The 60,948-nt window shown below is 37.9% G+C and overlaps 2 protein-coding genes across 3 annotated transcripts in view; both read left to right on the top strand.

Annotated features, from left to right (window-relative positions):
- Positions 1-263: 263 nt before the first annotated feature.
- On the top strand, positions 264-47,870 carry kcnd1 (potassium voltage-gated channel, Shal-related subfamily, member 1). Of its 2 annotated transcripts, none has more exons than XM_057357439.1 (7): positions 264-690; positions 1,581-3,410; positions 38,057-38,219; positions 38,882-38,965; positions 44,017-44,109; positions 45,590-45,825; positions 46,062-47,870. In XM_057357439.1, exons 2-7 carry the CDS (start codon positions 2,296-2,298, stop codon positions 46,264-46,266), a joined length of 1,896 nt encoding a protein of 631 aa, XP_057213422.1. In that variant the 5' UTR covers positions 264-690; positions 1,581-2,295; the 3' UTR covers positions 46,267-47,870. The 2 variants fall into 2 exon arrangements, with proteins under 2 accessions (XP_057213422.1, XP_057213421.1); XM_057357438.1 differs by having other exon boundaries at positions 1,576-3,410.
- Positions 47,871-52,302: 4,432 nt separating this feature from the next.
- The window catches only part of LOC130567623 (scavenger receptor cysteine-rich type 1 protein M130), a 9,748-nt gene continuing 1,102 nt past the window's right edge, over positions 52,303-60,948 (top strand). The window contains 13 exon segments of the mRNA XM_057355862.1: positions 52,303-52,528; positions 52,626-52,733; positions 54,506-54,715; positions 54,810-55,010; positions 55,170-55,457; positions 55,566-55,880; positions 56,040-56,243; positions 56,964-57,269; positions 57,441-57,635; positions 58,519-58,827; positions 58,948-59,226; positions 60,365-60,664; positions 60,800-60,904. Of these exon segments, the coding sequence (XP_057211845.1) occupies positions 52,420-52,528; positions 52,626-52,733; positions 54,506-54,715; positions 54,810-55,010; positions 55,170-55,457; positions 55,566-55,880; positions 56,040-56,243; positions 56,964-57,269; positions 57,441-57,635; positions 58,519-58,827; positions 58,948-59,226; positions 60,365-60,664; positions 60,800-60,904 (2,929 nt within the window). The 5' untranslated portion in view covers positions 52,303-52,419.

The raw sequence follows: 60,948 nt of genomic DNA, 5'->3' as shown, positions 1-60,948 counted from the left end.
ATCTTCGTCAATGTGCTGCATCCATCTTCTGTGCCACATCCATCATCCCTTCAACAGTTCTGGGGAGTTACCTCCGCTAATTTACGTCACAGGCTGCCTTTGGTAAGAGTAACACCCCAACACGTTCAAACACGATTGAGCGACACTGTAATAAAAATTACATTCATCATGTGCTGCTCCCACTGTCGAGAGAGGTGGAGCAACTTGAAACGGTTTGTTGAAAGAGGAGAGGATGCAGTGCATGTGTGAATGCGGTAAGATGCAACAAAGAGCGTGAATAGATTCAGTGTTACATTATTTTCAGGTTGACTGAAACCTGAGCCCTGATCTCTTTCTCTTTGACCCATTGTAGGATGGATGCATTTGCAAGAGATATTAAGCTTTAAATGGATGTGTATAAGTGTAGAGAGAGAGAGAGAGAGAGCGAGGTAGAGAGAGTGAGTAGGTAGAGCAAGCAAATGAGTGAGCACGGAAGAGAGAGAGGCAGCGCACGAATGCAACAGAGTAGCGGAGGAGAGAGAGAGGGAGAGAGAGAGAGAGAGAGAGAGGCAAGCGCTAGGCATTACGGTCGCATGCGATATGCCTGGACTGCTGCAGAGCGGCTGCTGGTTCCTTCCTTTTTTGTTCTTTCATCTGCTTTCGTTCACGTTGGATTCTTCATCTTCTCTTCTATCTCAGCCCTGCTCAGAGGTAACCAACATTTTTAAATATAGATCATCACTCTTGAGGCAAAGCCGCATGTCCTCGTAACTTCGTAATGGAGTGCTTTGGCACTTTTTTGTCATTTTATTTAGAGATGGCACTCATTTTGAGAGGTACTTAAGGGACGTGGACTTGAAGAAAAGCGAGAAGGGTGCCTTTATGCTTGTGTTCGTCTTGTGTTGAAAAAAAACAAATAAGTTGCATGATGTGTTTTGGAGTAAAGCTGCTTTTGTGGAAAACGAAACCTTGTGTATTTAAACGCAATTTGCTGTTGATTTTCTATGGGTGCGTTCTTGCGTGTGGTGCAGGAGGTGTAGAGTAATGCGTTATTGATTTTTGATTGTGGGAGCATGTTGTTCTGGACATGCATTATGTTGGGACTGGGTTGGGTCACCTGTCCTCTGCTAGAACCTTTATGATGTGTCTCACTAGAAAGTTTTTTTAGCTGTTTTTGAGTTCTTATTGGAAGGTTGTTTAGATATTTGGATGCAACAGGGAGTTGCTGGTTAAGAACTAGGTAAACACTTTATCTATTGACTATTTGTTTCTTATTGATTGTGTCTTATTGATCACATAAAAGCAAATCAACAATCTAAAAAGCAATGTAATTTATTATTTCGGTGTTAAATACATTTAACGCATTTCTCTGTGCAAGAATATGTTAAACAATTTATAGCATTTTTGTTAATTTTATATGAATGAATAGTACATTTCTCACAAAGTTGAAGGCACAAATTATTTTTGCTCATAAGAAATATCACGAAAGTGACTTTAAAGCTTTAAAAGTGGGGCAAAAACCTTTACTATTACTACCCTTGTCTCTCTCGGACATCAGAACTGCGCTTCATCCAGGATGTTGTTGTCTTGTTTCAGGACAGGTGCATGAAGGAACGTCCATGCAAGGAAACAAGGCTTCTATGATTCTGAGATCTCTGTGCAAAAACCTTCTCTGCCTCTTATGAAATCGAGCAGTTACCTAAAGCTCAAGGAGGGAGAGAAAGAAAGAGAAGGAGCAATCTTATAATCCAACCAGAAATGCGGCACAAAAACAACGAAGCACAAATGCAACAGAAAGAATAAACACACCAGAGGAGAAATAGCCTCTTGCTCTTGCTAACTTCAGAAAGAATCATCCCAGACTAATAAAAATTTAAAAGAGCACAGCGCCGCAACAAATCAGTATTCTCTGTCCGAGCGTGCAAGCGATGGCTAAGAGAGTTAACCCTTTACATGGCTGAACTGTTTCATGCAACAACCACATCCTGCAGATACAATCCACAGCAGCGAGTCGTGAATTTGTCAATTTTCATGGTTAATTTCAGGATCATTTTTGATAAATGGACAGGAGTTTTACTTGAGATATTGACCATGAAAACATTCACCTCTTTCCATTTACCTCACAGGATTTCCTCCTAGCATAATAAATGGACAGACAAGCTGACTTATTTAAACTAACTAATTCGGCCGCTGAGACCCTCAGCTCGGATGTGGAAATACCTTTACGTTCTTCTTATGCAAAACTGCTCAGGGCCGCCAGGCATTTTCCATATTGGTATATTTAAGTATATTTAAGGTTAAGCAACCAACATAAAGATGGCCGCCGGAGTGGCAACATGGCTGCCCTTTGCCAGGGCGGCTGCAGTTGGCTGGCTTCCTCTAGCCACGAAAATCATGCCCAAACCACCTGTGGAAAAAAAGAGCCGCAACGACGAGATTCTTTTCGTAAATGTGAGCGGTCTTCGTTTTCAGACGTGGAAAAACACGCTGGACCGCTATCCCGACACACTGCTCGGAAGCTCGGAAAAGGAATTTTTCTTCAACGAGGACACTCAGGAATATTTCTTCGACAGGGACCCAGAGATGTTTCGCCACATTTTGAACTTCTACCGTACGGGCAAGTTGCATTACCCTCGACAAGAGTGCATTCAGGCCTTCGACGAGGAGCTGGCTTTTTACGGCATTGTGCCGGACATTATCGGAGACTGCTGCATGGAAGAGTACCGGGACCGAAAGAAGGAAAACCAGGAACGTCTGGCAGAGGACACGGAGGCCGAGAATGCGACGGACGCCCCGCTCCCGCCAGACAGCACTCGCCGAGAGCGTTTGTGGCGCGCCTTTGAGAACCCTCACACGAGCACCATGGCTCTGGTTTTCTACTACGTCACAGGTTTCTTCATCGCAGTGTCGGTCATAGCGAACGTGGTGGAGACGGTTCCCTGCAGGCCCATCAAAGGCAGCAAGAAAGAGTTGCCGTGCGGCGAAAAGTACTCTCTGGCGTTCTTCTGCATGGACACGGCGTGCGTGCTCATCTTCACCTTCGAGTACCTGATGAGGCTTTTCGCCGCACCCAGCCGCTGCAAGTTCATGCGCTCGGTCATGAGCGTCATCGATGTCGTCGCCATCATGCCCTATTATATCGGCCTGGTTATGCCTGAAAACGAGGACGTGAGCGGAGCGTTCGTGACGCTGAGGGTCTTCCGCGTCTTCCGAATCTTCAAATTCTCACGTCACTCTCAGGGTTTGAGGATCTTGGGTTACACTTTGAAGAGCTGTGCTTCCGAGCTGGGCTTCCTCCTGTTTTCTCTCACCATGGCCATCATCATATTTGCAACCGTCATGTTCTATGCTGAGAAAGGCACCAAGGGAACCAACTTCACTAGCATCCCAGCCTCCTTCTGGTACACCATTGTAACCATGACAACGCTTGGGTAAGTCCATTCCTTTTATATCTGCAGCTTGATGCTTTAAATATGCAGCAGCAATGACTTCTGTACACTGAGGTGTTTTCTGTGCCTGGCGAGCATTTATTTGAATTGTAAAGAAGCCGGGAAGTTAGTTTTTCCCTTTTGAAGAGTTTTTCTTCATTATTTGAGGTCTTATTGACACCGTAATCAGTGCCTGCAGTACAGCTCGAGTGAATGTTTGCCTTCATTTTCAGAATCCGCAAAATATTTGTCATAAAACAAGAGGAATGACAAAATTGTCTTTTTTTGTTTTGTGTTGCCTTGATTAAGCTGTTTCACGTAAAGGTAACACATATTTCACAAAATTATAACTGAACAAAAGTTTACATTTCCTTGGTTTTTATTGTGGTGTGTAGCTTCCTTGATGAATGACTGTTTTATGTATTGTGATAGTTTGTGCTGCTTTGTCCCTTAGTGGTGAGGTTGCCAAGTATTTATGAAATATCCTTCGTTTACTGCATATTATGTTTCTTTCCATACGATGCTGAGAACCAAGTTTGAACATTTACAATAATTGAGGGACTTACATACAACTATTATAAATGGTGCAAACATTTATTGATGCTCAATGCAATATTAAATCTATTGAAAACCACTGAGATAAAAACTTTTCACAGGAAATCTGCCACACATTTTGGATCACGTGAATTGTAGAATGTGCACCCGACTGTGATGTTTTCTGATAGAAATCTGAGATTTTTTCCAGTCATATTCCTACATCTTTTTAAAGCACTTTACAGTATTTGCTCAGTGTGTTGTTCTGCTTTGTTCACCCAAAAAGAAACATTTATTTACCATTAAGTCATTCCAAACCTGTATATGACTTTTTCATCTGTGTAACACAAACAAAGTCATTTTGTGTCCAGTTAAAGTCAGCGGGAGCCAGTATTGTTTGGTTACCAACATCCTTCAAAATATCTTCTTTTGTGTTCTACAGAAAAAAGAAAATCATACAGGTTTGGAATGACACAAGGGTGAGTAAACGATGAAATAATTGTCATTTCTTTTATATCATGTCAATGGCAAACTTTAGAGAAGCAGATATGATGTGAGTCCTCTGCCCACTGATACAGTGACGTCTCTCAGATTGCTGAATGGAGAGTGGGACACTGTCACTACGCTTGAGAGGAGGAGGAGGATAGATGAAGCTTAGTCATCTTTTGTGTGTGTGTTTCCTGGTAACTTTACAGCCAGATATGATGCTATTTGTTGAGTTGTTGTTGGGTAGATGAAAACCCACACAGATGTATGTGGCGAAATGAGGATCATTCAGTATTGTGAACTACAGAGGACTAGGCCATTCCAATATTATTTTGGTGGTATGTTCGCACATTTGCTTACAGTACACAACCAGAGTGCACTGTGTGATATCCCACAATGCAATGTGCATGAATTAACCTTTTATTTTCACAAATGAGATGGCAGAAGTACTGAAATAACATTTTATTTTGACTTGTTATTTGGTAAGCATGAAATGGAGTGAGGTCAACAGTGTAGCGTAGTACTCTTTGAAATCTCTGTCTTTGCAAACTGTATACGTTTCAAATGCTATTTAGAAGGTGGCAGGCAGAGTACATTACACACTGTGCATGTGCCAGTACTCCATTCCAAACATAACCAGACTCATTCATAGATTTAATGTAAACAAATGTAATTGTTTCTTGCATCCAACCCTTGCGCCATCTGTGCCACATCTTATGTCCGGATATATAAATATGATGCTGCACCTGTACGATGTACTTCTCACCAGCGGCTGAAGGGTGATAATGTGATTCACATTAGTGTTAATGACCACAATCTGCTTTTAAACGGAATCATATATTTTTATGCATTATGTAAACGTATCAGTATAGTAACATAATAGTCATAATATTTCAGTTTGACCTGCAAACAGCAGGAGAGGAGTATTAGTATTCTAGTGCTCCTCAGCAATACATCATTCTGCCCGTGTGAGAAGCGCTCATGCGTAACACACAGACTCTCACGTGTACACACACTGGACATATACACTCACCTAAAGGATTATTAGGAACACCATACTAATACGGTGTTTGACCCCCTTTCGCCTTCAGAACTGCCTTAATTCTACGTGGCATTGATTCAACAAGGTGCTGAAAGCATTCTTTAGAAATGTTGGCCCATATTGATAGGATAGCATCTTGCAGTTGATGGAGATTTGTGGGATGCACATCCAGGGCACGAAGCTCCCGTTCCACCACATCCCAAAGATGTTCTATCGGGTTGAGATCTGGTGACTGTGGGGGCCATTCTAGTACAGTGAACTCATTGTCATGTTCAAGAAACCAATTTGAAATGATTCGAGCTTTGTGACATGGTGCATTATCCTGCTGGAAGTAGCCATTAGAGGATGGGTACATGGTGGTCATAAAGGGATGGACATGGTCAGAAACAATGCTCAGGTAGGCCGTGGCATTTAAACGATGCCCAATTGGCACTAAGGGGCCTAAAGTGTGCCAAGAAAACATCCCCCACACCATTACACCACCACCACCAGCCTGCACAGTGGTAACAAGGCATGATGGATCCATGTTCTCATTCTGTTTACGCCAAATTCTGACTCTACCATTTGAATGTCTCAACAGAAATCGAGACTCATCAGACCAGGCAACATTTTTCCAGTCTTCAACTGTCCAATTTTGGTGAGCTCGTGCAAATTGTAGCCTCTTTTTCCTATTTGTAGTGGAGATGAGTGGTACCCGGTGGGGTCTTCTGCTGTTGTAGCCCATCTGCCTCAAGGTTGTGCGTGTTGTGGCTTCACAAATGCTTTGCTGCATACCTCGGTTGTAACGAGTGGTTATTTCAGTCAAAGTTGCTCTTCTATCAGCTTGAATCAGTCGGCCCATTCTCCTCTGACCTCTAGCATCAACAAGGCATTTTCGCCCACAGGACTGCCGCATACTGGATGTTTTTCCCTTTTCACACCATTCTTTGTAAACCCTAGAAATGGTTGTGCGTGAAAATCCCAGTAACTGAGCAGATTGTGAAATACTCAGACCGGCCCGTCTGGCACCAACAACCATGCCACGCTCAAAATTGCTTAAATCACCTTTCTTTCCCATTCTGACATTCAGTTTGGAGTTCAGGAGATTGTCTTGACCAGGACCACACCCCTAAATGCATTGAAGCAACTGCCATGTGATTGGTTGATTAGATAATTGCATTAATGAGAAATTGAACAGGTGTTCCTAATAATCCTTTAGGTGAGTGTATGTTACCTGCTATCAGCTTCTCTGGGATTTTGACATGCACATATTATACTGCGATATTCTTGAATGGATTCTGTGGGATGATGGTCGATGTACAACTAAGATAAGAATGTCTAAAATTCAGCATTTTTAACACAATTTCACGGCAAAAAGGTAACTATTTTACAATGTGGCTACTTTTGGCTAGTTCGTACAATCTCATTCATACATTTTAGTACGATTTGCTTTTGCGCCACGGTTAGGGGTGGGGCTTCAGTATTGCTTTTTCTAGTACTCGTACGTTGTTGTACGATTCACAACATGCAAATTCATATGAATAAAGGCCGTTCACATTATAACGGTAACTGTAGCTATAAAAAATAAGTTTTTAGGAGAATAACAGGGTTCACCTCACAACTATAACGATAACGATAAAGATTTTTCTAGTTAGTGAACGATAAAACACTGTTAAACCGTCTCTGGTAGGTCTCAAATGTTTAGCTGATCTACAATAATTTTAGTGAAGTTATTGTTATTGTCCGCTGGTGTGGACGCAAATATAGTTATAGTTACAGTTATCGTTTTTATGCGAGCGCCCTTTAGCCACCTCGTAAAATAGTTACGAATTCCTGTGAGATCAGGTTGGCATTTTTGCATTTTTGGATAACGTGACCTGCTCCACCTGTTGTAGAATATCAACAACAATATGTTTTGTGTGTAAGTTTATTAGTCTCATCAGGAGCGTTTCTCAAACAGATGTTCATGATGTTCTGTGTGATATAACAGCACAGCATTATGGTGTCAAAGAGGCAATCACCTCTTGTACATACAGAGGGCTGGGGATTTTGTCCTCTGGGACTGACTGGTTAAGTTGTGTAGTAAAGCAGTTGTGTGTTTGAAGACTATCGATCTGTGATGCTATTCTGCAATTTTAAAACCAAATCAGTGACTTTTCACCCTCAAGTTAATTGCTTTTACATAGACCCCTTGTGCTGTCTCCCAAGATTATCACATCTGGAAACAGTCATGTTGAAACAACAACGGAAAATGTTCAATATTCAATTTAAGCAAACCAGCACCTCCGTTTGCATTTATATGTTAATACGGTATGCATGACAAACAGAGCTCCAAGAACTGTTGCTTTTTTTTACCTGTAATCAGATTTCCCAAGTATAATTATGCATTTCTGGCTGTAAATCTCAACCAATGAAAAGGCAAACAACTCTGTCGTGTTGTATGTTAATGATTGTGTGAAGAGCATGAACGAATATGTTTGTGTCTGCGTGTGTTTCTAAAGATACAGAAGAGAAATCACATTTTTGTGAGCAGTATGTTTTAGGTGGTCTGGGGCTACCTGATGCATTAATATTTTAGCCCAGCCGGGGTCGATTGGCCGCCGTCCCTTTGATGATAGCCGGATAAGCGTTCTGCTTCAGCCTTACTGTGCAGAAAGGAACGTAATGTATGCAGATCAAGGGAGGGAGCGAAGAGTCTTCAGAGACTTCTCAGTAAGTGCACAATTCGATTGGCAATTCTGTGTCGACAGCTGAGTGGAATTCACATTGCCAGGACCTAATAAACAACATTCAGTCCCTCTCCTTTGACCTTGACAGGGCAGGGGTTGCTGAATGAAGATGTCTGCCTCGTTCCATTTGGATTCTGTGTTAAAAGTTTAATGCGCTCTCTACGTTATTATTTAATATGACCCATGAGAAAGCAGGATACAGTAACCCGATGTAAGGGATTTGAGAAGCTACTCGAACTGTTCTTGGCAGAGGGAGTTAACTGACTTCAAGATGTGCGGAAATGATGGACAAGAGAGAAAATGTTGTTACCTGCCATTTGTTTAAAGAATGAATCAAAGAAAAATACAGTATAACACAATAAGATGATAAAGCCTTGAGAGTCCTTTTACAAGGGCAACACTTTACAATAAGTTCGTATACATTTGAACACAGCTAACACAAACTAACAATGAATAATATATATTTTTACTACATTTATTAATCTTTGTGAATGTTATTTGACACAAATGCAGTTGTTCATTGCTTATTCATTTTAGTTCAGTGTACATGAACATACTGCATCGTCGCTGTCCGTTCAAAACCTCAGATGTTCAAATTTGCTGTTTTTTTAATGAGTACATAACATGAGATCATGAAAATGACATTTCATGCAGTGTGTAATGTTGCCGTGTTTGATAGTAAGCAGTCTGCCAAGTTGTAAATCCGAAGTTGAATGAATCACAAAGTTATTGGCTTGGAAAAAAGGGAGTCGACTCTGAATCACGCAAACGAGTCGTCCCTAGTCCGATTCGCAAACTGCCGCGGATTTACGTCACTACATATAGTCCCCGCCTACGTTTTGCTAGGACTGCCCGCAAAAACACTGTAATTCGTGAGCCTCATTCGCGGTAGACCAATCACAGCAGACTAGACCATCTGACCAATCACATCAGACTAGACCATCTGACCAATCACATCAGACTAGGCTAGCGGAAAGGAGGGGATTAGACAGATGAATCTGTGTGAACAAATCATTTGAGAGTCAGTCAAGAAGTAAGGTAAGAATAACTGCATATTATTACAAAATAATAGTGGTTTTACGCCTTCTATGTACCTAAACTTGTTGTTGGTCACTCCATAAACCAAAGTAGGACCTTAAAAATCCCTAGTTATGTACTCTTTAAAGTAATTAAATACTGTGTTGTTAAAGTTGAAGTTGTACTTTTTATTGGTTAGATATTTTTAAAACCCAGTGACAAACGTAAGGGGACAAACATTTTTCAACTTTTGATTTAGTTTTTTGAACGCTAAACGCTAAACTTATTGTTAGTTTTATTTGCTAGTTTCGAAGTTTAAATCCGTTACCTTACTAATGTCGATAACCAATTTTTTTGTAAAGCGTTTGTAGCGATTTGTATACAATATACTGTTTATATGATGGTATTTGTGCAAAATTTGCATTTTAAAATAGCTTTCACTTTGCACATCAAGGTTGATATGGACAGAAATTAAATTCACAAGTTTATTTGTTTAATCCCGGACATAATTAACAGATGAATTGTTGATCCATTGAGTGGTAATCCGAAGCACTGTACCACGGCACCACCACAGTACAGTATCTTGTGATGGCTCTTTTACTTCTTGCTTGTTTTTTGGTCTTTTATTAAAAACAGGTGAACGTTTTTCAAAGCTATTTCGGATTGTGAGAATCTTTAATCTTTCCCTTTAAAAGAGGACAAAACTTGTTGTCCCATTGCATAATCTCTTGTCTCTGGAGTACACATTCACCATCTGGTGTTGGATTATATAAGAGTCTTGTGGGAAAAGCGTCGCCCTTGAACAATGTAAGACCCGGGGGACCTCACAGCAGGCACGCTAAGCGCTAATGTCTGTGACAGAAAACACTGAACTTATCACTCCATTGAAGTCGTCAGGCTCGCTGATGGGTTTCGGACTGTTATTATTATTTTTTCTTTGTTAGACTGAAAACCTGTCAGAGTTATGTATTAGTAATGCAATGTGGCTCTGGATTTGGTTCAGTTCAGGTAATTCATCTCGTGCTAGAGGGAGCAGGCAGCACGCGCTGGTTTTTGGTGCCATGTAAAGTCTGCCGTGATTGGCTGGAGGATTGACGGTGGCTTTAAAGAGTAATTTGAATTCAGGTGTAGAGTTGGCGCAGTTCAACGGAAAGATTTGTGATGGATCAGATAGAGAGTGTGCAAATGGCTTACAAGGACAAAGACTGTGAATACCGTTAATCTAGGGGCATAACAATATATCAATGTATCGCATATCGCAATACAAAAACAATATGTTTCGTAGAGCTATGGCAATATGTTTTTAAATGAAATATATATATATATTTAAATTTTATGTAAAAATAGATGTTTATTTTTCAGTTACAGATCTATTCAGATTAGCCTATATTAGTTTACATAAAAATGGTTGAATTAACTCGTGAATGATGTCAAATCTTTAACAAAATAAGAAATGTTACAAAAAATTGTTAAGGTCTTGGGGAAAAATCGATAACAATTAATTTTACGGTGCCCTTTTTTACACGTTACTTGTATTTACTATAGTATTTACTATGAATTATGCATAAATACATGTTACTAACCCTAAACCAAACCATGTACATATAGTTAATTTTTATTCCTCGTTACAAGACAGCAAACACAAGGGCAATAAATAGGGAGCAAATAATGAGGGTAACGGGTGAGGGGCATGAAACAATAACAAGATAATTAATGAGAAAACAAGGGGGCAGCGGGGTCAGGAGAGGAGACAGGAAAGCACATGGCACACCAAAAACAAACAATGGCCATGTGCTTCCACACAAAACACGTGGGACTGTCTATATCCTGACACAGGACTAGAAAAGCATGACAAAGCGAGGCCGGATCGTGACAATGGTGTGATCTTTTGTTTGCTATTATTGTGTCTGTGATATTTTATTTGTGATATGGTTTTATCTGTGATTTTTGTGTTTCTCTGATACTCAGTCTGTGATTGTCTGTAATCTTTCCGTGATTATGGGGTGTCAGTCCAGTGTCCTGACTCTTGTGCTACCAAGTGCTATCAAGGTGTGATACTGACTTTGAATGTGTGCACTTGTATACTTGTATATGCTGTGGCTAAACCTGCAAAGTGAGCTGTTCTTATAAAACAGTGAAACTGATCTGTATATGTCTGTTTATGCATATCTGTACTGAATTATAGGGACTGAATAGTTGTTCACACTCACACTGGCTTCCTGACGGCTCTCAGGGGTACTGTAATCTTACACAGGAGGGATTCATCACAGATAAAGAGATTTGTTATGGTCTAAAGAGTCGTGCTGTATTATGGAATAGGATCAAAACAATACCCAGCTCTATCCAATCATGATTATTTCAGTTTTGTAAAGGTGTTTAATAGGAACGACTTTTAATGGCACGTGAAATAAATAGAAAAACAAAATAGATGTTATTGGAGGCATGGGAGCAAATATCCTGCTTGAAAAAGGCTGTGCATATATTAAGTAAATCATGAGATGAGGGTCAGTGGTCAGGAAGAGGCAGATGTTTTAAATCTGTTTGTCAGTGATAATAGTGAGATATGCGGCACATCCAGCACATGTTGCTTTGTGTCACAATACAGTCCTGCAATGAAACCTCAAAGGGAAATTCGGCTGGGTTTTCCACCGCCTCACTCGTTTCATCCAGGTCGGAGAATGTAGGAGAACTTTCTGAATGGTAATGGAGCTGTAGATTTACATCTGAACACACAGTGAAGGTCAGCTCAGGGGCAGGAGATCCAGCTCTCTGAAAGTGCACAATCATTACAAGTATCTATTTTCCTGCATTTCATTCTCAGCGGGGACTCCTCTCAACCTTCAGACTGGTTTCTGACATCCAGATGACGTACTGCCCATGAGTATTTATATGTATTCTGTAACCTGAACATGAGGATTACATGAGCTATCTCGAGTCTGAATCCTATTCGCTTTTTTAACAGGTTCAAAATTCTTTAGCACTCTGGATACGGTTTGGCCAACATGCACCCGCTCCCTATCCAAAAATAATTGTAGCTGCTCAGTCAGGTGGTCCCTCGCTGTGGTCCTTCTGTGTGCACACGCCTGACCCATTTACTGCCTTTCTGGAGAAAAATGACAAAGCTGACATCATTTCCTCTAATGCTAGTGCTTTTCGGATAAGCCCACACCTTTCCCACAGGATCTATCGAGGAAGGGAAGTCTGCCGCAGTGTTTGTAAACACAGAGTCATCTATGAGACATAAGTGCAAGCGCTGTGAAGTAGCTAATGTAGATTTATGTTATGTTTTTATCTCGTATCTTCCATTAACACAGGATAGAGTTGTGTAGTGTGAAAGGCTTTGCCGAACGATTTAAAGGCTTTTAGAAGTTTCTATGTTCATTTGATAGCATTACTGTGATGGAAAATCTTTTCCTGATGCATGCATCTCATTGTGGCTGTTGTGTAGACTCTTATTTTTAATGTTTTTTTTTCGAGTTAATTACTTTACACTACATTACATGGCTGTGTAAAGTTGTGTAATGTTAGTAGTTCTTGTGTAGTAGGGCTGAACGATATATCAGATATATCGATATATTTTTTTTCATATGGTTTGCAATAAGTAAATTACTTTAATTCTTCAAAAAATTACATATAGTCCTAGTTTTAGGTTTAAATGTTAGTGGTTGTGTGGGATCTGTTGCAGTGGTTCTCAAAATGGGGGCAAAGTTTTGTGGCATTTATTGAAATATAGAAATTTATCATAAGGTTTTTGCAATCATACATCAGAAAAAAGAATTGATGTTCCAGAATTGTACATTTTTTAGGTTTAAGATCAGGTTTAAGTCTTTATTTGGGGGACCACAAAGCTAAGCACCCTACACAAAGGGGGCCTTACAACAAAAAAGTTTGAGAAGATGTGAAACATGTACTGTATATTGGTTGTACAATTTTCTGTTATATTTTAATATTGGTCAAATTGATTTTACATACATAAATATATCACAATTTTTTTCAATATTTTTGTAATCCTTGTTACAGTGATCAGCAGATATGGGACATACTTGTGTTTCATATCTACAGTACTATGAGAGGCAAATTGATAATACGATATTAGAAGATTTGATGTGTTTTATTTAGGGATGCACCGATATGTAAATTCTGGCCGATAACGATAACCGATAATTCTTGAACGTTGGAAGCCGATAACCGATATATTGGCTGATGTACAGTATCTAAATATTCATATAGCATTTTCTGAGACTGAAAATTATTTTTTCCCCTGGACATCATGCACCAAGCCTACTTTACACTAATTAAAGATTCTTTAACTTTTCAACTTTTCTGGTATAATGTTTATTTAATAAACAGGTCTCAAGACATAAAGCATTCAGACAGCAGTCGGCTTCAAACAATATGCTTTTGTTCCTATCATTTACATATTCATAAATATCTACAAATTACATCAACAATATTTTGCTAATAGCAGTAATCGAATGATCATGACAGAAAAGACTTTAACTGTGAGCAGCGTGCAGCTGAAGTTTAACCAGAGGAAATGATTCACAATTTATCGGCTATAATATATCGGCCTAAATTTTATTATAGGGATAATAAAAAAAAACTAGGGATTCACGATAAATTATCGGCCATATCTGTATCGGCCGATAAATGGTGATTTTTAATGTTATCGGTATCGGCCGATAATTTATTGTGCATCCCTAGTTTTATTATTTGTTAGGGTGGTGGTTCACTTTTTAGAGAGAACAGTTAAATACACGTGATACTTTTTAAAGGCTCTGATTCTCATATGTCCTGGACGGAAAGCAATCCCCTCTGTTTCATGCTTTCCTGAAATCCTGGATTCCCAAAGTACGCATCCATTTACAGACTGAGAACTGCATGTGTGTTGTGTGAAGGTGTGTATACTGTAATACCACATCGTTAAATTGGCTTTTTGTTGTGTTGTGTGTGATGGTTTTCTGTGGAGAGCGATATGCAGATAACGCTCTTATAGATCTAGGGGACTTTCTCGCGTTTTCCTGTAGAATGTCATTTTTTTGTCACATTTTGTGAATTGAATCGCTTAATCGGATGCCATCAAACATAGACATGTAACACAAACAAAAAATCACAAACTCTTAAAATTTTCATTTGATTTTGGAAATATGGAATGCCCTTCATGTTAAACGAATGAAATCAAATGTAGAGTTTTGTTGGTGTTAAGGTTTTTTAATATCCGTTTAAGGCTTTCTGTATGTTAATGTAATTCACAAAGTTACATTTTAGCAGTGTATTATTTTGAATGTAGATAGTGCCTGGTAGTGATAGTATCTTATTTGCCTTGCGTGCACCCCTTCTCCAGGCAGCTTCTATTAATGTTCTCATTACTAACCAGTTAGCACTTAAGCACTCATTCATTCATTTTCTAGTTGATAATTAATCACTGTAATCATCAAGAGAACTGTTCATTGTTCATTGTTCATTTGATTTATAGCCTTCTAAACGTGTCCAGTTCTGGAGGGAAAATGCATGTGTATTGACTTCTATAGGGTAGTATGTAATTTAAGCTTATTTTACGTTGTTTTAAGCTTGTTTTTATTAACAAAACAGATACATGTTTTGCAGGGTTTCATCAAATAAATATTTTTCATGGGGGTGACCGGGGCAAGTTGTCACAAGGGCTGTTCCTTGGTAGCTATTACTGTAGGTTTTGATTCAAAAGTCTAATTGCACGCATACTTGTTTCAACGTTTTATCATTTATTTTTACTATAAAAACGACTTAAATTTTTTATTAAAACAGCCTTTACTGGCTGTTTCATTGCAAGCTTAAATTGTGACAACTTGCCCCATAGTGTGATAACATGCACACTAAAGCTCAGCGTTTGTTAAATGAGTCGTCTTTTCCAGGACAATATCTGTCAACATATCTAATAGTTTCTAATGCCTATATAGATATTGACTTTGAAAAATAAACCGACCCTCCCTGAGATATCTTCTGCAGGGAAAAGTATGACAGCTAGCCCAGGTTAACTTCATTAAGCAACTTGTTCATCAACAGTCTCTTATGAATTAAATATCCCTTGTTTTATATTCATATATTTGCGCTGTTTGGTTTTACAGGGTGTCCTTTAAAAGGTTTAACGTAGTGTGCTCTTCAACGTTTTATTTCAAGATCTTGTGTACCAGAAGACTTAATGACATTTTCAATACTTGCACGGGGTTCATCCAAGTTCACGTTGTTAATTTGATGGGTCTTGCTCTCTAATAGTACTTCAGAATTGAGTTTGACAAACACACTGAACCCTCATTGCACGCGTGCTGTCCGCCGATCTTTAATTAGACGTTTCCACATCTTAGAATCCTTTATAACACATCTGGAGTCAAATTAAGTCCCCGCCAGTTCTTCTCATCACAGAAACCATTATCACCTTTCTGCATGATTGGAAAAGACTTTCATTTACAACCACTGCTCTATCTGACAGTAATCAGGATGAATGGCAGTCGTGAAACCTTTTTTATTCAGAGCGCTTGTACGATTTGGCCGGAGTGTGTTCCTGTGCGGGGAACAGCCTGACCATATCGGCTTTAAATGAAAGCGTTGATGCATTCTGTCAACGGTCTGCACGCATGTGAGAAGAATCTGACAGCTCTATGCATGGACACAATAGGCAATTTTATTTAGATGTATGTGCATTTTGGCTTATCTGTTGAATTGCTTGCACAGGATTGTGAAGATAAGCTTTCTTTACCTTAAAGGGCCATGCACGCTTCTGCAGAATGTCTTTCTTTCGGAAGTTTCTTACCATGCAATGATTGAAAAAATATGGTTAGACTGAGGAGAGGGTTTTGTGTTATACGGAGCCCCTTTAGGGACATGGGGTGGAAAAAATATGAGAGGGAAGAGAAAATATTTTTTTAAAGGTTTTGCGTTATCTCGCAAAACTTTTGCGGTCCCTCGCAAACACATTTGCGTTATCTCGCAAAACATTTTGCGAGTTCTGGCAAACACTTCATGTTTAATGTCCTGCTGGCAGAATTTAAGACTAGCTCCGTACATAAACATTGGTCTATAGTCGCAGATTCCCAGACCAATAACTCGTGAGCTAAACGTTCTTATAACACAAATGACACCTCATTCTATGTTACGTAAACAATGAATTTTAACTTAATTTCCCACAAATCGAGCCTTGTATTGATCTCAGGCGGGAGCCGGCTGAGACAAGACTGAAGGGATCGTCTGTAAAGTGCAAAACCTGAAGATCATTAGGCTACGAAAAATAGTCATTAACTTCAGTGCTACATAGCCTACTGTAGTATATCTAAAACCAGTTTAAATTCAGCAGGAGAGCATTAATGTGTAAACTGAATTTGGTGAGACCACAGTGTGTAACATTTAAGTTATTAATGACTATTTTTGTAGTAACGCTTTTCGGATTTACAGTCACTTTGCAGACGGTTTCTTTGGATTTGTCGATGTCGCCTGCTCATATAGAGATCAATTTATATTCTCGTTTTGAGGAAGACTAGGTTGTAGATCATTGTCTAAGGAATTATGTGTTATTTGTGTTATAACAACGTTTAGCTCACGAGTTATTAGTCCGGGAATCACCTCTGAACTACTCCATTGTTAATGTATGGAGCGGGACAACAGGACTTTTGAATGTTTTGCGAGATAACGCAAATATGTTTGCGAGAGAACGCAAAAGTTTTGCGAGATAACGCAAATATGTTTGCGCGAGAACGCAAATATGTTTGCGAGAGAATGCAAAAGTTTTGCGAGGGAACGTGATGTTTCTCGGGGGAATGCAAAACTTTTGCGAGATAACGCAAAAGCTTTAAAAAATATTTTTCTCACTCCCTTTCATACTTTTTCCACCCCATGTCCCTAAAAGGGCTCCGTAGTGTTAGGATGTGTGCATGGTTTTGTTTATTTTTTGCCAGACAGACATTCTATAATGACTTTCATTCGTAATGCAAAATGCAGAAAATAAAAGGTCAGTGTCATAAAAATTAGGCTAGTTTAATCTCTAATCTCATTACAGTCAGTAAATATGGGTCTTGTAAATTAAATCATAATCAAATCATCTTTTTCTTGACCTGTATTTCACCTTACTTTCATGTAATACATGACTGGAACGTGAAAACCGTCTTTGACAAATAAAAGTGTGGTTATCCTAGTGATCTTGGCTGATAAACTCAAATTCATGGATTAGATTTTTGCATATTAAACCCACAGCTGTCTGAACTGGCTGATGTAGGATTTGAGCGGCGTTCCAACAGGGCAGGTGGTGTAAACAATTGACTATCAGAGTCTGAAGGAAGAACATGATATTCCAATTCCTTCTTTTGCTATTTTTATGCTCTTCCCATTAATAAGTCATCACAAAATATTACACATCCTCCATGAGGTAGCACTAAAAGGCATGAGACAGTTTTGTATTAGTTTCTAGTTTGAAGTCAGTAGATCTTGGCAGTTCGTGAAAAAGACAAGATACCACAACTATTTCATTATAAACCTTTTAAAAAGTCAAGTACTTTAAATGTAATTCATATGAATGTTTTGGTAGTCATATAAATGATAGTTCACCCACATCTTAAAATTCTGTCATCATTTATTCACCCTCACGTCGTTCAAAACTCGTATATGACTCTTTCTTCTGCGCAAAACAAAAGAGGACATTTTGAGAAATGTGTTTTTTGTGTCCGTACAATAACAGTCAGTAGGGGCCAGTGTCAAAATATCTTTTGTGTTTTGCAGAAGAAAGAAAGTCATAAAGTTTTGGAATGACACGCGAGTAAATGATGAAAGCAGATTAAAACAGCCCTCCGAGACTATTTCCAATATTTTTTATTTGAGAATTGGTTTAGTCTCCCTCTAAGAGTTCAATCTCCTTCATTTAAGCATTTCTTTACTGGAACACTGGCCAGTTCTTCAATAAAAGGACACTTTTTCCGCTCAATTAAATTTACGGCTGTTCTCACATTGCAGATGGATAAACTCGTTTTGAGGAAATGGGAATAAAATTTCACCTGTTGAGCGAATAACACTGGGTATAAAGTCTTTATCTTGGCTGGCATTCGAGCCTGTAGTGTTTTGGCAACATAGTTCACCTGTGACTTCATATCCATTGGTCTTTAAATGAACAAAACAAGACTTTCCGAATAGCTGATATGGTAGGCTACCAATAGTGTCCATTCAATATACAACAATATAACAAAATAATCGGTGTATGACCCAGAGTTGTTATACCAAAAACAATGCAAACCCTATAAAGAGAGATTGATTTGATAGCAGTAATAGTACATCCGGTAAACGGCTTATTGACAACACCAGATTCATGGTCAATGTAAAGTGATAGTTCATACGAAAATTGTATAATTCTGTCATCATTTACTCACCCTCTTGTCATTTCAAACCTGTATGACTTCCTTCCTTCCGCAGAACACAAAAGAAGATATTTTGAAGAATGTTGTTGACCGGACCCCATTCACTTGCATTGGTTTTGTGTCCATACATTAGAAGTGAATGGGGGCCAGTGCTGTTCGGTTACCTACTTTCTTCAAAATATATTTTTTTGTGTTCTGCGGAAGGAAGGAAGTCATATAGGTTTGAAATGACAAGAGGGTAAATGACGACACGATTTTCATTTTTGGGTGAACTATCACTTTAATAGACTATAATAAAATCAGAATCTGCCGTCTATAGCTTTGTATCAAATACCAACAAGTCTCGTAACTAACTTTGTTCTTGGCATGTTGTCATTTGAAAGAAATTTGAAACATCTGATCTAGATTGAGGTTGTCAACTATATTTCACTTCTGTATTTATGATGATTCCATTTTTTCCATCCTAAATTCATAACCTAGTTGTTGTAAATCGCACACCCAATGTTTGTCTCCAATACTACAATGATAGATTTCATCGTGAAATCCTACTAGTATAAAAAAGCATGACTATCCCGTTACACCTGTTGTTTACTAAATTGGTGTTTATTTCATGCACACATTGTTTAGATCTGTTTATTGCTAAGGACGGAGCTGTTACGATATCACTTTTGTTTACAGTCTGAGAGAACATGTGTGAATGTCACCTTGTGCATACAGTCAAGAAGATTGAAATCGGTCACGCAAAACATGTAATCCAATCAGACCGCCATATCTGATCAGAGGCTTTTATAAATATTTAGTTTGAACATGGAGTTACGTTTCAGGTTTAATGGCGCGACGCTCATATTTACAGCGTGTACGTTTTTTAACTTGATGCCCATCTAATGCCAAATAAGTTGGCGACGGGCCTGTTTCCATTCGTAAACGGATTTGAATACTGTTTAGTTTATGCATCTGGGTGGTCCATTTAACCTGTGGACACATGTACTGTAGATAGAGAACGGGCTTTTAACACTGTAACATCACCATTAGCTTTCCTTTTATGGCCCATCCTCAGCCCCATTTGTTTTGTATTAAAGCTTGGTTTCAATGCGAAGCATCAGATGGATGTCTCAGAGGTGGAACAGGAATGTGTGAAACAGGAGCCTTTAGACTTTTGCCCGGAAGCTTTTAGAGTAAGTTACAAAAAAATCCAAAACAATGACCCGATGGGTGATTCGTCTTCCGTGCTGGTCCGACCCGTTCCCTGAAGGGGTATTGATATTGCGTCCAGAGAAGGAGCTAAAAAAACCCTGCTTCTATAAATAACTTTAATTTCTGTTGTTCTCCTTGGGAAGAGATTTGGTTTCAGAGCATCTTTTCTTTCACAGGCACATTTTGATGCTTAACGCCTCTTTTTGTTGTCAATTTAGCTGGAGTCAAAATGCAGCGAGATCAGTCAGAAATCGGACATTTCCATATCGCCATATCCACACCCATGTCTCTTTCGATCTGTTCCACCCTTCTAACGCTCTCTGTCGCAGTGACTGTAATGTCATGATATGGTATCTAATATTTGGATTAGAATATAACTGCAAATAGATGATATTGCAGGTATTTAGTCAACCAAAATGTGCATTAGTTTTTTTTTTTAAGGTTCTGGTTTTACCCCCGTTGTCATTGTTGTATTGACTTTTTTACCTCACTGTACCTCAAGTGTCTCCATAATAAATGAGCTCTATGGTGTATTTGACCTTCTTTGTGTTCTGTAAATCTGGCCGGGAAAACAGCTACAGGCATTGTCTAAAATGAACATTTTGCCCCAGTGGACAATGGCAAGTGAATAATAATCGTGATTCCAACAAATGTTTCACTTTCCTCACGTGATGCTCGCGTGGGCTGCAAATCGCGTTGTAAACAAATACGAACAAAGCTATTGGGCATAAAACCTCACACTGTACAGATCAGACTAGCCTGACTTTATAACTGTAAAAAGAAGGCGCGTGTCTGCGCAGCTCGTGTTGTTTAAAGAAGGTAGAAACTCTTTTATTGAATATAACATCAGAATAAGTCTAGCCTCACTTTATAACTGTGAAGCTCGCGCTGTTTAAAGAAGATGTGTCTCAGACCCTTACTGTATAACGCCGCAGGGCGATGTCATCGTCCATCACCATGTTTCACTGGTGCCATCGTCCGATGCCAATTTGGTAGACATCGCCCAACGCTAATCTTTATCAAACATCACAGATCAATATGTCTCTGGCAGCACTATAAGAGATGTGCTAGTCTCTCTGTGCTGCATATCACATTTTGGATCAGGAATCCACTTTGGATATCCTACTGTAGATAAACTCCTGATTTTACGTTATCCATTGCTCTTTGTTAGTTTGGTTCTTTCACAAAAATCCTCCTGTAGTAGTTGTGGCTGCTTTGCTCAAAGCTCACGTCAGCTGGATTACGGGTCGAGAGGGATCCGGTCTCGTGCGAGAGCTCGTTCACATTTGAGAAGCAGCTGTCACGATTCCACTGCTGTTTCTTCCACCTGCTGCTTCCTATTAGCATGAGAGCACCAGCCCATATTTCTCTGCCTTCCTCTCTCGTTTTCTAATGGTTTGAAAATGTGCAGCATGCAAAGGTACACTTTTAAAAAAATCAGGGCACAATGTACTAAATAAGTATATGAGAGAATTTTACGTATGTATTTTTTTGTTTTGTCTGTATTGTACAGTATATTTTGCACTGAATTGCGTTGAGTTGAAATGTTGACGGAAATGTATGTAAAATTAATAGATTTTGTCCAGGGAGGACATTACCAAACAAAAGAAGAATGTTGGTCATCCTTTGACTTCCATTATATGGACAGAAAACTGCAGACATTTCTCAGAATATCTTCTTGTCCGTTTTTCCGTTTTCGATCTATTTACCGGTTTTAAACTACATTAAAGTGAATATTTTTTGGGGTGAACTTTTGGTCTTTAAATAGATTTTTTATGTTAAGACAAAGCACGTTTTGGAATTGTGACTTTGACACAGGTAAACCCTCCTCACACAAGACGTGGTCTTCCTATGGTTTTGTCTGCAGTAGCTGCAGTGCCTTTGGGTCTGATGGAGTTCAGGTAATGACTTCACTTTCTCCCCGGCCTGCGGTTGAACACCTCAGTGTCTTCTGTTGAGCAGAGGTCTATCATAGCCGGGGGCTTTCATGAGCACCAGGGCCCGCATTCATGACAAATCTTTATGCAAAGAATTGCTCCTAGTGACAAAATTCTAAGAAAATTCTTAGAAATGTGGCCGTTTCCCCTTAAAATGATAGAAAATATCCTATCCTCAAATGAATTCATAAAGCGTCTTAACCCTTAAAAGAGCTCTTAAGGTCAAACATTTTAGGAGTAGCGAGGAGGACTTTTAAGAGACTTAAGAGTTTCGTTAGCAGCAGAGAAAATGGACGAAACACGAAAAGTGAGAAGAAATGTGTTGCAATGCATGACAATTTCCATATTACTTTTAAGGTTTATCAGATTTTTTATTTGTATTGTTTTTCTGTGTGTGTGTGTTCAACTTTTGATTATCTTGGTTTTGGTTTTCTTGTATAGCTGCTTTGATGCAATGCAAATTGTGAAAGCGCTATAAAATAAAATGACATTGAATTGAATTTCAGCGAGTTAATAAGACACAACACATTAGATCGTGCAGGGTTCATGTTTGTGTTAGAGACACGCTAACATGTCCAAGACAGCGCAGATATGCCATAGCGCCAGAAATAGAAGAAATCACTACATTAGCATATTTAGCAACTGGAGAAATGCAGCTATGCAGCAGAGATTTGGTTCTGTCACAACCAGTGATCACACAAACAATTACAGCACTTACAGAAACTTACTGTGTAACTGTTCATTTTTTTAAAAATAAGTTGATAATAACAGCATGGTAAATAAAAAAAATAAAAAAGTATATATATACTATGTATATAATGCGTGCGTGTGTGTGTGTGTGCCTGTGCGTACGGTAAAACAGGAAAAAAGACATGTGCAATTTCAAACTAATGACCCTATACTTAAAAGCGCTCTTTTTTCCTTCTTGGCCAACCAACCAATCACAGTCTTTAAAAGGCTGTGTCATACATAGCAACGGTGTCAGCCCCGCCTCCTCACTAAGATAAACGTTTTTGTCTTTTCCTTGCTCAGAGTTGCTCTCAGATTGGTCCTGAATCGATTTTAAGCTAAGACTCCTACGTAGAAGTTTTTAAGCTAAATTAGGAGCTTTCTTCGAGGATTCTAAGAAGCTTTAAGAATACGGGCCCTGGGAAAGAGGTTAAGTGGAGGTGGGCTCACAGGTGAATGCTGAGGAAGTGTAGTGCATTTATCTTTTATCTGCTGTTTTGTTTTGCTCATAAACGTCGGATTCCCAAAGCTTGTTCTGATGGATGGATGCTGTGTTTCAGGCAGCAGTTGATTTACTCTATGACATTGATGCGTGGTTTTGTCCTTTGTTAACTCGCACCCCCATTCTGAAGGTCAAAAACATTAATAATTCAAATGAGTTGTGATTTAAACTCGTTGCTTTTTCATAACGTTTTTAAGGAAAGAAAACACAGCAAAGTATCAAGTATGTTAAAGCTTTATTAATGTTTATGCAGGATATACAGGATACATGTGGGACAGCTATTTAAAAACAGTATTGATATTTTTTAAAAAGGTGATTTATAAATGTTAATAAAAATGCTAAATGGTGTTTATTATCAATTATCAACCTTTTTGGTTTGGTGTCCGACATCATTTATGAGTCTGTGGGATGCATAAAACCGGTTTTCCTTTTATTGAACATAAATGCCATTTACAATTAGTCACAAAAAAGATTTCCAAATGATGACTAAGTAATGACAATCAAGACGTATCCTTTACAACAAAAGGTATTATGTGGTGTGTGTATGCATTATAAAAGCGAGCATTGATATTGAATTCTCCCCCGCGCCTCCGCGGTATCATAAACAATACATGTGATAGCCCCCGTATCCGTCAGGTGGCTAAACCCTATAGCACGACGCTGTAATTGAAACATTAAATCAGCCTTTAGCATCATGTTGCGCATGGCGTTCTTTTCTTCATAACGTATGTAAATTGACCTTCGTCCTAAATAGCTTGTTGGTGTGGTCCGACAGTGGCACTACATTACTCCAGTCGCCTGCTTTGGGCCGGTGGCCAAGCAGTCGGGATCGTCTTGGGTTGCATTTTCTTTCCTAAACAGGGGTACCTTGAAGGACAGGACTAAAAGCAGCACAAATATACTTTGGCGCTCTTCGTCGTGTTATTTATTATTCATGATTAGTGGCACAGAAAGAAAATTCATCGGGGCTGTAATGTGGAGGAAGTGGTTGTTTGGATGTGGGGTGATGGTAACACGCAGGTAGAGAATCGATTTTGCTTTGTCATCTATACAGGTATAGCTGTGCGGGACCTGGTTTACTTGAGTTTATTTTTCTTTTTAAAGAAACAAATCACACTTTTTAGTTAAATATTACAATTGTTTTTTTAAAGGTCCAGTGTATGACATTTTGCGGCATCTAGCAGTGAAGTTGTGAATTGCAACCATTGGCTTAAACCCACGACCTTTGTGTTGCTAACAAATTGCTCTACCATTTAAGCTACATTTGCAATAGTAATTTTTAAAGCTTTACCAGAAATTTACTTTTGCATTGGATTTACATTTAAAGGCAAAAAATAGTGTGCTCAAGCCTTATACATTTCTGTGAATTGGACCCACAGAATAATTGTGCTATTTGAATGAATTTGTGAATTTATTAATATTAATGCTAAAATTTATATCAAATCTAATATGGTTTAGAACACGTTTTTGGTTTGGTGTCAGGCATGTTTACAGGATTTACATTTACTGTAGCAGATCCATAGTGACATTGAGGATCTTATAATATAAATTGTTCTTAAAATTGACGTCGAATCAACAAACAACTTGCTTTTTCGTTTTAGTTAATATGACATATATAACTTTTAAACATATACAATTTGAGGACCAATATTTGTCAGTCTGATGTAAAGGAAAAAATAGTTTTTCCCCTTTTCAAGTCATTCATGGCCATTCTGTCTGTATGACCTCCAGCATACACAGTAAATAGATGAATCACACAATGAAAAGCCTCGGGCTGATGCTTTTAGCTTTTAGCTTGTTGAACTGCCTAGTTGTCAGACTGTTGCTCATCTTGAGTTTCTTTAGCTCTCCGCATGCAAAGCTTCCTCGGTTATATGTAATATATCCCACTGTATTAAAATGGGATTTCAGCAATCCCCTTCAATCTCTTAATATGTGAAACCTGTGGCTTCTTATCGTTTGCTTGACGGGCGGACTGTTAAACCTCACACAATTGCAGCAATAATCTGCATCGTTAATGCATATCGCTTTCGTCTTATTAAATGAGGACGCTTCATTTTGTCCCGCTTGCCAGTATCTCAAAGCAGAGACTTCACAGAGGTTCTCTTCCCAGATATCAGTAGTCCTTCAGGTCAGATTTACATTAGCATATCACAAAACTCTTTCTTTTCATACTGGCTTTATTGTTTCCTCTTTAGGGAGTTCATGCAGTTGCAGATGTAATGTTATTTTGTAAGTTATAGAAATATTGTTCTTTAAGTTTGTTACTGCATTGTTTCTTATAGGAAGGCGGCAAAGGTATTCAGTGAGTACAATTTTATTTCCAAAACCAATGTTTTTTAAAAATAATAATGGCAATAATTGGAATAATTTATTTCTTAATATCAGCATATATCACCAGTACTGTATATTAACGTAATGTAGTACTTTACAGTGATCACATTTTCAGATCAGTTTATATCGCATTATAATAATTTCTTGAATGAAAACGATACAATTCATTATTATTAAATATAAAGTAAAGCACAGGAGTTAACTGCAATTAAATGAATAGTTCGGGCGATCGTTTACTCGCCCTCTTGTCATTTTAAACCTGTGTGATTTTCTCTCTTCTGCAAAACACAAAAGAAGATATTTTGAAAAATGTTGGTAACCAAAAACCATTGGTCCCCATTGACTTTCATCGTATGGACACAAAACCAATGCAAGTCATTGGGGACCAACGGTTTTCTGTTACCGACATTTTTCAAAATATCTTCTTTTGTGTTTTGCAGAAGAAAGAAAGTCATGCAGATTGAAATGACAAGAGGGCGTGTTAATAATGACAACATTTTCATTTTGAACTATTCCTTTAAACGAATAACTGAAATTAATATCGTGAATAACGTCACATTTGATTTGAAGAACAGGACCTTTTCTCGACAGGTTTCTTGTTATTCCTGAAATGGAATTTTTAATTCCTGTCTTTTAGTTCCTGTCTGTCAAAGCTGCATCATAAACATCCACTTCTTTTCTTCTTTTTTGGTTTCGCAGTATTGAAGATTGAAGATGTCCTGAAATGGTTCACTTGTGATTTGTACTGTAGACGAGAAACATGAGGTTCAGTTGCCTAGGCTGCGTGGTTCTAGGAGGGCGGATGATAAATATAGCTCTCAGTCCAGAAGGGATGACACCTGACCCCAAACTCTTTTCTGATCACGCTCGGCTTCGTGAACAGCGCTGCTTAATTGAATGTTAACAACGGCTTTTCACACCAGCGAGGCAGAGGAGCTAAGCCCAAAGCATGCAGGGAAAAACGGATTGGTTTAATGTCGTCTCCTTTAGGGTGTTTTTTCCTTCGCTTTCATCTGGAGCCAAAATCTCACATGAAAGTGCTGAATAATCACACACTTTAAATGCTTTAAACCAGCGAGGCTGCTTGTAAATATGGCAGCATATGCTGATCTGTGTTGGGTTTATAGTCGTCACAATTTGTGTGTTTAAGTAATCGTGGGTGTTTATTTCGGAGCGATTTTTGTGTATTGTCTGGTGCAAATTGGACTTTTTCCAAATGGCTTCACCAAAATGAATGTTGCAATTTTTCTCTCTGACGTTTGCTTGTATTGTGGTTAAGAATAAGAGCGCTTTTCCACCGTCGCGCCGAACCGTTCTAAGCACACAGTCTGAAACGGTTACAGTTATGTTTCCACGTGAGCCTGGTTCGACACGGCACGATTACAAACTGTTCTCGGCTCGGAATCGTGCTAATGCAGAGGCATTATAGCTCAGTCCCTTGTGTTACCAAGGCAGCGCGTGAAGCGTTTGTGTTTACGTTCTAAAAATGTCCGTTATCAGCCCTGCGGTGGAAAATGAAACTATTTACGTACCGCCTGGCATGGATCGGCACGGAGTGGATCGATTAAGCAACGAGAACGATTCGGCGCGATGGTGGAAAAGCGCTCTAAGTTTGAGTTCTAACCCAAAGTACTGGAACCCATCTGTCTCACTGCATTGCCGGTCTGTCTCACTCCATTGCCAGTCGGTCTCACTGGATTGTCTATCTGTCTCACTGCATTGCCTGTCTGTCTCACTGCATTACCTGTCTGTCTCACTCCATTGCCAGTCGGTCTCACTCCATTGCCAGTCGGTCTCACTGCATTACCAGTCTGTCTCACTCAATTGCTTATTTGTATCACTGCATTACCTGTCTGTCTCACTCAATTGCTTATCTGTCTCACCGCATTGCCTGTCTGTCTCACTGCACAATTTGTGATTTTTTTAAAGAGAGCTATTACTTTTCTTAGCAGTCAGACTTGGCAATGAACATGATTTAAGGCAAAATTGAAGGCCCAACTGCATATCTCCATATCTATAGACCACAAAATTACAGATATGTGAGTAGGGGGTGAGAAGAGATATGTTAAATAATGCAATATGTGATGCGATGATGTTAACAATATTTTGCGATAAGTTTGTAAACGATATTTTTGATATGGCATGGGCTGTTGTGGGCCAGATAGCAACCGTGCATCAAAGCCTTAGGATTCGCCCAGAATGCCCTAGCAACTGCATAGCAAAGCCTTGGCAACCACCCACAACACAACAGTGTGACAGGCAGCAAGTTTAGCATTGGTCAGCGATTCTCAAATCTTCTTTAGACATTTCACAGCCTTGCAAATGACTCTAAGCACTCCTGGTCCTGTTTGATTTCAGAGAAGGGTTTAGTGGTTTAGCGCTTGATTTATTTATTCTTGTTTTGTGACTTTGGAACTTCTTTATATCCACTTTAAGCCCTTCTTGGTCCTTCCAATCCATTGCTCTGGAAATGGAAGCGATTCAGATCTCTCTAATGAATTGCCATTGACTGTCTGCGTCCTTGGCGATTAAGACTGGGTTTTGTTTGTGAAAGAAGGAGGCAGGGACTGATTTGTTTTAGATAATGAAGTCAAGCCCCACTCGGACAGAAAATGACAAACAACATTTCCCTTTGACTGCTTTTCCACTTCCTCGTCAATATCTAGAGATCCAGCTTTAAAAGTTACTTTGTTTCTCCCTCAAACCCAAATTTAAAGATCGTCCGCTTGCACAAAACAAAGTAAATCCATTACTGCACAGATGAGCCATAGTATTTGCTAGGGACTTGCTATTGAACCGGTGTATTTGGAAGGTTGGTTCCAAAGAGATTCAGTTTCTTGTGAAGTTGCCGAGGGTGTTTTGTGACAGTAAACTCTAAATTACATGGTTTTCAGTGGGAGTTGGGCTTTATTCTGCAAATCAAGGTTTACAGACTACACAATATAAAGTGATAATGTGCAGTTTTTACTTTCGGGAGTCTTTTTTTACCTGATCTACAAATGACTTTTGTTGGTGTAACTCAAACTGGATTGTACTGTATTGACTTCATAGGTAAAGTTTTCGATTTTGCAAAAGTATAAAACCAAAATAACATATTTTACTGACATTCTGTAAAATTTAAATTAGTTTAACATGTCCTTTTGTTTTACATAGAAGAACATCAAAAAGGTTTGGAAGCAAAAGTAGGCGAACAACTGTATTACCTGACTGAAGTCTCTCCATTCTATTCTTCAGATTTTCAGCCCATTCTGTTTTGATCAGATTCACGATCAAACCTTGGCCATAAACAGGAGTCAAACCTGAGATGTGTGGGTGCAGTCACTTGTACTGTATTTCTCTGTATTCTGTAGAAATCCATAAATCAATCGTGTTGGCAGCTCAGAATGTGCTCGGTTACAGTGATATCATAATGTTTCTCTAAGACACCCAGAACATCCACCCTGTCATTCATTGACAGAAAAAATTGAGCATATTTCAGCATCTTGTTACAAACCCACATAAACTTTGCTGTAGGTTTGCAGCAGGTTTGCCAGTAACTTACTGCAGATTTAATTACTACTTAATACTACTTTCCTATTAGTACTGTTTTCATTTTGAGTTGAACTTTAAAATTAGAGACTGGTCTCCTTACTGGCATCAGCACAGCAATACTGCAAAAATGACATTCTTCCTAAGCATTTTTGTTAAAATATCTGAAACTTTTAAAATTACGATACAAGAAAAGTGACCTAAGATATTTAGTATTTTTTTATGAAAAAAATATAAGAACTAGGTAAGTTTATGTTTAATAAACTTGTAAAAATGTGTTATGTTTAACAATTGTAAGTACGTTACTGGCAAACAGCTGCAAAACGTTTCACGGTGTAGACAAGCTGCGTTTTCATTTTTTTGTAACTTTATACTAGCGTTCAAAGGTTTGGACACACTTGGTTGAAATAGTTTCTCATGATCGTTGGAAAGTAAAAATATTTCTTGGTTTTATGGTTTCGAAATTGACAAGTCAGGCCAGATAGCAAAGAAAAAGCAAGTGTCAAGTTTACATGGAAACGGTTTAAAACTATCCCAGAATGCCCATCGAGAAGTTTGTTGAGCTAGCTAGACTAATGGTGACTTTGAAACGGTTTTGATTTGTTTAATATTAATTTGTTCTTTTGTCTTGTTATTTAATATTTCTTACTTGACAATTCTATAATGAGAAAAATAGTTTTAATACAGAATGCATCGATGTGCCCAAACTTAAATTGCAGTGCCAGTGTACTGTTCGCTTATGCATAACATTAATTATAATATCCTTGACTGTTTCTAATAATGCACCAGATTTGCAAAATATGGTAGTTTCTTTTCTCTGAAATGGGCAGAAGTGGCCAAAAGTGATGCCTGGACGGAATAATTGTACAGTATTTGCTTTCAATATGCTCTTAGGTTAGATTAAACCATCAAAATACGAGGTGTATGGTATAAAATTAACAAACAGTAAACTTTTAAGTTATTTATTTATTATTAGGGTATTTGGCAAAAATTATTTGTTTTATTCAAATATTTAAAAAATGCATATAAACAAAATGCTTACAGGAAAGGAAGCAAATATTGAGTACAATTTGAACATTTATTAATATTTTCTTGATTCATATTTTCCTATTTATTGTAGTAAGCTTTGCACATGTGTTGTGTTTTTATATTCCCAAGCCTCCTTAAATTATTCTCAATTCTTCAGTTTACACCAAGCACAAAGACATGCATGCAACATTTTAATGCATCTTTAATAATATACTTAAATAAAGCGGGATGATTTTCCAAAGTTGGATGTTAATTTTGGCCACTACTGTATGTACTGTTGTGGTTTCAGAGCATAATTAATCATACCTACAACAGGCACATAATACAGTACAGAGCATCCGATGATCTCGGGTTTATCCACACGAAATACTGATCTGTCCCAGCGGTTAATGATACACCGAGTGTTTAGCATGCTCGCGGTGACCAGGTGTTTCTAAGCAGAGATGATTAATGATATTAGCACGCCATGTGGAAACTTCAACACCTCATTTAATTTTCAGTACGCGCTGACAGTTGCCCATTCATAATTGAATCAGTAATTACTTATATGTGATTAAATCTGAGCGGGAAGGATTGGAGAGATCAGCTTTTGAATGGGTCCGCTTGGCAAGTCAAGCGGCAATTTCTGGACACGTCGCTTGCTTTAGCATAAGCACGTCAGCTCCGCAAGACTAGCGCTTGATAATCGGTAGTGTCAAGCGTAATCGGCGGCTGTGTCACAACACGTTTAACAGTGACAGCTGATGTTTGGAAGAAGGCTGAACGTTGAGTGTTCTGTTTACTCATAAGGCGTTTCAGAGTTTACGCTACACAAACGCTGACTTTGTAATTGTAGGCGGCCTCCTCATGCATTTTTGATGTACATTAAAAATGTCTAACATGGCCTGTGCTTTGTCAACATAGGCGTTATCTTGCGGAGCAATTCTTGTAGCTCATTACTTGATGTTTATGTATTGACTATGTAATCAAAACGTTGACAACGCATCAAAATGGACTCGGTTCTTGAATGCCCATGCTGATCTTTTCCCCAATGAAAGTGAACGGTGATCGCAGCTGTCAAGGCAAGATTTTCTCTGAATACGTCTATTCCTCAAACAAAGTTATTATATCGCTAGAATAGTTACGGTGCATTTTGCCATTTATTTGGCTTAGCAACCTCACCATTGTGCAATAGATTAGTGCGATAGTCGCAGAAAAAACTAAGAAACCCTTCCAAATTTCCATTTAATCAGCATGTATTGTGGCCATTCAAGACCAGTGTCTGTTGAATTTCAACAAAATCAAACCTAAAGTCATCCAACAGCAATATTAAAAACTGACAGAATGACAAGACAGCTGTGATAAAAACTGCTTTTATAAATTTTTTTACCTTTTCTAAATTCATGTATAAATATTACTGTTGGCTTGCCTAAACGTGAATATGAACTTGTTTTCTTTGCAGTATTTGAGGTCTGAGAAAATGTTTTGCTGTTATTTTGACCAATTTCTCCAGTTTTTGTTTTCTGGAAATAATTTTATTTGAAATTTGGGAGAAATTGTGTTAGTAGTTCACGGAATGAAACAAAAATGAAAATAATGGTCTGCAATGCACTGTAAGGCACTTTGGATAATAGCGTCTGCCATATGCATACATGTAATTGTTTTAATCTTGTGTCAAGCTCTGACTTCTCTGAACTTAAACTTAAATGTATTGAAATAAAACAGTTTTCCATGTAGGCTACTTAACAATAGCTGACACTTCAATTAAAGTCATAAGAAGCAAACATGACATCCAATGTTAGACCTGCTTCTATCTGTCTGTTAATTTGTCTACTTATAAAAGTATGCACTATTTTTCAAATCGGGAATTGCATATATTTGGTTGCATAATGCATAGAAAAGGAGTATGGATTTTGCAAAATCACACACATCAAATTACAAAATTACAATTCAGCTTTCCTTCGTTTGTTGTTTCTTGTGTCATATTTATTATATGAGATCATTTATTTATTCTGTACAGCATCAATAAACTCATTGCACTGAGGTGATATCGTCCATTAGTGTGCATGAATCTGTACTTTTCACCATTTAGCACATCATTCCGGCACTTGAAAGATTCTCAATTCAGCATATTGTGATTTGGGACATACTAATTCTACTCTGAAATGCTTCAGTATGTAATAGCATGTGAATTTGGGTGCCGGGATGCTGTCAGAATGGATTCAGTCATGAGCTATGTATTTGTATTGGGAGTCACCAGCCTCAGCAGGGATGTAAAGGGAGGGTTAGACGAAGGTTGTAAAAAGAAAGAGAGTGATTGATGGTTGGTGAAATGGCCGTGCTGAACAGAAATGGCCGTGCTGAACAGAAATGGCCGTGCTGAAATCCATAAAGTGTTGTTTCCACAGCGTAATCTGTGCTCAAGCGGTCACTATTTCCAATGGAAGATGAAACACCGTTTACCAGTTAACCCCTGACCTCCCACTGCTTTTCACCCTATGTGTTTTTCTCGTCTCGGGCTATGTTTGGAATTGCGTAGGCGTACTATTCTTAACTATTTATGCATTATGTATCAGTGTTCCCCAAAGATTTATCTCTTTTTTGCACTCTTGTTGAGTCTTTCATACTTCAACCCCCAATTATTGATCCTGACTCTTTCTCTCTTCCTCTCGTTCTCTCTTTTTCTTTCTTTCTATCTATCTCTCTTTATATATAATTATACGACGGTGCTACGACTTCAGGAGGATGCGCTCCCGATCGCAATCGTATAACTGCTGCTATTAATAGCTGAAATTTGCTGAGTCGAAATGATGTCATGTTTCAAGGCTGGAGAAAAACGGCCGTGTCAGATTCGCTGAGCAAAAATAGACCAAGGAGATGTATTTTGGGCTCTCTGAATGTTGCCCTGCACTCCGATAAATAAATGTCCTTTTTATCTCCGATAAGATTTCCGGCTAGAGAGAGTAAGCAGTGACGCTCCAGTGCTGGAAGCTCACGAGAGGTTGAAAAAAACCGACAACATCAGCAGATGGGAGAAAATGTGAGTTTAGTGATTTCTCTCGTCGGCTCTCCCTCGCTTTTGCACTTTAATCTCCTAACCTGTTTTGCGCTTGATCTTCACCGTGAACCTCCTTGACCCCCTTCTAGACCATCATCTAGGCCAGGCAGCCTCTTCCTTCCCTACGGGACGTCTGTCCAAGACGGTCTATTACGGGAAAATTAAAGAAATTGTGAGCTCTCCTTTCTGATGCCTAAAGGTACACAATGTTGTGTAATACAACTATGATGCTGCAGTTAGTTTCAGAACGTCTTAGTAGTCTTTTGGTGCTTGAGAGTGGAATGGCTTTTTCTTTTGCTTAACTGCTGGACGTTTATGTGTGTTTTATAGCTAAAGACGCATTTCGAAGTAGCATTAACAAACAACGGAATGAACATCCGACAGTCAAGAAAACGAAACAACATCAGAGAGATAATAAGCATTGTCATCATTAAAATCTGTATCCGCTTCCTGCCCTCTCTGCGCTCCCAGGGCCGATTACCGCTTTACCTCTGTAATTTCGTTCGGAACGAGATTAGGAGCCTGGGCTGATGTGGATTAGTCCCGGGAGCGCAGCGTGACCTGAGGGGCCGACGAATGATGGATGCTGGAGACGATTGTGGAGAGAGTTTGTGGGTATTAAAAGAAAAGGATGGTTGTGTTTGTGTGTGCGTTTGATTCTCTCTGCTGATCAGTCGTTTATGATCATCTTATTTCAGTGTCAGTGAACACAACATCAAGCCCTGGAATGTTTTATTTGATTTATATGAGAAACTTGTTTTGTATGTGCCACATATGATGTATGAGTACTGTTGAGAGAGCAGGTTGTTATTTAACACAACGTTAGGGCTGAACGATTAATCGAAATCGAATCGCAATCGCGATGTGAGACGTTGCGATTTGCTAATCGCAAGAGGCTGCGATGTGGAAGCGATGTGAAAAATAGGAAACGCGTCTGTTCCAAGCCCGCTTTGAGTGGCATTCTTGCTAACCAACTGAGTGAGCGCACCTCCGTTATGCCTAATCAGCACTGCCCCAGCCAACTGCGTAAACGTCCGTCATTAAAAAAACAAACATACAGAAGGCAGGAGAGAGAGAGTGTGTGTTATTATGGCATCTGCAGAGCCAGATCGATCATATTAGGCAAATAAATACTAAAGAACCGTCCAATTCAGAAGACCGCACACACAGCCTGTGTCATACTCGCGCGACTCTTCCCCGCGTTGCGCGTCTCGCGGACGAGCCGTTTAAACTTGACGCGCACACACAGCCTGTCATACTCGCGCGTCTCTGCCCCGCGTTGCGCGTCTCGCGGACGAGCCGTTTAAACTTGACGCGCATACACACCCCAGAATACACAGCCTGTTTCGAAATGACGTTTATAGTAGCCTACTTGAGTCCGGCTCGGGCATCTGGCAATATGGACGAGGCTTGACGCACGCGCGCACCCTGTGTAAACTCACGCCTAGCTCCGCGTTTCGAACAAATGTAAATTCTATCTAACTGTTTTGCTAATTTCACTTGGATGAAATTAAACATTCAGCACATTTTTTACTTGTTTTAAAAAATCCCACATACTTAAACAATAATAAATCAGCCTATGTAAACTATGAACTATTTTAATAATTCCCTAACACAATAGAAAATGTTATGGATTTAAGGGTTACAATGGGAGTTGCATTTGTTTTAATGGAAACTATAATAGTGTACACTGGTATTTGGATTCTATTGGTGTGATGTAATCTGGAAGTTGGGAACCAATTGAACAACAGTAAGCCCTATTTGAATAATGCCCAAAGCACACTACAAAAATTAATTTTGTAATGGTTTTAATGGAAACAATTAAATGTGTTTTTTTTTTTTTTCAGGGTAACTATACCCATACTGTGCTCCACACAACAATATTGAATTGAAGCTTGAATTAGAAAAGTTAAAATCGCAAATCAAATCGCAATCGCAATGTCTGTCAAAAATATCGCAATTAGATATTTTCCCCAAATCGCACAGCCCTACACAACGTGTTAAAACATATCAGCGTATTTAAAGTAAAGTAAAGTAAAAAGGTAATTCAGTATTTTTGTGATATGCTTGTTAACTCTTTCCCTGCCAGCTTTTAAAGTGTGAGAGCATTTTTGGTCGTGTTCACAAAAATGTCAAGGTCCCCAGAGCTGTATGTTGTGCTGTATAAATATGGGTCCGTTGCCAGATATATCGTATATGTGAGTGTGCCAATTTAGAAAATTTTAAGTAACAATAAAGATAAATCTCTCTTATGCGATTTTATATTATAAATACAAATATTAATCATATAAAATAATATATTATTAACAGTTTGTTTTCTACCTTTTTGCTGTCACACCATAGGACATGTTTATGTTTTTTTGGTCTACCCATATGCAAATATGTAATCTATGTAAAAAAAAAGAACCGAGCCTCTGCATCAAAATAAACCCATCTTAATTTGAATTTAAACTTCATTTTTAATGTGGGTACGTTTAATAAAGATGGCATTTTGAATAAAAAGAAAGTTGTGTTTTTGTCAAAGACTTTGTCCGGACGCAGAATAATGATGAAAACAGATTATTTGCTTGTTTTTTGGATTTGTAGATGTAGCAGGGCGCCACAAGAAGGTTGCAAGGGGTTTTCAGAAGAAAATTTCAAGGAAAAAATATAGCAATAATTGTTTAAGTCGACCGAACATTGTTATTGTTAGTGTTTTTCTGCTTTTTACTACATGCATAGTTTCCAGAATTGTTTATGTGTATCTGTCTAGTGAGTTTTTCTCACAGTAGATCCTTTGTTGGTACTCAAAGTGAAAGCTGGAAAAAAAGATGTGTTCTTTATAATATCACAGTTTGCATGTCTTTTACACATAAAAAATGAAGCGCTGGGTCAAAAATCACACAGAAAATCTTGTCAATGGTGTAAAAAGAGTTGTATTTATATTTAATTTTGTGACATTATGTTGTTATAAGATTGACTGTTGATACATAATACAGTACATTTTTCTCTGTAGTATAGTCCGAGTATGAAGGGTTTCTGTCTTCATCTGTAAAATGCAGCGTCGGTCCATCACTCTCGGTCTTCAGTGAGCGCCGCAATGCCACACTTCTGTTTCACTTCGCCTTTGTGTATTTCTCTGTTGCAGAAAAACATCCTCACGTTTTCATGTGCCTGCTGTCTGTAACATTCAGTAAAATATTTCGGACACCTATGGTTTGATGATGCTGTAAACAGGTGCATGATATAAGTGTAGTACATCAACACTGCTGTAAAAACAAATGTTTTAATTTACGCCACCTGAAGATCGGTCTCCTGTGAAGGGCTGGAACATGATGTGAACGTGAACCAGCTCTCTCTCTCTCTCTCTCTCTCTCTCTCTCTCTCTCTCTCTCTCTCTCTGTCTTGTTGTGTTGTCAGTGACTGATCTGAAGGCAGAGGGAAATGTGTATCCCACCAGGAAGCTTGCTACTACATCAAATGAAAGACATTTTTAAAGGACTGCCATTTTCTTTGTGTGAAGCTTGTGCCTGGACCGTGTCGTGGTTCATAGACCAGATCTAATGTTTTTCTAATGTTCTGCTGGTGTGGGCAGCGTAAATGTTACAGGGTTCACATCATTTGGAATTCAGTTTTCCTTGATCTTTCGACATAAAAGAGTGGGTTGTACTATGAAAAACACTTTTAAAACGAAAAACTTCCTCCAGAAACTAAGCCGTAAAAACTGCTTGCTTTTAAACTTTTAGGTGTCGTGGCGATGAATGCATGAACACCAGAATTAATGATAGAAATGAAAGGAAGGAATTTTGTGCTTTTACTCTGTGTGCATGTCGCTGGGCTGCTTTGCTTCATACTTCTGAAGAAACTTCATGTTAGAATCAAACAGTGGAAAGTTGTTTTTAGGAAAACTAAGTCTGATTATACAATCTGATCTGAGTTTTTGCAAGACTGTTTAGTATGGATTGTTTGTGAACTTTGAAAAAATGGTAACACTTTACAATAAAGTTGTTTTTGCTAACATTAGTAAATGCATTAGCTAACACTGAGCAATATACTTAATGCCAATACAATTGGTCATGTTTCTTCATTGTGCATTAACTAATGTTAACAGATACAACTTTTTATTAATTATTATATTGTTTTATAATTATTATTATGTATTAGTAAATGCTGAAAGTATCATGCTGTAAAAGTATTGCTCATCGTAAATTTATAGTAAGTTCATGAAATACAATTTTTTTGTAAAATGTTACCAAACAATTCAAAATTAGAGATGCACCAATATATCAGCCAATAATTGTTATCGCTCGATGAAAGCAACGTTTCATACTTTTGGCTGATATTCTGTCAATCAAAAGAGGACAGGAAACTGCTCTGGATATAGAAAATATTAAGAAACCTTACCAGTTTGATATTAATAGTCATTATATGAATAATCAGCTATCGTATCAGTGAAGATATTTAGTATCGGTGCATCTCTATTTAAAAAATACATGATATTACCCCTTTAATGCAAAGTACTGAAAAATTGAGGTTTATATTATATGTAGTTCATACTGTATGTCACACTGTATATTTGAAGTTGAGTGCAATGCATTGTGGGACACAGTATACCATGTAATGTAGTATTCTGTGTGCTGTTGTCTTCATGTATATCGACAACATATATTGCGTACAGTATACTGTATATGCCACATACTGTAAGAGTATTGTAGGATAAATACAGTTATACTGCGGCATTACTAATAAGTGTTTTCACTCTCAGTGTACACTTAAGATAACAGGTTACAGCTGAAGTATGACAATCCCTGTACATGATGAGTTAACTCTCAACACGTGTGTGGGAGGACAGACTGGTTCTGTAATGTAATGGTGTTTATATATAGTATATGTGTTTGTGCGTGTCTCTGTGTGTATAATAGCTCGTTGTAATTCTGTGATTGTGTACTATGCTATTAAACATGGGTAATGGGTTGTATTAGGGGTCTTGTGGACCCCCGGTCGGTCACAGAGAAGAGCTCGGGGGTCTTGTGAATTGAAATAGCCTTGCACTTTTCCCATACTAATTTGCACAATTAGATTAAATGCTACTGCAAAATAGATCCTGAGCAAGAACTGGTCAATAAAGCACTGTAATGATATTCATTTAACTAGTCTCTCGCTCTCTCACATGCACTTAAGTCCATCCTATTGCATCTGACTGAAGTTGACGTTTGTTACAGGTATGGAGACATGGTTCCTAACACCATCGCTGGAAAAATCTTCGGCTCTATCTGCTCTCTCAGTGGCGTGTTGGTCATCGCTCTTCCCGTACCTGTCATCGTGTCCAACTTCAGCCGGATCTATCATCAGAACCAGAGAGCCGACAAGATGCGAGCCCAGCAGGTACCAAAGAATCGCTTCATTCCACAGCAGATCCATTTTAGATCTTGTGATTTTGTCGTTGTTTTACAAACGAAGTCATCCGCAAAACGGTTTCTGACTCATCTAGGAGTGCAGCTGGTTTTCTAAACATTTCTTAATGCAATAAGAGAAATTTATAAGATGTAGGTTCATGACAGTGTTGTTAAATATGAGTTCACAGACTCGGTCCAGTGAGGGATGTTAGTGAATCTGTGCTTTTCTCTTAAGCAGAGGAAGTTGAAGTCAGAGTCGGTTTTTAAGTGTATGGACTGCAGATTTTTTTTATTGTTTTATTTTGTAGTTTCAGTTGAATTAACCTGCATCACACGCTAGATCGCCATCTACAGGTGGTGTGTTTTATCCCACACCGGTGGGGCAACCTACTTTGCCACGGGAAGAAGACAGTCGTGAAAGAATCAAATAATTTATGTCTTATTTTAATATTTTATTTTAATTTTGTGGACATTATATTATATAAATTAGTCAAATGTTTTTAAATCAACTTAGGTTTTGTTTACAAACACAACAGCATTATAAATGTAAACTGCCTGCAAAATCTATCACTGGCATCATTTCACCTCTTGGCCGCCATGTGGGTTTGTGCTAACACCATCGATTCACAGAAATTCTTTGCTGTTTTACAGAAAGTGCGACTTGCCAGAATTCGCTTGTCCAAGAAGGGAACCACTAATGCCTTCCTACACTATAAAGAAGAAGGAGGATTTCAGGTATATGGTCTCCCTATTAGTGCTGTGATATTTTCAGAAACATTGAGAATATGACTCATTAAAGGTATAGTTTACACTAACATGAACAGACATCATTTACAAAAGAGTCGATCAAACATGCCTCTCAGACCATTTTAAAATGACATGAACGTGTTTTATTTTTGGGTGAAAATGATCGAAAATACATTCGACACGTTTTCATCAATCTGTCCTATCAGTTCCTATAAGGGCTGTAAGGAATCATGTTTGTGATTTGTTTGAAGAGTCATGTTTAATTCACATTCATTCACTGTAAATGTTTACTGTGATTGGCCACTGTACCTGTCAGTCAAACAGCTTACAGTCAAAGTGGGCGGATCTTCTCTAGAATAGCGATTCGTCTGTATTTTGGGGAGTTCGGATGAGATGGAGTCTTTAAATGTTCTCCAGTAACACAGTGTAATAGATGCCTCAATAATTTCCCTCCAGCAGAATCTTTGATATTCAATCTTCCATAACAAAACGTTTCTCTGTTGAGATAATTGTGGATTCACGCCGTCTGAATGACAACTGTGCGAATTTGTTTGATGGTAAAAACTTCAGAAAGATTTTTAGAAAAGTTGTCAAAGGTCACTGTCAAAAGCTAAGAATTGGAATAGAAATCAAAACTTCTTGGATATAATATATATATATACTGTATATATATATATATAACACATTAAATCTAATCAAAAGCTTCAAATCAAACCCAGCAACCAGAGGACATTAAAGTATTAATATTCACAGTGTGGTCTTTCTGGAGCCGGATCATGATGAAGGGTCATTAAAGCATATTATCAGCTCATAACTGGACAGTATATCATTGCCAGCGGTCATTAAGCACCGAACAGTTTTATAAAATATAAAGATCTTTTGGATCTCATCAAAGAGCGTTATAGGAATTATAAAGGTCAGATGTTTGGACCCTGAACAAACCGTCAGTTTGAAATGTACTCTGTAATACCTGCGCCGACTGCTTTTCAGATCCGGACGATGACATTTAGAGTCAGCTAAACTCTCCGTCGGGTCCATGACCTGTTGTAAAGGAAACATCATTAACAACACTGAAGGAAAGGCAGGGAAGAGCACGAGAATGAAGGGATAGTTCACCCCAAAAAATTCTCAAAGAATTCTTTCATCATTTATTCACCCTCATGTCATTCCAAATCTGTACTAATGATGACAGCATTTTTATTTTTGGGTGACCTCTCCTTTTAAGATGAATCACTTTGTTTTGCTCACTTTTGTTTTATTGTTTACTTTATTGTTTTGCACACTATTTAGGTCTCTGGTCAAAAGATGCATAAATGTCAAATGCTGAAATCTAAATGTAATACTTTTCTACACATACTACATCCACTATGATGTCTGTAACCTTGACAACGATAACAATGATGGGAGGGCAGTGATGCCAACATCAAGAGACGTTTTTGGACCAGGACAGATAAAAAAAACGTGGATCCAGCAAAAGTATCTCTGTCCTGGTTCTCCTTCCTATCTGCTGTAAGAATACAGGGTTGTTTATCACAAGATGATTCAGCGTTTTGGGAAATATTTCTGTCCATTTTATCCTTTCTGCTATAATAATATTTTCTGCGTTAAGTAAGATTAAGTGCAGTTTTTCTATTGAAATAAAAATATGCCTTGCACTTTTACAGTAACTGGCTTCAAGACGAAGCCCTTGTTAGGATTATTTTACTGTAATTTCCGTCTCGGGGAAAACAAGCTGTTTAAATATCTGTTTGTGGCTGTGTGTTTATGTCGTGCGCTGCAGTTCGGGCCCTTGGGTGTGTTTACTTGAAATGTACTACTAGATTAACACGACCAACCCTGAGTTAAGCGTTCACCCTGTGGTTATATAGGGGATATGAAGACGTACTGTTGCAATAACATCGTGCTTTTTTGGATTTTTCCATTTGTTTAACACAAATTCTGTTGGTTAAAGACTAGGAATGGGTAAAAAAAAAACTTCTTTTTTGAAGAAATCTTGAGTGTGCAGCTCATTGTCACAATGGAGGCATGTTCTAAGTGGTTGCTAGGGTTTTTGAGTTCTTTGTAAGTGGTTGCTAGGGTTTTTGACTGCTTTGTAAGTGGTTGCTAGGTTTTCTGAGTTCTTTGTAAGTGGTTGCTAGGGTTTTTGAGTGCTTTGTAAGTGGTTGCTAGGGTTTCTGAGTTCTTTGTAAGTGGTTGCTAGGGTTTTTGAGTGCTTTGTAAGTGGTTGCTAGGGTTTCTGAGTTCTTTGTAAGTGGTTGCTAGGCTTTCTGAGTGCTTTGTAAGTGGTTGCTAGGGTGTCTGAGTGCTTTGTAGGTGGTTGCTAGGGTATTCTGTGTGGTTTGTAAGTGGTTGCTAGGGTATTCTGGGTGGTTTGTAAGTCTGGCTGTAGTCAAAAGAGTTTCTGTAGCTAAATTGGTAGAGCGTTTGCAACACAAAGATCAAGGGTTCGAACCCAGGGAGCACACATACTGATAAAAACATGCATAGATTGAATGAATAAGTTGCCTTGGATAAAACTGTCTGCCTAATGCATACACATACATGTACATGTATAAAAATCCTCCTCCAGGTTTCTATAGAGACTGTTCAGTATTTTTTTTCACTCGTTTTATTATTTTTCATCCTAAAATGTTGCAGTCTTGAAATCTGTCACTGGCCTGCTGGCTGTCATTTCATCAGAAACATATTCATAACCACAGGGATTACAGCAAAGCTTTATCCTGTAAACACACTGAAATCTATATTCATGGCACAGGAGAAACTAGCTGTATTCAAATGTTTATCCGCAGCTGAGAGAGAATGAGACGGAGAGAGAGATGAAGAGAGATTCAATCCACAGCTTCACTAATGCGGCAGGTAGAATTCACCAGAATCTTCTCAGGTTGTGGAAACCACAATAATCCAATATTTACAATTCTCGAGTGAGGGTATTTTTTCAGCACGGATCTATAAAGCCATTACTAACCGGCCTGCAGTGCTATTTATAAACCAGGCCAAGGTTTTTTTTCAAGCCTTCTGTCTGTTCTGGATTTGATTTCTCCTTTGCAACTCAAAACTGTCATTCAGTGCTCAAGAAAAACACTTGACCTCTGCTGAGAGGACATTAGGAAAATCTCTTTATACCAATGCAAAAATAACTTGTTTTTTAGAAAAAAAACATTTATTCACCTTCATGTCATTCCAAACCTGTATGGCTTTTTCTTATGCAGAACACAAAAGAAGATATTTTGAGAAATGTTTCAGTGGTGAATACTTAACAGACAAATGAGGAAAAAAACCACTAACCCTCTCTCTTTCTCTCAACAGGTATTGGTCTAGCTTTTGCTGAAACTAGTAACTTTGTATTAGCACCTATTGTATTATTGCTCCTGTATGACATATCGCTTATTGCTCCCTGAACTCTCTGTAAGTAGATATTTTGAAGAATGTTGGTATCAAACGATATTGACCCTCATTGACTTCCATTGTCTGGACACCACGTTTACATTTAGTCTAATTATTTACTTATGACTAAATGTAAATGTAAACTATAAAAAATAAAAAATGTTACTATACTTTTACTATATTAAAACCTTGGTCATTTTCCTGAGGGGACAGTAGATTTAGGGCCAGTGATGTGATAAATTACTAATGTACATATGTGACGATGATAGTTTTGTTATCCAGTGGTTTGATCTCTTGTCTCTGCTGAGAAAATAGTGTTGCCAGTGATTAATGGTTTAATACGCTCTGAGGTTCTTCTGCAGGGAGGCAAATCTCCTCTCCTGATGGAGCGTTCGGGAGGAGAGGATCGCGGCCTGTGGATTTCACTGAAATGTATTTATTTGGGATTTATTACCTGGGTACTTGCGATCGGGTGGAAAAACAATTCACTTTGCGACTCCGGTCAGACAGCAAATAGATTATGACAAATGGAGATTCTTTAATTTTCTCATTTCGTATGGCAGCGGAATGCCCGGTCGCAAGCGGACTGTGCTCCGTCAAGATAACACAGTGCGTTCTTTATTGAAACAGCTGTCGAATTTGTTTGCAACTTTGGGGAATTTTGGAATATGTGGTTTGCTGGTACACTTGTGGTGTTGAATTATATTGGAGTAAGTTGTTTTGGTTAGTTGTTGTGTCTGTCTCAGATCTAGATCTGGAAGGTTCTGTTGAATCCGGATTGAGGATTGAGACTTGTCGATTTTCCATCAGAGAAGTGGAATTGCTTTTCGCTCCCACTCACGTCTTACATGATGAAACTTTCTCTTTTCAAATTGTGTATAAAGTGTCTTTGAGTTTATCAAAAACAAACTTACTTGTTCTTGAGTCTGATTATTGAAGATCTTATCATCCGAACCTGGCCGGACCCATTTTAGGATTGGGCTGACGTCGCTCTTTTCGCGTGGCAGACTGCGGTCCTCGCTCCTTCCTGACCATGGCACCCACTTACAATGACCGTCCTGTCTTCCCTCGATAAGATCGTCTTCTTTTTTGAAGGCTTCTGATAGGCTAATTCCAGATGAGGGCAGGGATATAGTGATAAAACACCTGAACAACAAAGAAGTCTGGGGCCAGATGATATCAGTGAAGCACAAAGGAAAGACGCGGTGACCGATGCTCCTTCAGAGTCTTGTTCTTTACAGCACAACATCCTCTCCTGTGATCGGTTTACAGCAAGATGTTTTAGAAGTTACCGGATACGTGCCAATGGCTTTGACAAGACAGAGATCTGTCATAGGAGGTGAAGCAAGGTCGAACCTTTGGCACGGTCACACTTAGCAGATCTTATATTTAAATGAAGATCCAAGACGACAGTTTTCCAACTTTTGGTCACTACTGTAATACATCAAAATCAGTGTTTGGGTTTAACACACATCCAGCTGTTTAGTAAATGCCTTTGCTGTGATGTTCTGCTCTTATTTCGATGCTTTGAAGTCTGTAAATAGTCATTTTCTTCTTTAAATAGAGTTGCATTAACAAAAGGGTTTTGTTTTAAGATGTAAAAGATGCTTAATACAGCCCGTCCTAAATATACTCTTGTGTTTTTGATGTGTCAGAATCCAGACGGTGATGGCGCTCTGTTTCTGAAGAACAGGTCTTCTTTTGAACACCAACATCATCACCTGCTACACTGTCTGGAGAAAACCACAGTGAGTACATCATCTCCTGAACGTCGCTTTCCACATTCTTATACTTTCATCAAGTTTGAAAAGTCAGTTTATCGCTGGTGATAGAAAACCGGGTGTTTTTACATTTGAAACATTTGTAAAAATACAGAAATAACAATACTCATAGTTCTGCAATTCTTTGTTAAGAGTAGTCAACGACAAAAAAAACTTTAAAAACAATTACAATCAAATTGCCTTTACAAGTCATTTCAACTTATTTTTGTATTCAACTCAGTTGTTGTTGTTTTTTAACTTACTTTGGATTTCAATTTATTTTAATGCAGCTTATTCTGAACAATTTACAGTAAATGAAGCAGTTATGGTGACTTTTAACAGCAAAATAGTAAATTGACTTAAAAAGTCAATTTGATTGTACGCTCAAAAAAAAACTTGAGATAGCTTTTATAATTGTGCTAAATCATATAGATGGGACAAATTAATTGGATTAAATTAAGTTTAGTTGGCTACAAATGTTTACAGTCGTAAACTGAAAAAATTGTTGGTGGCAGTAGCTACAGGGCTTAGATTCAAAATATTGCACAATAGTGCTCTATGCAATCTAAGTTTGAGTCCCGATTGTGATTTTTCCAAACTTCTGTTCCCCTTTTTATCTTCTCACGTTTCCTGTTGTCTGTTTAAAGCTTTAAAGGCCCAAAAAAAGAAAACATAAAAAATAGAGACTTTCTTGTAGAATTTGCCTTTTCATACAGTTATGGTTTATGTATTGTGGTTATAATATTTAGTATGTTTGCATATTTTAATTTGTCTCTAAATTTAACAAAATCACAAAATGTTCTGTGCACAGGACACAACTTTAATCGAGTTATATGACACGGCTAAAACGAATATTATCATTTGTTTTAGATGTAATGCAATGTGTATACAGGATTTAAGTTTCAAAAGCGCTGTATTTTCCACATACCGTGCATGTTTGTATCTCCTCTTTGCTCCGCCTCTCTGAAATGCACAGATTTTTAACAAAGCTCATGGCTCTGAAAAGCGAGGTGTGCTATGATTGGCCAGTTAACCAGTGCGTAGTGATTGGTGGAATACTGCAAGCGTGTGACGGAAATGTAACGCCTCTTACCATATTTGGAACATCAGGTTCCAAAGCAATTGTACTGATAGGTACGCCCACCTTACTTGCGTGTACATTTGGCGGTCTTAGTCAAGTCATACCATGAACTGACGTGGATTTATGGGGGTGTGGTTACACGAGGCGTTTCAGGCAGGTCTGGGTGAGCATTCGCTTTTAGATAGAATGCATCTTTTGTTCCGACACTTTGATTTTTGCAATTTTACGTGTCTAATACATGCAAGGGCAACATATACTCTAACATACCAAAGACACAGAAAAACACGTATTCGTGCCATATGAACCCTTTAAATATAAACACATGTTTTGTGTGCACTGTCACTGCATGGAAGTTTGAATCTTCCTCTTGATGTCTCTTTTCCACAGAACCACGAGTTCACAGACGAGCTTACGTTCAGTGAGATGTGTATGACAGAATCAATCGGCTACCGCACCAGCCGTAGCACTTCCATCTCCAGCCAGCAGGGGATGTCGACGTCCTGCTGCCCCCGCAGGGCCAAGAGAAGAGCCATCCGTCTGGCCAACTCCACCGTATCCGTCAGCCGCGGCAGCGTGCAGGAGCTGGACACGCTGCAGGTGCAAAAACCCTTCAGACCCCAAAGGTACGACATCGCAATACCCTGTACAAATCAGTTTTGCAAAACCAAATACTTTATTCCAAATATGTGTTTTTTTCTTTTGATTTTGGAGTCGAATAAAAAGCACACATTTGATAGGAATGCAGACATATGAATGATATACTAATGCTGATATTATAAAAATGCATTCTGAAAATAATAAAAAATGTTTTTGTGTCATTATTATCATTAATGCACAATTCTTGTGTGTGCGTGTGCAGTCGGTCCAGTCTCAACGCCCGGACAGAAGACCTAAAGCTAAACTGTGATGATAGAGATTTCACAGCGGCTATAATCAGTATACCCACCCCTCCTGCCAACACCCCCGACGAGAGCCTGGCCCCGTCTCCTGCCTTCCACAGCATCTTACGCAACTCGCGCTCTGGTTCCTTCACCCACGAGACTGTGAAGATCTCTTCCTTATAACCACCACAAGCACACATACCTTCCCCTTTTGCACAATGGAAACCAAGGGGGCGAGGCTTCTCCCAGGAGCGATCGTAATGCCACAGAAAAGACAAGACGCGAATCTAAAATGGAGATCTGTGGACGTGGACTCGCGTGACGTGACTTTAGGGACCCTGTTGCACGCAGAGACACCCGGACAATTCACGCAGACCGGACGGAAGCGTCATTCTTTGGACGCTGAGTGGATGAGATGAGACATTGAAATCTACAGTCGTGGTGGCATCGAAGGCCTTTTACCTTTTAAAAAATATGCAATGTTAAACAAGCAGGAATTATGCCTATATGTCCGCTGCAAAACACAGTTGCGTGGCGAGATTACGAAAGGTGGTGATGACAGTATGTCAAAACTGTAGATGCGACACTGCGTTGCGCAATCGATGGCAACAGATTGTGGAAATGATGAACGAGGAGAGATGGTGTATATGTATCAATATTTGTATCATATCTCTTTAGAGCACATGCATCTTCAAACCCCACTAAAAAAAAGAAATTCTGACAAATCTTACCCAGAACATGCATGTTGTTGTATAGTAGACTCCATGGCAGAGAATGAGGCCGCCGACATGCTACTCACATAGTTTTGCATGTGACTTCATTTACTCGTTTGGCTTGTCCTCGTTTCATTTCTTGACATTGAAAAAAGAAATATTTATAGAGTAGTAATGAACAAATATGATGCACCTGATGTGCACGTTAACAGAAAAAAGAACGAGAAATAATTTAAAAAAAAACAATCATTCAGGCATGTTTTTCGCAGAAATCTGAAGTGCGGCTTTGTGTGAGTGTATGAGGAGTGATTGAGAAAGACTTGTTTTAATTGATCACACATACGGTGTAAAAATACCTACAGCGGTATCCATGCATGCGTTTTCTCCAATGGAAAAAATGAGGGTTTTTAATGCATCATGTCTTTCTGAATCGATGCGATTGGAGGGACGTTACCACTGTCATTACTTATTTTTCATTTGGCTTGATGATTACATGCGAACCAAATAGTTGGCTATTTTTACAGTCTAACATGCTTATATAACATGGTCACTACTTTGTTTTGATGCTCATCTGTTATGGTTTTAATAATCATACGCGGCAGCGAGACAGGCAATAATACTGTAATTATTTTGTACTAAAAAAGAAGCGAAAAATAATATTGTAACATATGATTGTATATGAAAATGAAAAAATGTAAGGAATGCAAATTTGCACTTTACTGTAATGAGACGTATATTGTTAATCCGTTTACATGCATTAAGTTATTTTTATGTTGGTTCTCTCGCTTCATTAAACGGTGTAAAGTGGTAAATGTAGTCATTGGTCAGACCTGCTCTCGTGTTCGGCAGGGACTGTTGGAGGAAACGGCTCCCGGTAGGAGATGAAAGAGTTAGTTAACAAAAGCACAGATGTGTAAAGTCTATTTCACTAATAAAGTGAACTCAGAAGCAGAATGTGTGTCGCCTCTCAATGGCATCTCAACTTTTGCATTTTTTGCTTTGATTAACTGCTTCGATTTTTCTGTTTTTGATTTTTTTGTTTTTGAATAACTGTGTGAGGTCTCATTTCTTCTCAAAGTTGCCAATCATTGTTCATTCTTTTCAGGATGTAACTTGTGAATATCTTTTCGAATTCTTTTCTCTTTATTTTAATAAGAAAAATTGACTTAAACTTGACCATAAACGTGGTGATTTTTTTGATGGCTTAGAGTTGAAATCTGTACTTTTTTTAATGTAGCGATGAACATCCAACGACATGTAGAGACAGGTCAGACATGCAGAGAGACACTACACCTCTCTCTCTCTCTCTCTCTCTCTCTCTCTCTCTCTCTCTCTCTCTCTCTCTCTCTGTCTCTCTCTCTCTCTCTCTCTCTCTCTCTCTCTCTCTCTCTCTCTCTCTCTCTCTCTCTCTCTCTCTCTCTCTTCTTGGTCTGCCTTACTGGTTTCCTGTCTTGCTTTCTCTTTTTCCTCTTACTTCAAATAATATTATTTTACAAATGATTGAAAATATAAATCTTTGAATTATTTATATGAACTTTTACAAATTTCCGTTTAATCAGTGTGAGTATTCAATGGTTACAAAACACTGACCTCTAGCTGCAAACAACATATAGCCCTGACATTTTATTGTTAAAGGGATACTTCACCCAAAAATGAAAATTCTGTCATCATTTACTCACCTTCGAGTTGTTCCAAATCTGTATAAATGTCTTTGTTCTAATGAACACAGAGAAAGATATTTGGAAGAATGCTTATAACCAGATAGATTTTGCCCCCATTGACTGAGCCATTTGCTGTCCTACATTCTTCGAAATATCTTCTTTTGTGTTAAACAGATCAAAAAAATGATGAATAATTTTTCCTACTATGGGAGTCAATTACAGAAAGATAAAAAAAAGAGTTCACCCAGAAATGAAAGTAATGTCATTATTTGCTCTAACAATGCAAAGGTTGTGCGTTTGATCCCAGGGAACACACATACTGATAAAAGACATGTGTACACATGCACCGTAAGTTGCTTTGGATAAAAGCGTCTGCAAATGCATAAATGTCTACATCCTACAAAGGTCATTTTTTAAATGAAATGAAGTTGGTTTTAGGTGGAAAGAGCGGGAACAGGATGTGACATCACAGAGCCCTTATAAGCAGGTATAACTTTAATCTTCTCTCTCTTTCTGTGTTCTCATCTCGGCGATCATGTGGTTTCTACTTATCTATTTGCAAATATTTGCTGCTCAAGGCAAGTGTCATTTTATTTATTCATTTATTTTATTTATATTTACATAACTATGCGTTTATGATGCGGTGGGGACCATTAGTAGAATGTAGGTTTTTTTTTAATAAAAATTTTTTCATTGCAAATTATGTTATTGACAATATGCGTAAAAAAGGAAAATAAGTTTTGGTCGGATTTCCTGATTTGTGCAAAACCTGATGCTTCAATATAAGTTAGGACATTGATTATGTTAAAAGGTAATATTTATTAAGTTGTAAATTTGAATTTCATTATTGACTTTTGCTGAATCTTAAAAATATTAGTAACATGCATCGTTAACGCAGCACACATGATTTGCATTGTTTTAAATGTAGACAATTTTTTACATATTTTTAATCTATTTTTTAATGCATGTTTAAAACACTAACTGTGAATGTAGTAATTTTATACTTTATAGTAATAGTAATTTGTTTATTGACTTATTGACACTTGGAAATGTACTTCACACGTTCAGGGTTTGTCTAAAGTGTGAAAACCACAGAGTGCCACTTTAAATCTTCTGATACTGTACACAAAAAATATATTTGTACATTAATTTGAACAAATCCTGTAAATAATGTATTATAAGGGTATTTTAATGGAGCCTATCTATATATTCATAATCCTTTTTACTCATTGTAACTATAAATTATCATGAATAACAAGAGACAAAAGGTAAGTGTCCGCACACTGATTTATTGCTCCAAAAATATGTTTACCCCCAGCGTTTCTAATAAAGTCTTCATTAGACCTGATGACAATATTAAATAATGTGAAACATTCAAATACACTGTAGTATAAAGCATAATAACTGTAATATTACACTGGCTTTATAGAAAGTGTTATCACATGGCTGCTTTGTCTACATTTTTAATAATTTAATAATAAAATTTATAATAGATTCAAGTTTTGCTATACTTTGAAATTTGTATATTTATATAATCATGTGCCCTTGCTGATGGTAGATAAAAGGGCACTCTGTCTTGGACATTTTGTACATTTAGTGCATAAATGTTTTAACTATTAAAAAAGGAACAGGAAATTAATAATAATAACAACATTATATATTGTATACGCTGTTAGAAAAAAAGGTTTAAAACTGTATGTTGCTATACCCTTAAAAGTTCATTTTTGTTCTTACCAATAAATGTGCTTTTTTGGTATTTTTGTACCCTAAGGACCTATTGTGTGCCAGTTAAATATTAGGGGTACAAGACACGCAACTGTACCTTGAGGTTCTTACGGAACCCAAAAAGGTTAAAACATTATATCATGTTTTATATACGGTACAAAAAAGAACCTTAGGCCTACAGGGTACCACCCCAGTGATAGAAAAGGTACAGTTTTAAACCTTTTTTCTGACAGTGTATTCTAATTATACTGTACAAAACTAACCAAAAAGCTACACTGTACAACTCAACTACACATTTTCTAGTGACTACAGTCTCTACATTGTTCACTTGGCTCAGATGAGGTTTTAAATCATTTTATCATGTGTGTTGTCTTTGTGAAATTTCCAGACCTTTAATTTAAAAATGTAGATGCAACAAGTCATTTTATTAGAATTTTGAGACAAAGATATTTATGGAAAAGACTGATTTTTTTATTGTGTATAATGTACATGCTTTATATAACTTTTAAATTAGTCGCTTCATTTATTATTGCAGTTCTTTGCACTACTTGTATGTAATTGTCCCTGTTGCGCATCACTATAGTTGTTCGTATATATTTATGAGCAGTGTTGGGTGTAACTAGTTACTAAGTAATTAGTTATTGTAATTTAATTACTTTTCCTTTGAAAAAGTAAAGTAAGGGATTACTCTAATTTTTTCTGTAATTTAATTACAGTTACTTTTGATGTAATTGAACTAAATACTGTGTAATATATTCAATAGTGGAAAATACTTTAAAATGATTAGTCTAGCTTTAAAATGAATGCTTTAATGTATCCTTCTTACATTTGTGTTACCCAACACTCTTTATGAACACACATTAGAGCACATTTACACATTTAATGCCTTTAATTAAACGTGTTAAAACAGGTTCAGTAAAGCTAGACATAAAGTGGCTAAACCAGGTTCCAGCATTGGTTTTGAGTCGGTGAAACAGCACGGTTATTTCTGTGGTTATACGCAGGTATAACCGTGAAGTGGGTTTATCTCTCAATCTGCATACGCATGCAACTTGACAAACTTTCAGAGCTGAGGCCACAGATAACAAACCACACTTTCTGCAGTGTGTGGTTTCAGCTCTCAACTCACAGAATTCAAAGCCACATTTTCCAAACACCATATAAGGTTATGAACGACACCTTTACACTGCTAATATTTCGTATATCATTTTTTTTTTTAGTCTTTATAGTACGTTATAAGCAGTGTTGGGTAAGTTACTCTTGAAAAAGTAATTAATTACTAGTTACTAATTACATATTCAATAGTGTAATTAGATTACTGTACAAATTACTCTCTCCAAAAAGTATTTAATTACTTATTACTAATTACTTTCTATATCCTATATCAACCTTAATTTGTTAAGTGATTCAAGGATAGACATGAAAGGGCTCTTTTAATTAATTCAAATAAATAATAAAAACTACATAAAGTACTCTTATTAACTGACCAAAGTATTACAAATGTGAGAATTATACATTAAAGCACAGATTTTAAAGTTAGACTTTGAATTTTGATGTAAATTCCACTATTGCACACACATACAGTATATTACACAAAGTATTTAGTTTAATTACATCAGAAGTAACTGTAATTAAATTACAGAAAAATAAAAGTAATCCCTTACTTTACTTTTTCAAGGGAAATGTAATTAAATTACAGTAACTAATTACTTAGTAACTAGTTACACCCAACACTGGTTATAAGGCTCATATGAATCGCACGACACGCTGCTAGCAGAACCATTTTTTTTGCCTGTATTGTTCCATAAGAAAAAACCTCGAACATCTGAAGAACTTTTCTGTTCCACGAAACGTTCTAAAGTGGAAGAAAGGTTATTTAGACTATGAAAAAGTAAGAACGAAATGGTTCATTTAAGAAACTTTGACTTAATGGTTCTCTGGAGAACCAAGAACAGTTCTTCAAGAGTACCATTTTGAAGAGTGTAATTTTCTTTATTAAATTTTTTCTCTACTATCTGCTTTCAGGTCTGGATCGGTTGGATTTACGGGGGTCCGACAGCCCATGCCGAGGCCGACTGGAGGTCTTTTATAAACAGGAGTGGGGTTTGGTGTGTCATCATGGATGGAATGACAGAAACGCTGAGGTGGTGTGTAAATCTTTGGGGTGTGGGGGCCTTGTGGGTACCGATAAAGAACTGACACTTTACAAAGATCCTCCTCCGCCTGAAAAATACTGGATGGATCACGTAGAGTGTTCATCTAAAGCGGAGAGACTTGAGGATTGCGTCTATGTTATACCGATGGATGGACAATGCAAAGAGAGTTTTGTTGCTGTTGAATGTGCTGGTAGGTACTACGACAGGATTACTGATGAATAAATATGTTTTGTATTAATATAGATGAGCTCATGGTTATTTTCACATGTAATATTTGTTTTACATAGGAAGTGTTAGACTGCGTTTGAATATGAATGGGCAGATGGATAAATGTGCTGGTGTGGTTCAGTTCTCAACACAGATCGGTGTTGTTGGCATCTGTAACTCCGGGTGGGGTAAGTGTGTGAGGCTCCAACAAACAACAGATTTTTTAACATTATAGTTTGCATAAATAATTATGTTTAATTAATATCTCTAAAGTATTTGGACATCTAAGTGACACCAAACATTTCTAATAAACAAATGAACTTCACTTTCTTGGCACATTTTCCAATTTACTTTTCATCACATGCACGTTCTACCAAATACTGAAGAGCATTTTTACTTTCAAGTACATTTTCAAATGTCTGTATTTTGTCAGTGGTTTTACTTTGGACATTTTTTATTCACTACATTATAAAGCATATATCATGCATTTTACTGCACTACATTTGGTAAATAGCCTACATGTTCATTAAATTCATTATTTAAGTACTTTCAAATTTTACTCAATTTTACCTTATTTTAGTCAAATGAAAGTAGATTTTTACTTAAGTATTAAAAGAAAAAAAACGTGTTAAAACATTTATAAAATGTGGTGAACAGTATAAAATAAATGCAGTACAGTATTTTTCCAAAAACGACAGATACTTAAGGACTTCCCACCTCAGCATTCAAGCAACACTGTCGGCCAAAAAGTGTCCTGATGCCTTTACTGTGGAATTATTTAATTTCAATAATTGCTGGAACCTCATGTTGTATTGAATTATGTTACAAAAACTGTTGTTTGAAAACTTTTTTGAACATGAACATTAAATATAAATAAATACAAATTTCAAATAAGTCATTTCAAATGCACTCGAACACAGCTAAAGAACAAAAATATAGAAATAGAACTTGAATGTAAAATATTTTACTTCTGCTTTACATGCAAAAATGTCTTAATTTCTGTCAGGAGTCTATGGTCTCTTTCATTCATACTCATTTTGATTTAGCCATTTACAGTATACATAGCATTGTAAATTTGAACTGGCTCATGGTGTGTCCTAAAAATCGAAATAATTAGAATAATAAAGTACTTAAACAAATGAGCACTATAACAATACCGTTCATGTTTATTACCGCAATATATTGTATTGTGTTGAATACCAAGGTATGTCTAGTTTGTATTAAAGGGGTCATACGACATGGCTAAAATGAATATTATCGTTTGTTTTAGATGTAATGCAATGCGTATACACGCTGTATTTTCCACATACCGTGCATGTTTGTATCTCCTCTTTGCTCTGCCTCTCTGAAACGCGCAGATTTTTAACAAAGCTCATCTCTCTGAAAAGCGAGGTGTGCTATGATTGGCCAGTTAACCAGTGCGTAGTGATTGGTTGAATACTGCAAGCGTGTGACGGAAATGTAACGTCTCTTACCATATTTGGAACATCAGGTTCCTCTTCAATTGTGCTGACAGGTACGCCCACCTTACTTGCGTATACATTTGGGCGGTCTTAGTCAAATCATACCATGAACTGACGTAGATTTGTGGGGGTGTGGCTACACGAGGCGTTTCAGGCAGGTCTGGGTGAGCATTCGCTTTTAGATAGAATGCATCTTTTGTTCCGACACTTTATTTTTGCAATTTTACGTGTCTAATACATGCATGGGCAACTTCTAACGCACCAAAGACACAGAAAAACACGTATTCGCGCCATATGACCCCTTTAAAATGATCTAAAATGAAATAATGTCATTTGTAATCATTGGAGGGCAATTTATTCAGTAAAGATTTGCTCGGATGTCAACCTTTTCACAATTAAAGAACAGCTATATAACTATACTACAAAGATGATTTAAAAATAAAAAATGATGAACAGTTATTCAGTTATGTTTTATTATGTATTTCAATTCTGGACAGATGAGGACAAAGCAAACAGGGCATGTAAGGAACTTAATTGTGGAGAAAGTCATTACATTTCCAAATCGGACATTTTTCAAGTTCAGCCGAGCAGTCGCAGTGGACTCCTACAGTGTCTTCAGGAAAAAGACAACACAGAATTCTTATGGCAGTGTATGAAATGGCCATATAATGACACTTGCTCGGAATACACCAGTGTGATCTGCACCAGTAAGTGCGCACTATTATATTATTACTCTCTCAAAGTTCTTTGGGTTCATCGGGTGAGAGCCATTTAGAGGGAAATGTGTGCGTTTCTGCACAGAACACAGGAGATTTCGTCTGCAGAATGGCAGCAATCTTTGCTCTGGGTCGTTGCAAGAGTACAGTGTCGCTACAAGATCGTGGGTTTCTCTTCAGCAAATCGACGTTGCACCTGAAACCGTATGTGCTCAGATGAATTGTGGTGCCATTGGAAACATTACACATGAAAATACAAATGCCAGCGTACACCTGACGTGCCCAGGTAACTTGTCCAATTCAATATACATCAATTCAAATGCATTTTGCTGAAAGACTCTCTATCTCTATATCGTTACAGCTAAAGTATCATTTTAGTTCTACATAATTCGTGTTTGATTGAATGTTAACCTCAAATACTAACCTTAAGTTTGTGTGTTTGCAGACGACGTCAAGCTGCGCAACTTTACATCTGCGTGTTTTGGATCTGTGGATGTTGTTGTTAATGGCACTGCGCGTGGAGTGTGTTACAGTGACACCCTGTCCCGTAACCTGGGGAAAGTGGTCTGTCGAGAGCTTAAATGTGGTGAGGTGTTGGATGTGAAACAGGGCAGCTGGATAGAAAACGGCTGGCTGAGTAACGTCGAGTGTCAAGGCGATGAAGAATCGCTGTGGCATTGCCTGGCCAAACACCAGAACACCAAATGTCAAAGTACCACCGTCATATGTTCAGGTACATGCGATTATGATTATGCATTCAACTTTTTTCAATCTGGACATGACCTAAGACTTTTTTTGAATGTTCTTTTAATGAACTGTAATTATGTTATAATGATGTCAGATAGTCTGGAGGTGCATCTGAGTGATGGTTTCAGTCGCTGTTCTGGACGTGCAGAGGTAAAGCTGTAGGGTTCTTGGAAATCTTTTAGCTCCAAAGACTGGACGATTTTGAACTCTGATGTGGTGTGTAAACATCTTGAATGTGGGGGATCGAGTGACTTATCTCAAGAACTGTTTATAGAGGGGAAACAGGTGGAGAGGGATTGGATGGTCCGATGCAAAAGCTCTTCAGCAAAGCTTCACGAATGTCTCCAGAAATCAGACAAAAATCAAGACATTTTTGCCAAACAGGAGACAAAGGAAATAATTTGCCAAAGTAAGTAATAATCGGATTATTCATGGGTAATAATAAATAATATGCAAATGTCACATACATAACATAACATAGCCTATATTATTTTGTGTGTTTACGTCTTGATAGTTTTTTTATTTCTTTGCATGCACTTAAATACTATTTCTTCATATTTTTTCCCAGAGGAAGAACTCATTTTCTTTGAAGGTGACCAGCCCTGCCAGGGAAGAGTTCGCAAGTTGTCGTTTGACAGTAAGAACAGCTCACCTGTAAAACACGCATCGCAAAACAATGAGACGGCTTCTCGTTTGTGCAAAAAAATGCGGTGTGGATCCGAAGGGGTTTTCGAAAATAACACCACCACCCAGCCCATTGTCAAGTGTGCAGGTACACGGTTTTTATTTCATTCATGAAGTTTTTGTGTTAATGCATTGCAAAGCCATCAGTGTTAGTAAACTGTAAATAGTACCGTTGGTAAAGATGACATGTTTGGCAAAATAAATGGCAGAGCGTAAGTACTAGAGCTAATATAGTTAAAGGGACTAAAATGGTACTAGTGTACTTGACTAAGTTAGCCCACTTTAAATTCATGAAAGTGTACTTTTAAGTAAACTTAAACGTTGAGTTCAGCTAGTTTATAGCTATGGTTTTAATAGTAGACTGAAATATATATATACTTTGTTTAATTCACCCCAAAATTGTCAGGTAGGGACAAGGAGAGAACCCAAGCGCAGGCGGCTTGACATGAAAACAATGATTTATTTAAATTAAACACAAAACAAAGACCCACGAGGGGGTAAAACAACAAAACAGGGGAATATAATAACAGAGACAAAATAGGAACATGGATTAACCATATTATTAAATATTAAAATTTTGTCATTGGCAACTCACCTCCTTGTCAATTTAAACCTTTATGACTTTCTTTCTTCTGCAGAACACAAAAGAAGATATTTTGAAAAATGTTGGTAGTACTAGTGCTTTTGTTCAAGTAAAAAGAAAGCTTAAATGGTCTGAGTGGAAGGATACTAACATTAGAAATTGTCTGTATAAGAATGTCACAAATGCATATGTTCTTAAAGATATATTTGGTTTGTGTGGCTGTAGGGTCAGTGATCGTGAAGCTTTCAAACCCCAACAAGGAGAGATGCTGGGGGACAGTGGAAGTATGTAGAGATGACGGGTGTGGAGGGGTTTGCCGAAACACCTGGAGAACACGTGACTCTGAAAAGCTTTGTGGAAACCTGGGCTGTGGAGATCCAGTTAAGACACTGTTCACCTTCAAGACACAAAGCGCACCAGTGAAGGATTATAGCGTGTACTGCTCAGGGGAGGTGAAAAATCTGAGCATGTGCAATTTTGTTCCCAACGAAAACTCCTTCTGCTCGGATCCAGCATCAGTAATTTGCAAAGGTAATGTGCATACTACAGTATACTAAGTTATGTGAAGTTCAGTATTTGATTAACAAGAACGTGAATTATTTTTCAGTAAAATGAAACATTCAGGCTGATAACACTTAGGTGAAAAATTTCTTTAAAGGTTGAGCATTGTATGAAAACCCAAATAAACTTTGTTTTTTGCAGACAGTATTAAAGTTGAACTGATAGATCCGAGAGACAAATGTGCTGGAAATGTGACGTTGTATTATGCTGGGAAAAGGATGCCCGTCTGCAAGGACAGTCTTGATAAAGGTCTTCAGAATACAGTCTGCAGGGAACTGAACTGTGGTCAGGCTGAATCTGTTGACGTGGCTCGGTATGGACTGTCCCAAACTGAAGGTCTGTCAGGAATCGAATGTGAACGTAACCCAGACTCAGTTGCCAAATGTAACCTCAATAACTTGGAAAAAAAAGATTGCGTTGCTGGCTATCTCAAATGTTCAGGTATGCATTTATCATATCATATTTTTTCTGGAATCTCTGTGTGCAGAAATTTTCTGCGCGCAAAACTAGTGACACAAAATTTGATTGTATCCATATGTGAGCCTGGACCAGTCATAAGCAGCGCGGGTATATTTGAAGAGTTTATTTCCAACTTCGTTTTTAAAAATGTTCAATGGTGCTATATAGCACTAAAAGTGGTTCTTGGCTCGTAATCATAGGGGAACCACTTTTAGTGCTTTATTATAGAACCATATTTTGGTGCTTCAGTGGTTCTTCAGCGGTTCTTTGGGATGACTGAGGTGCTATATAAAACCATAAAGGGGCTTAACAGGTTTTTTGTATGGCAACGGTGCTATATAGCACCTCGGTCACCCCAAAGAACCTCTGAAGAACCCCTGAAGCACCAAGAAAGGGTGCTATATAGCACACAAATTCCCCTATGATTATATATTATATAGCACCATTTATTTTTTAGAGCGTAAGGGCGATTTTCTCAATATTTTGATTTTTTCGCACCTTCAGATTCCAATGTTTCCAATAGTTGTATCTCGGCCAAATATTGTCCTAGCATCAAATCATACAGCAATGGAAAGCTTCTGTATTCAGCTTTCAGATGATGTAAACATTTCAGAAAATTGACCCTTATGGCTGGTTGTGTGGTCCAGGATCACATATTTAAATGTTCAGTCCTAATAAGCAAAGATCAGTATTATTGACATTTAAACACACAAACAGATACTGTAGATGACATCTGATGTTTCTGCTCCTCGTGTATCAGGATGGACCAGATTGTTTCTCTATAAGAACAGAAATGCATGCAGTGGTCCTGTACACGCTCTGAGCTCCACAGGAGAAAAAACAACAGGTACAAAGCTTGTCAGTAACCAAGGGTGGACCAAAGAGGAAGGACAGGTGTTGTGCGAGTATCTACAGTGCGGAAACTACAAAAATCATTCCGAAGAGCCAATGAAAACCACAGAATGGTGGAACAAGACCTATAATTGCTCAGGGAAGAAGAATATATGGGAATGCGAGAGAGATGATCAGAAGATTATAGAGCAAAAGCAGTTAAACATCACATGTGATGGTAGGAACTATATGGACAAAACTGTACAGTAATGTGTTGTAAAATTCATGTCCTGCCTCATGTCTGATCCTAGATGGCATTTGCTGTAATGGTTGATTCTCTGGTTTTTCTCTTTTTCAGGTAAACGTCCAGAAGTCACCCTCTCGAGCCCATGCACTGGGGACATGCTCATAGATAAGGAGCCTGTGTGTGCTGTTTATGTTTCTAAAGAGAAGGAACTCATTTTTAATCAGTTATGTAACAACATGGGTTGTGGTAACGCCATCCAAAACACGCAGAGGTCGATTGCTAATAAAACCAACGGCTGGTATTTCAGCTGTATTGGACACGAGACATTTCTGTGGCAGTGCTACTCTTGGAAAGGCACGTGTGATCACATCACCTCTGTGGCCTGTCAGAGTAAGTATACTGTACGTATACAGTATAAACATTTATAGTTGCTCCAAAAGTAAAGAACCAGAGACATTCGTAAATATATATCAATCTATATAAATATATATCTATATCTGATATACATTAAGACATGTACGTTCAGAAAAAAATCCACGTTCTGGGTCTTTTGAACGCTACCTAAAGCGTAAATATATACGCCTATCTTAAGTCATTTTTTGTGATTTTTTTCTGCTTTCTACATCAAATCATTATAATGTAATGTAAAAAAAATCATTAGTCCTACATAATGTAAAGAATATTCTGTGAAAATATAACCTAGTATTACGTATTATAGTGTTAGTATTAAGGCCATGTCAAAGATTGATATCAACGCTTAGAAAGCCAACTTTTGGTATTGTTTTGTGCAAAATAATAAAAATAGTCGTATATATAAATCCAGCAAAAAATGAAAAGACCACTCACAAAATTACTTCTAAATGTACTGCTCACAGGTTCATGTTTAAGTAAAATTGATCATTTCTGTTTTGTGAGCATTTCCAAAAATATATACAGGTATGTTACATTATTTGCATTTATATAGCATTTATAGTCACTGAAAACTGGTCAAACTGGTAAAAACAAATTTTGCACATCTTGCATACTATTATTTTTTAACAACACCATGCTTCAGATATTTGAGTGTATTGTGGCAAAAAGAAATTGTGAATGAATATTTAATTTTTATCACAGCTTTTGGCTTGCTCTGTCATCTCTAAACTGAAGTGGCCTCTTAAAGGGATAGTTCATCCAAAAATGGAAATTCTGTCTTCATTTACTCACTCTCGTGTCATTTCAAACCTGTATGACTTTCTTTCTTCTGCAGAACACAAAAGAAGATATTTTGAAGAACGTTGTTAACCAACAGCGCCGGCTCCCATTCACTTCTATTGTATGGACACAAAATCAATGCAAGTGAATGGGTGCAACTTTCTTCAAAAAATCTTCGTTTGTGTTCTGCAGAATAAATTCATACAGGTTTAAAATGACAAGAGGGTGAGGAAATGATGACAGAATTGTCATTTTTGGGTGAACTATCCCTTTAATTGTTGTTTGTGTTGTATATATAGCTGTATGAATAATTGACTCCCACTTTTTTGTTGCACAGAGATTGTTCAGTTCAGCACCACAGAAAAATGTGGCGGGTTTCTTGGGGTCAAATTTCGAAATCAATGGGAATATGTCTGTGCAGACATTAGTGATTCTGATCGTGAGAAGGTTTGTGAAGCACTCGACTGCAAGAATGGTCAGACACTGAATGAAAGACAATTAAACGAGATGGCTAAAGATATACAGGTGACAGTCACGTGCCCTGAAAAGCACCAAAACATGAATCAGTGTGTGCGGCTTTTACAAAAAGATGAGAATGAAAAATGCCAAAATCGACGGGCTGAAATCACATGTGAAGGTAAATCCAGTATATCCAGTACTTACACCGAAATCATATTTAGCTTTTTATTGTTTATTTCACCTCTCCTTGTTTATTTTTTGTAAAGCCGAACATTTTGCTTTAGTGGCTTAAACTGTGTATTTTAAATGGCAGGTCATGCGGAAAAAACTCAAGTAAACGTCGGTCTGATAGTCGGTGTTTTGCTGGGCATTCTGGGATTGCTGGGTGTGATTTCACAGAGAAATCGACTTTCAGCCTGTATGTACAACTTGCACCATGCAGAAACACACAGTTCTGTATTT

Source organism: Triplophysa rosa, linkage group LG17, assembly GCF_024868665.1.
Source record: "Triplophysa rosa linkage group LG17, Trosa_1v2, whole genome shotgun sequence".
Classification (NCBI taxonomy): Eukaryota; Metazoa; Chordata; class Actinopteri; order Cypriniformes; family Nemacheilidae; genus Triplophysa; species Triplophysa rosa.
Note: the sequence above shows the minus strand (reverse complement) of the source record. Positions and strands in the feature narration are given on the sequence as shown.

Coding starts and splice junctions, on each gene's coding strand:
- kcnd1 (XM_057357439.1), top strand. CDS start 2,296: ATGGCCGCCGGAGTGGCAACATGGCTGCCCTTTGCCAGGGCGGCTGCA. Junction 3,411..38,056: donor GTAACCATGACAACGCTTGG/GTAAGTCCATTC, acceptor CGTTTGTTACAG/GTATGGAGACATGGTTCCTA. Junction 38,220..38,881: donor ACAAGATGCGAGCCCAGCAG/GTACCAAAGAAT, acceptor GCTGTTTTACAG/AAAGTGCGACTTGCCAGAAT.